This window comes from Monodelphis domestica, chromosome 3, assembly GCF_027887165.1.
Source record: "Monodelphis domestica isolate mMonDom1 chromosome 3, mMonDom1.pri, whole genome shotgun sequence".
In the NCBI taxonomy this organism is placed as follows: domain Eukaryota; kingdom Metazoa; phylum Chordata; class Mammalia; order Didelphimorphia; family Didelphidae; genus Monodelphis; species Monodelphis domestica.
In genome coordinates, this window is record NC_077229.1 from 343,465,715 (window position 1) to 343,533,762 (window position 68,048).

Consider the following 68,048-nt stretch of genomic DNA (forward strand, 5'->3'; position numbering starts at 1 on the left):
CTTTAGAGGAAATGACCGAGCAGATGCTGCTGCAAAACTAGCAGCCATAGAAGAACCTGGATTAATTTTAACATTAACAACCACTGATAATTTAAATTTATCACTTTCCTATAATGAAAAGGAAGTGGAAAAATGGAAACAAAAATTTAAAGCAAAACAGATTAATGGAGTATGGGTGTCATCTGAAGGAAAACCCCTGCTCCCTAGAAGTTTCTATAACCAAATTTGCCAATCTATTCAGAAAAATAGTCATTTTGGCACCCAGGGCATCATAGACTCTGTCAAGAGAGTATGGATAGCCCCTGGTATAACTACTATAGCCTCTAAAGTATGTTCAGCCTGCTCCATTTGCCAGGCATATAACCAACATGCATATCATGGAAAAGCCTTTGGGGGACGTCCTCTGGCTTACACACCTTTTGAACATCTACAGATAGATTTCATAACGATGCCAAAGGCTGGACATTATAAATTTTGTCTAGTAATTGTAGATCAACTAACCAGATGGCCAAAAGCATTTCCTACGACCTGAGCCACAGCAGATTTTGTTGCAAAGATACTTTTAAAAGAAATTATTCCTCGTTTTGGCCTGCCAGCATGTATTGACTCCGATAGAGGGAGTCATTTTACCGATTCTGTCTTAAACCAAATATATTCTTGCTTGGGGATAACTCCAAAATTCCATGTTCCATATCACCCCCAGAGCTCAGGCCAAGTGGAGAGGATGAATAAAGAACTTAAGACTATGATTCGCAAATTATGCACTGAGACCCATTTAAAATGGCCTGAAATTCTCCCTCTGGCCCTATTTTATCTTAGAAGCAGGCCTAGAGGAGACTTACATATTTCACCATTTGAGATGCTTTTTGGACATCCGCCTATACAGGCTAAGCCTTTCTCCCCGGCTTATACATCGCTATTAGGGGGAGATATTACTATTGCTTCCTATATACAGGAGTTACAGCACAAACTACGTGAACTTCATGAATCCGGAGCTGCAGTACAAGCTGGACCATTAGACTTTTCTTTGCATGACCTGAACCCAGGAGATAAAGTTTATATTAAGAATTTCAAGCGAACTGGAATAACTCAACCTTCATGGGAAGGACCATTCCAAATATTATTAACTACTCCAACATCTATAAAGATTGAAGAAAGAGACTCTTGGATTCACTGCTCACATGTGAAGAAAGCACCTTCTGCTGAGACTTATTGACTATATCTTATCATATGAATTGGAGATAATAATCCATAGACAAATGGATGCTGTTTTTTCAAGAATATATTGAATTACTGATTTTTTTCTTATTTTTTCTTATTTCTTTTCTTTTTTTTTGATCAGAATATTTGAATTTTTTCTCATTTTTTGTACTGAAGGTACACATAATTAATATTAATATTATTTTTTTCCTGAAGTAATACAAGTTAATATATATACTCTTGCTATAATATCAATATATGCCTAAAAGCTTTAAACTATGGGAACCTGCCATTTATTGATAAAATATTATAGGACTGTGATTAATGTTTGTGTCTGATTCCAGGAAAAGGGATAAAAACAAGGAGCACAGACTAAACCTGAATAGTGCCAATAGAGCACACAAGAAATATTAAAGTGAGACTCGAGGTTGCGACGCTTAACTTATGTTTAAGTCGTAGGACTTCCTTGTATCTACACTCTTTACGAAGTACTCAAACAAGTACAAAGCTTGACTATCATGCTGGCTCCCTATATCCCTGAGAAAAAAAAATCAGACGAGGGAATGACATTTCCCCATCAAAATAGAATTCTAATTCTTTTCTTCTTATATTATGGCAACTTCCTGTAGTCTTGGCTACAAATGGCTAAGTGAAATATTACTGCATTCTGTCCTACATACTTGTGGGATAGAAATTAATTTAAACTAGACCTATACAAGGCCTATTTTGAATTTTTCTTATGTTTTTGATTATTTTTCTATTCTTTTGATAATTGACACATACACCCCCATAACTGAACATTGCATTCTGAACTAAACTTGATATTTTTTTAATACTTACTTCAGGGGGGATTGTATTTTAATCTAAGAATTTTTTTTAATTTTTGAATTTTTTTTTGTTTAAGATTGTATTTTTATAAAAATCCAAGAATTTTGAATTTTGTTTAAGATTGTACTTTTGTAAAACATTCAAGATTTTGATTCTGTTCGAGAAAAGATCTTCAAGAAAGAAGCTTGAAACTTTTATATCCATAGAATGAACTGTTGCAGAAAGATGCCTAAAACCTACACTTCATCAAGAAGATCAAGAATGAACTTTGGATATGATTGATTGGACTGAACTTTTGATTGAACATTTATTGTAATTGTACACATTTATGCCAAAAGGGACTTCCCATAATTTGGCTTTCTGTTAATGCGCCTAGCAAAACATTGGTTTTGCTTTCTTTTCTATTTCCTCTCTCACTATTCTAATTTCTCTTAGAAAATTGAATATTGTGTATATCTATAGTTAGAAGTGCATTTAGAACTACAAAATGATTATGTTAAATGTTCAATGGGGAGACTAGTTTCCCAATGATCATCAGGGGGGATTGTAAACCTTAAAATTTCTTAGACTTATAAATGTTGGAAATTTCACCATTGGGAAATTTCATACTTGGAAAATTTCATACTGATAGTGGGAACTCTATTGGAATGTGAACCCCATTGGCAAGGGAGGTTCCTCCTCCTCCCTTCTTAAGATTACTTTAGGACAGAAACCTTTTGCTAACAATGGAAAGGGCTGCAGCATAGATCAAAATTTAATTATTCCAATCTCCACCCTACTCAGGGTAACAGGATTTAGGAAGGGCTGCAGCAAAGGATCAAGATTTAATTATTTGAGAATATGACCTTCAACAGACATGTGCAAAGCCACAGACCTCTGGGCGGTCCTGGGTTAAGCTAGAGCCACCATTGGCACAGGGAAGACATGGACAGTGATTGGTGGATGTGAGAACTGAGGGGAGGGAACTTGGATGTTTTCCTTAAAGATAGCGAGGTCTGAGGACAGGGGGTGGTTGGTTGGAGAGGTTTTGCTCTGAGAGGTGGTGCTCTGAGAAGCTTGCTCTGAAGGAAGCTGGAGGTGGAGGCCCCTGAGACTGTTTCTCCATTTTGGTCACGTGAGTGATAGAGACTGATCTCTTTTCTTTGCCTCAGCTATCTAAGGGCTTGGGCCTTTTGGCCCAGCCTAAACAGAGGGGGGATTTAAGCCCTATTCCCTTCTCTCCCCTTTCTCTCTCCCTCTCTCTCTCTCTATCTCTAATACCTTTCTTCATCCTGTTTGTAATTAAACTCCATAAAAGGTTGACTGCTGACTTGAGTTTTCATTTAGGAATTACATAGCTGAATTTCTTGGCGACCTTAAATTAATATATATCAGTCTTTTAAAGTGATTTCCTTGTCACAATACCAAGTAAGAGTCAACAAATCATATAAAAGATTCCCCTACCTCCACCTAAAAAACTTCAGAAAATAATATAAAGGCTTGTATGGACTGATGAAAGCAAAGGGAGAAAGCAGGGAGCAAGTTGTAGAATATTTTAAAGGGAAACAACTTTGAAAGACTAACTCTTAACAAAATGGAACCACTTACACCAACTGTTTCCACAAAGCTCCAGATAGTGGTGAGGGATCCAAGGGGTAGACAGACTTGGAGACTAATGTAGAAATTTGTTTTAAATATTCATACCTTAATAGTTTGGTTTCCCCTGCTTTCTCAATGTGGAAGGGAGAGGGAAATGGGATGCATAATATTCAGAGCCATAAATTAAGAAAAATTGAATTGTTAAAAAAAGACAATTGGCCTGGGAGAGATGGTATCCAACCCTATTCTCAACAGCACTCATGGCATACAGAAGACCTTTAGATAATGCTATACTACAGAAGAATCTTCCATTACGGCTAAATAAACTTCCTTTTGCTGGGTATTTAAAAAGATTTCACTCCTACAGTTTCCTTTCAATAAGATTTTAGAATAAGTGTCTTAAAAGATGGATTCCAAACTGGAGACAGCTTGAGGAGTATAAAATGTGTAGAAATCCTGATTTATGTTGAGGCTAAATGGTGAATAGAGAATTCCTTGGGCAACATTGAAAGGAAAGTATTTGTAAAGTCCTCTACAACCCCCAGAATATTATGTGAGTACTAGCTGATATTGTTCATGGGGAAAAAGTGACTATCAAATGTATCGGTCAGATCCCTTGCTTTTATTGAAAGAAAATTGATAGTTATTTGGACAGTGAAGAACAGAGGTAATATCATATGATCAAATATAAGTTGTTTTATGTTCTGCTGGTGTTTGAATAGACCTCTGGGGAGAGCATCAATATAGCTGTGCTTAGTAAATCCTGTTTTAGTTACCTTGTCAACAGCTTTAGTCTTAATGCATTTCTTTTGTGTGTAAGAAAGATATACTTGTCCCATATAGAAAAGAAAAAAGCAAAGAGCTAAAACAAGGACTATGGGGGAAACGAAGCACTTTGTCCTGGCCAATAAGCCTTGTAAAACCCAACCCAGATAAGAAAAATGGTTGCAACTGGCTCACCTAGCAAAATTATGTTCTCTATTTGGAGAGATTAGATGGTCTTTTTCACAGCCACACCCAACTTGCCACTATGAATGGAGAGTGAATACATACCTGAGGCTCAGGATCTATTCATGTTCCTTTGGTAAAAAACCCCTGGCAAAATCCAGACATATCTGCTTATGTGTCACACGGGATTAATTTTCACTCTTATTTTTGCAAAATTCCATTAAATGTTTAGGAGCATTAAAAGAGGATCAAAATAAGAGGATAGATAAGTGAACCCCCTCTAAATTTTTTTCCGTGAACTGATAAAAGCTTTAGGACTCACAGTTATAAGTTTAACAGATTCCCCAGGTCCACTACTTTGCCAAAGCATTACTGAAGCCACATAGAAGATAAATGAAAAACATGAATCTCATGACAAAAGAATTACCACATTTCTTTCATTACTCCAGGTATCTAGGAGATGGAGGCCATAAGATTTATGGCTTACCAAAAAAAGATACAGAATGATAAAAATAAACAAGTCCCAGTTCTGTTCCAGAAAAGTCACTGAAGGCTATTTTCTAGCCAAATCCACATGAATTCCATTGCAAATTTATCAAATACTGGAGTTTATGTATGTCCAGTAGGAGGTGGGAAGTGCATTTAAAAAATGTAAACAATAACAGTCAGTATTGTATAATTAAGTATATAGCAAAAATAATTTAAAAGAAAGAATAAGAAAGACTGAGGAGATGCTGAGGCTTGATGGTGCATCGAATAATAATGACCGAGGGGCAAATTTTAAATTCTTTAATCCCAGACTAAAAGATTTACTCCCTTCTAGGAAAGAGACTATCAAAGCCCAAGGCAAATAAGCCAGGAGATGCTGGCTATCATGTAAGCAGGTTGGTAGGCATAACAACCATCATCTGGGACCTTCAAAAGAATAGCTTGTGCCCTCCCACAAGTAAGATGGCCCTTAGAAGGGAACCAGGCAAGCTGCTTCCAGGTTCATTGCAGTGAGGCTAGCAAAAATGGAATAAGCTCACAAGAAGACTCCAGGTACATTCATTTCTCAGTCACTTGTACAGGTATTGTTCCTTGAATAGACAATGGGAGAAAAGGATTTTGATGCCCAACTCCTCCCAGTAATAAAGTATTCTACTAAGGCACCTGAAAGATAAAATCACATCTGTCTCTCAAAAGACTATATTTGGGGGGACATCTGGGTGGCTCAGCAGATTGAGAGCCAGGCCTAGAGATGGAGGTGCTGGGTTCAAATCTACCCTCAGACACATCTTAGATGTGTGATCCTGGTCAAGTCACCTAACCCCCATTGCCCAGGCTTATTCCTCTTCTGCCTTAGAACTAATACAGAGCATTGAGGACTGAAGGAAAGGATTTTCCATGGAATACTTGTTAATAGGTTTGCCTCACTTCTGCTCACTGTCCTATCATCACTTGTCCCTTGTTTAGAGAGCTTGGATAGTGTTTAGGCAATGGAAATGCCAGTCTTATCTAAATAAGAATTTCTATTCTGTCATGGCCCCCAAGGTCAAACCTGCTGCCCTACATGTGTTTCTAGTTCTGGGGTAGTCCATAGAACATTGAGAACTCTGTACTAATTGAGACATATGGTCATATGTTCATGTTGTTCCATATCTTTCAGAGGTCCTTTCAGAGAATCCAAAGGTCTCCAGAAATACTTGGCACAAGAACATTGGACAGAGGGTGACAATGGGTAGAGCACCAGAGGCATAAACAAGGACATAGATGTTCCATTGGGTACTCAAGAAATCTGACTGTCTTCCACCCTGAGGATTCCAAGTTACAGGCAGGCAGCACCCATGATCATAGCTGTGCTGAAGGGTTGTGATGAGATTCCCGAGGTTCAGGCATACAGAAAGGGTTGTGTTTGGTCGAGGGGGACAGAATGTCATACTATGAGGGCAAGTAGGAAGTTTTCATCTCACAAGAAAACCTTCATAATCCCCCTTTAAATGCCACACTAGTTAATAGAGGCATATCCTCATTTTGGATACACTAAAGCTTCTGTGATACACCCCTCTGACTAGTTTGCTGGTGTTTTCCTTTAGGAGGAAGCCAAGAAACTCAGAATCAAGGAAAAAAAGCATGAAGATCCTTCAAGGTCAGAAAGTCAATAGGAAACACTCAGGTCTAAGAACAAGTCATGTATTTCACAGGACTACTTCCTGATGTCCTAGTCCAGGTTGTACTTTATCTTTAGCCTCCATTAGAATGTGAGGCTCCTTCAGGGCAGGTAATATCTGTAGCTTTCTTTGAACCCCACAAACATTGTGTAGATTTGACCCAATGGGGGCTTACAGGCTTGTGGCCTGATCTTTCAAATAACACTCATGAAAAATGGAAATAATCTATTTTGATTTCATGATAAGGTACCAAAGAACTGCCAGCTACAAAAGAGTTGTTGACAACAGTCATTCCTAGGCTAACCAGGATGTGTTGGGACCCGGACCACAGTGGGAAGCAATTTTGAAAGACCTACAAGAGGTTATAAAAAGTCAATGAGCAGAACTAAGAATTTTACATACAGAAAATATTTTTGGGAATACATCATAAATGTCACCTCCAGAGAAAGGATAAGCAAGATAATTCCATACATGCACTTATCTTTGTCAAATGGCTCCTTCTTTAGTGCAGGGAGGGAGATACTTGGGGTATTTTCATATATTTTTTTACTTTCCAAAGTTTACAAAGGCAGAGAGCTCATGACAAGAATTTAGTGGTTTGAATGGAAGACTTTCCCCTCTCTAATAAAGGGTACCCTGCCCTGGCTGAAGCTTCAACATCCCAGGCACAGGACAGAGAGGATTTCACTCTACTCATCTACATAGTCACAAAATTGACAACAGCAAACTGATGACCCCACTCTATTGAAGAAATAGATGGAGTGAAGATGGTCTTAAGTTTCATTTTTTCCCCTCAGCAAGCATGAAGGTAGCTTTCAGTATTAAATTTTTAATCAGAACAGCACACACAGGGACAGAATGTGCATAAGGAAGATGGTCTAATGGTCTTGGATGAATGTGTCTTATAGTTCAGGAGCTGGACAGAGGCAGCAGTCATGAAGATCGGTGGGACATCTCCCAAGACAAAGCCTCAAACTAATGAGCCCCATCATCATGGCTTGACCTTTCCCAGCTACAGGGCTCACCTCAAACTGAGTAATTAGCCTCTTCAAGAATCCTCCTCATCATGCATCTCTTCACATTCTTAGGCTTCTGTGTGGATGCAGTATGCCTTGATGCTAAAACATTTGGAGTTTAAATCTAAGGTGGCAGTACCAAGTTCTGTTCAGATTGTCACTCTGGGCACATACATTGAGCCTCCTTCCACCTGGAGAGGTAAACTCAGAATGAGGTTATGAGAAACCAGTACAATACTGAAAGGCACCATAGAGGCCCCTCTAGTCCAAGACCCTCATTTTACAGAGGGGGAAACAGACAAGAATGAATTGACTTGACCTGATCACATATTTAAATGAGAAAGGATTTCAAATTCAGATATTTTGACTCCAAAGCCAGCACTTTTCCTACTTGAGCACAACTTTGCCTCACCTTTAAGTAAGGTTTGCCCTCAAAATGTCTTTTAATCACAAAAAGAATATGGCAGGTTATTAGTCCTGAAGCCACATCAGACAGAATTTGTGCTGGAGCAGGGCATCATGAATACCAGATGTAGGGAAGAGTGTGGCAATTGGGACAGATAACATTTTCTCAGCTCAGTTGTAACGAATCTGTACCACATCTAAGGTTATGGGAAAGGAGATCCCTGGACACTAGGCAGGTAAGCAAGTGATACAGAAGATGCCTCAGGAACAGACAAAAGTATGCTTCAAATATCGCAGGTGTTCTTAATCTGGGGTTCATAAACTAACATTTTGATCAATGTATTTCCATGTAATTGGTTCCCTTTTAAATCCTATGGATTTTATTTTGCACATTTAATTTTAAAGTTGTACATTATTCTGAGAGTTAATAAGCAATAGTCCATCTTTCCAGAGGAGTCTGTGACAAAAGGTGGGGAGGAATGTTAAGAACACTGATATAAAAAAATTTTTTTTAGTTTTTTGCAGATGGAGCCATATTTTTCCTGGCCATGACTACTGCAATAGTGTTTTGTTGGACTACACATTATTTATTAAAAAGGGTTTGGGTTATTCTTTTTATATGTGGTAGTGGTAAAAGAGTTTGATCTTCATTGAAGATGTCCATTAATTGAGAATGGCTGAACAAGTTGTGGTATATTGTTAAAATGGATACAATTGTGCCCTAAAGGATGAATAGGATGAGCACGGAAAAGTCTAGAAAAATATGTGAACTGATATAATGTAAAGTGATGACTGGAAGGACACTATACAGGAACAGAAATATTGAATAGTGATCAACTCTGAAGGATTAAATTATCAGCAATGTTTCCAAGACATTCCCAAGGGACTCATGATGAAAAATACTATCAACACCTAAGGAAAGATCTTTTAGAATCTGATTGTAGATCAGAGTATGCCATCTTCCACTTTATTTCCCAAGACTTGATTGGAAGGCTGATGTGCATCCTCTGTCATGGAATAAGTAATAGGGAAATCTCATATGAAAGCATTGGTATATTCTATATCAGACTATTTATTGCCTGGGGGAGGGGGGAAGAGAGGAAAGAATCTGAATATTAAATTGAAAATAATTATCAAAAATTGTTTCTACATGTAATTGAAAAAAATAAATAAAAACAGTCTTCCATATTAAAAAAAAAGTGGCCATTTTTCTACACACAGAACTAGAGTACCATGCTACTTGAACTTGTATGACTAGCAGCACTCTAATGGTGCTAAAATTCCCTGCAACTACAACGTTTTATTTTACTCACAGAACAAACAACATCATAGCCACCTGGGCAAATTTCATCTGGATTCGGGTATTTAAGACAAGAAATCCAAGTTTACTTTTCTCCCATTCATTGTAGTCTGAAGACTCTCCCACATTCAGTACATTTACTAAATTTCCTTTCCGGGGTGTTTTCTGATGGATGAGAAGAGCAAACTTTCACTATGCTCAGTGTCTATCTGTGCTCATCAAGAATGAGGGGAGAGGGCAGAGGGGCCTAGCACTGCAGGAATGCAAGGAAAAATGAATCTTATGTACTTGGCACACAATGTGGGATGTTAGGGTGTCTAGCCTGTGCCCCCATCGTTACCCTCATAATTGCATTCTTAAGTCTTGATACTAGGAGTTTGCATATGTTGACTGTGAGATAGATGCATGGTAACTAAAGGCCTTCCCACAGTAGCTGCATATATAGGGCTTCTCTCCAGTGATTTCTAATGCAAACAAAGAAATGGGTGTAACTAAAGACCTTTGTAAAACTAAAAACACTGTGTCCCCAGGAGACCAGAAGATTTGGCCCTGGAGATTAAGTGTGTCATTGGTGTAAACATTAAAGAAATGATCTTAAACCAAAATTCTCCAAAGGCAAGAAGATCTACTGAAATATTCCACACATTCTCTCCCACCACACTCCGGTTGCCTTCAGAATCACAGGCTAATGTTCCCTCAGAGACTTGGTTGAAAAAAAAAAAAAAAAAATATATATATATATATATATATATATATATATATATATAAGACAGACAGCTTCTCCCTCTATCTGAGAAGAGAATGTAACTTTCCTCCCCCCAGACTCCCAGTCTTCTTTCTTGAACACTCTGAAGCAGGCCCTGGATTTAGTAAACTGCCATTTATTCTATAGGAACACATGGAAGATTGGGCAAGTGAGTTGAGGGATAAGGTAACTGGGAAGGTGAGAAATAGGAATCCCTAAAGATAACAATTGAACCTCTTCTTCCCAAGCCTTGCAGGGTCAGGCTTTGCCTGCCTGATTCCCTGAGGTCAATTGTGAGAGTTGTCCTGACTCCTAGCTGTGCTAGCTATCATTAAGTTCAAGGACTGTCTAGAGGAATTTAGAGGAATTCCTCTTACAGTGAATAGCTTTCTGGCTATGTCCTATTCACTCTGGGTTGTCTTCACTGGGGTCCAGCTTCACAGGAGGATGCTCCAGGCTCAGAAGTTTGCTCAGATCAACCTCTCTGGTGGGCTTCCCAAAGAGAAGTGAGTTCAACTGTCTGGATCTTCTCAGTTCCTCTCTTCTTCCTTTGGAATTCTCTCTTCTTACTGCCCTTCCCCCACTCAAAATGGTCTTCCAGCATGATGGATCTGCTTGTCTTCTTCCTCTGGCAGATTAAGTCTACATTTTCTCTCTTACAAACATAGCAGGATTATGACTCCATTGGACCTTTAGAGTGCCAGGCAATAATGCCAGACTTAATTTGGCATAACAAATATTCACTGTCAACTATAAGGGACATTACTGAAGAATAAATATTCTATTTTTTTCCATCTAGGCACCACCTCCCATCAGTAAAGGAAAGCCAAATTGAAACATGTCAGAGGGTATGTCAATATCTCACTAGCTCTGTCAACTATTTTGGTTTTGCTACCCCTACTACTAGTCTGATTCCTCACTATCCATACTCTTTCCTATTTCCTCCTTTGCCTTGGCTTCTCAGTTCTGATGCCCATAGTTTTGTTTATAACCATTACAATGAGAGGTAGAATTATTTTAACTTGTGCAGAAAGCATTATATGATATTGAATCTCCTGGACTCATTGCCACACACATGCAGTTAAGTAAGGTTATCTAAGTGTCTGACAATTTCTTATAATAGACACTTTGTGAATGCTTCCCACTTCAATGGTACTTCAGTTAGTATTAAAATATATTCATTGAAAACAAAAGAATATATTTTGAAGAAAGAAGTAAGAAAAGTGAATGAAATCTTAGAAAAATTAGAGTTAGTAGACATGTGGAGAAAAATAAATAGGGACAAAAAGGAATATACATTCTTTTCAGCAGCACATGGAACATTCACAAAAAGAGGGCCAACAGGGGAAGCAGCCATAGGAATTTACCCTGACAGAGACTCAACAAGTCAGCTGTTCAGGAGACAACCTCAAAATGTTAAGAAAATCACAAAAACATTGTTGGGAGTATGGACCACCTTATGACAGTACTCAGGTTGAGAGGCAGGAACCACTCATGGTCATGGCTCTAGGATCAATGTATCTCTTTGCCTAACACAGTGTCTGAAACAGAGTAGCCACTTCAATGTGGATTGAAATCTTATGTGTCCCTTGGTTGGCCAGAATGGGAGCTGAGCTATAGAGGAAACTAATATGTGAGTGCAAAAGGCTATCTGGCCATGACACAAAAAACAAACCTTTAAAGGGTTTCTGTGGTCCCAAGTTTTCCAATGAGAAATGGGGGTTTGTCTTGGCATGCTTGCTGTGCTAGCACCAGGCCTACTAGAGACATACGAGGTCTCTAAAATTCTCCTCCAGGAAAATAGTCAGAAAAGACTCAAAGGCCAGAAGAGTGGAAGGAAAGGGCTTTACACAGCACCAAATGAGTCCTCAGGGTAAAAAAGACCAACTCTTTCCATCTAAAGCGTATGTCACCCCCAAATATTAGAATTTTTTCAGAAAACCTGGACATCTTGGGCTGAGGCAGAAGAGTGAGGCCAGGTTCTTCCTGTGCTCTTCTAGCTGAATCAAGTTCCTGGGGGGTGGTCAATGGCAAACCTTGGCCCAACAGAGCCATCCTGTTTGACACTTTTAAAGGGAACACTTTGGTCTCTCTGAATTTACACTTGGGAAAGGGAATCCTTTCTTCCCTTTGCCTCTTCTGAGTTAACATAACTGAAGTAGCCCTGCTTACATTGTGAAGAAGGGATCAACTCTCCTTTGTCTACTTTTGAATGGAATCAACAAAAGATTGAAGATCCTCCCTAGTCCTGGGTGACAAGCTAGCAAGGTATTGGAGAACTCACAATCACTTACTTAGAGCTGCACCCTACTAAGTCAGTCCCAAACTTGTGCATCCTCTGAGCAGAGTTCACACCTTCAGAAACCCAGACAGCCAGGAAGGTGTGAACCCTCTTGAAGAGTAGCCACCCCTCTAGAAGGGGAGAACTGGTTCCCACAAGGACTGCCCCTGGGCAGTGCTAGACAGTTTGAAAACTGTGATTGGCCCCTATGAAGAGGGGTGGGGACAAAAAAGCACCAAAAAACCCCCAAGGATCCTGGGAGTTGAGTCAGTCTTGTGGAGACAGTCTCCTGATTGGGGGGGGGGGGAAGAGAGAGAGAGAGAGAGAGAGAGAGAGAGAGAGAGAGAGAGAGAGAGAGAGAGAGCCTTAGATGCAGCTTATCTGGAGACTGAGGGTTGGATAGTGGGCTTGGAGTTTGGTTTTGATTTGGACTTTCTACTGGACTACTTTGTGCAGTGAGTGTAAGGCTGACTCCTTTCCTTGTTTCTGGAGACACCTAGCTTCCATCTTGGAGGAGGCCACATGATTTCTCATTACTGGCCTTCCTGGGTGAGAGAATTAATCTCTGCCTGGATTAAGATAGGATAAATAACTTTTCTATCCCCTTCACATTTTCCTTTATTGTTTCCTCCATTTTGTAAAAAAAAAATTTTACCTAGTTATACTACATATTGCAACAACATAATTTAATAAAATTATTGGCCAAAAGCTAATTTTCACTTTTGCTGCAGACATGCTGGCAGGACAGTTGCAGTCAATACCATCCCTGCTACCAGTGTCCAGGGAACCCATGCAGCCTTCAGAAGAAGCTTCCAAGGAAGAATCAACCCCTTCCAAGGCAGTTGTGAGAATCATCTACCCGCCTTCTGAGGTTAGGAGTATTATCCAGAAGACTGCCAGCTTTGTGGCCAGAAACAGTCCTGAATTCGAAGCTAGGATCAGACAGAATGAAATGAACAATCCCAAATTCAACTTCCTCAATCCTGATGACCCATACCATGTCTATTACTGGCACAAAGTTAGTGAATTCAGGGAAGGGAAGGCACAGGAGCCCTTGGCTTCCATCCCCAAAGTCATGCAGCAACAGCAACAGGCCTCTCAGCAACAGCTGCCCCAGAAAGTCCAAGTCCAGGTGATCCAGGAGACCATCATTCCCAGGAAGCCCCCTCCAGAGTTTGAGTTCATTGCCAACCCCCCCTCCATCTCAGCCTTTGACCTGGATGTGGTGAAGCTGACTGCTCAGTTTGTGGCCCGCAGTGGGCGCCAGTTCTTGATCCAGCTGATGCAGAAGGAGCAGAAGAACTACCAGTTTGATTTCCTGTGCCCCCAGCACAGTCTCTTCAATTACTTCACTAAGCTGGTGGAACAGTATACCAAGATCCTGATTCCATCAAAAGGCTTATTTACAAAACTCAAGAAAGAGGCAGAAAACCCCAGAGAAGTTTTGGATCAGGTATGTTACCATGTGGAGTGGGCCAAATTTCAGGAGCAGGAGAGGAAGAGAAAGAGAAGGAGCGGGTGGCCTACGCACAGACTGGCACAATTTTGTGGTGGTAGAAACGGTGGACTTCCAGTCCCTTGAACAAGGGTATTTCCCACTGCCTACCACCCCGGAGGAGCTGGGTGCCCGAATCCTGATCCAGGAGCTTTATGAGAAGTTTGGGGAGAGTGAGGAAATGGACATGGAGGTGAAATCAGATGATGAGGATGAGAAGCAAGAGAAGACCAAGGAACCTTCATCCCAGCTGGACCAGGACACCCAAGTGCAGGACATGGATCAGGGTTCTGAAGATGAAGAGAAGAGCCAGAAAGTTCCCCCTCCTCCAGAAACACCCATGCCTCCACCACTGCCATCCACCCCCCATCAGGCCATCCTCTGCAAAGACTATGACCCCAAAGCTTCCAAGCCTCTGCCCCGAGCTCCAACTCCAGATGAGTATCTTGTATCCCCCATCACCAGGGAGAAGATTCCAGCCAGCAAGATGCAGGAACACATGCGTATCAACCTGCTGGACCTGAGCAGGCTAGAGCAATGGGATCACTCAATCAGGGAGAAGCAGAATGATGAGATCTATGCCCCAGGGCTGGATATCCAGAGCTACCTGAAGCAGCTGGCAGAGAGGTGAATTGATATCTTTGGGGTGGGGGAGACGGCTATTGGCAAAAAGATCGGTGAAGAGGAGATCCAGAAGCCTGAAGAGAAGGTGACCTGGGATGGCCACACTGGCAGCATGGCCAGAATCCAGCAGGTAGCCCAGGTCAACATCACTCTCCAGGAGCAGATGGAAGCCATCCACAAGGCCAAGAGGCTGGTGCAAGAAAACAACAGCATGGAAAATATTGACCCCAGCAAGCCCAATGAGATCCCACAGCTGTCCCCTCTGTCCCTTAGCCCCCAACATCCCTACCTCAGCCCTGCCCATCACATCCATGCCCTGTCGGCCCTTGATGCCTCCTCCAGTCTGAACCACAGTTGTCTCTGCCCTGCCGGTCACTCCACGCCCTCCATGTCCTCCATGGTACCCCTGCCTCCTGACTCCGTGATAGCCCCTATGCCTCCCATCATCCATGCTCCCAGCATCAATGTGATGCCCATGCCACCCTCTGATCCACCCATCATGGCACCCTGTCCACCTCCAATGATTGTGCCAACAGCATTTGTACCAGCCCCTCCTGTAGGAGCCACAGCAGTGCTATAAAAGGGAGGAGACTCAAGTCCTTGGAGCCTCCTATAGACAATAGAGTCTGAGCATTTGTAAGCACTGGGGGCTTAGGAAACAGATACAGAGTAGCAAGAACGGTAAGAGGAGAGGAGGGTAAGGAAGAGAGAGAGAGGCAGTGAAGACCAAAGGGACTGGTCAGAGAGAGCTGGTAAGAGAGAGCAAGAGAGGAGTTAGTAAGGGAGGAGTCCCTGCTTGTCCCCTGGTATTTATTGAAGGTATTAGGAATGTATATGTAACATGACATGGGTATATACATTGGTCAAATTGACAATGATGATATCAAAGAAGTGGGGATTAAATCAATCCTGCAAATTGCAAATGTGAGGAGAATAATGCACATTACCTGGCAAAATGCTTTGCTATTGAGCCATGAACAGGAAGTACCAGTAACAATGAAGTTGCCCATTTTATAAAAATCAAGGCAAAACCAAAAGGCAGAAAGAACTGATGGAAAATGGTAAGGGAGCAAGTCAAATAAACGATAACCAAACACCCTTTGGTATTCAATACAGTTTTATCATGATGAGCAGTAGCCAGACTACAGTTATTTATTCATCCCTCAAAGGAAGACCGCCCTCCCCCCCCCAAATGAGAGGTTGGAAATCAAGTCAGAAAAGGACTGGGTCAAAAACAGCAATGGCATCCTGCCACAGTCAGGGTCCAGCATCACTTGAGACTCCAGGGTTCCCAATAGGTGGCAAACAATCATTCAAAATAAATAACAAACAGAAGACAGCTTAACATTTTGGCCATGTGACTGCTTTGCATCTTGACAGATACTCTGCCATTCCCAGGCCTGGGATTTATTTTTATACCCATTTTCTTGGCATGCAGACACATTACCTAACACACATGTTCAAAGAGATAAAGTAACTTTTAACAAATCACTTGATTAACATTCTATATACTTATATTGTGATTACAGTGAGCATACAAGATAAGTGATTTCATCACAGGTGGCTTAATTTTCTCATTACCCTGTGAAAAGTTTTGAGCTTACAATCAAGGAAAATTACTTATTGCTTTTAATAAAATGGAATAATTAATCAACTGTTCTTAAGACAATTCAACAATCATATCATTGAGGTTGAGGGGTACTGGGAACAATTAGACTGGTTATTTCTCAGGGTTTTTACTAGGGAGTTCCTGAGTTACTGATTTGTGTAATCGAGTCACTAAGGCATATTGGAGCTTGATGTACTTGTAGTGTTCCTGTATGTATTGTATGGGCCTTTATGATTGTTTATGTGCTGGCTTCATGAGAATAGGCTTCTGTGAGGAGGAAAGTTTTAGACTTGGCCTGTAACTGGTTTTGCTGGGAATAATGCACCTAAATAAAAGTTAACCCATAATAGTCTTCCTGGGATTGGGTTTAAGGGTCTGATCTTTTGTTGATGTTTTAGAGAATTAGGGTACAGGTGTTTTACTCTTGCATTATTTCTTTTGAGACTAGGGGGAATAATAATCATGGCAATTCATAGGTAAGGGGCATTGAAGGAAGAGGTCATGCAAGGGGGATAGAGTGGGAAGTCACATCTCACCAAAGACCACTCTGTGGTCTCCCCAGCTACCACACATGACTCTGTCATGGCATCATGTTCTGAGGGCTCCCATCAGCAACCCAGGATTCACCCAGGGCCAAAAGGTCAATGAAGGCCAAATGTTCAAAACTAGAATAGAGAAAGGAAATAATAAACTGGTAGGGTAAAAAAAGCAGTTACAAACTCCACAGAAATAGCCTAGTAGATTTCAAGATTATCTGAATACTCTACGGGCCCTTTTCTAGAAGGAGGATATAAACCAAAGAGACAGGAATGACAAAGAACATTGATTTGAATTTCTATATAACAGCTATTTATATAAGCACTGTTCAGGGCTTAGTAAATGCCTTATACCAATGTCCAGAATCCTTGAATTATAATACAGGATTGAGGAAAATAAGATTTAAAATATGGTCTCATAATTTGTGTGTTGACTAGGAGGCTGAGTAATAGTTATCTTCCCATAGCCAGAGAATTAATTCCCTCTGGTCATGAGCCAAGAATTATGGGCTCCTTCCCAACAAAGTATGCTTTGTTGTAACACTACACACTTCAAAACACAAACATAAATATAATAACACAGGAATTAAGAAGGATTCATGTCTTGAGAATGAAGATGTCCTCCCAAGAAAAAAGGACCAGATATTATGACAATGGTATCCTTAAAGACAAAAATAGAGGATAAGGGCTAGATCTAGGATTTCCTCAGCATACACTATCAGATCCAAGAAGGGGAAACTCCTTCCATTAAATCTCTAACAACAATTTCTCTGAAACTCATAGTATGAGAGTTGCCTAGAAGAAGATAAGGAATTTAAAGAATTTGTCCAGGATAACATTCATAACGTATCATAACTGACACATGAAATGAAGTTCTCTTTGAACCTGACCATCTATTATGCCCTGTTGCTTCCTGGAGAAAAGGACAACCTACAAATTGAAAGGAGTTGAATTGCTTTTGTTTTCAAAGAGGGCGGTGTGAATTTTAAAACTATTCCACCCTAATCACACCATTCTTTAGAAGATCTGATACAGTTATTTACTGATCAGTAACAATGGAGATACTTGGAATAACAGAATCAGGTCTTGGAAACTCTACATTTCTCCTCCCTTCTTAGTTTAACAAGATTTGGAAGGTCTGCATCAAACTCACGATTTAATTATCTGAGGAAATGGCCTTCAACAGACATGTGCAGAAAAGCGGACAGACCCCTGGGCTGTCCTAAGTCAAGCTAAGCCATCATTGTTACAGATGAGATGCAGGAAAGTGATGTCAAACTGTCTATATAAGGCACAGCACTTCCTCTCTCCTCTTTCCCTGGAGAAACGACTCTGGCTGGCAGTGTTCTAAGCATTCCCATATCTTGGCTTGGTGGCAGCTATTGTCTGGGTTTGGTGGCAAGTTTTGCCCTGGAGTTGATTTCAGGTTAGGGCATTCTGGCTTAGCCCTTTTCCTTTGAAGTTCAAGCCTGACTCCTTCCTCCTTTATACTTCAAAAGCTTATCTCTCCTAATCTCCCCACTTGGTACCAGCAGGGGGAGGGGGGGGTAAGAAAACCTACTCCTTTCCTTCTTCCTTCTCCTTAATATCCTCCACTATGCATTAAATCAACATAAAATTTCCAGCTGACTTGGGTGTTCATTAGGATTTTATAAATAAAATTCTTGGTGACCAAAAAAGGGAAACCTCATTGTTGAGGGTAAAAGGCTATCTGGCCATGACACAAAAAACAAACATTTAAAGCATTTCTGTGGTCCTAAGTTTTCCCTTAAGATATAGTGGTTTGTCTTGGAATACTTGCTGTGCTAGCACCAGGCCTACTAGAGAAATATGAGGTCTCTAAAATTCTCCTCCAGGAAAAGAAGTCAGAAAATGCTCAAGGGAGAAAAGAGTGGAAGGAAAGTGCTTTACACAGCACCAAATGAGTCCTTAGGCTGAAAAAGACAAACTCTTTTCATCTAAAGCATATCTCATGTAGTCCCCCAAAGTCACCCCTCAATATTGAATTTTTTGTATAAAACTTGGACATCTTTGGGTGAAGCTGAAGAGTGAGGCCAGGTTGTTCCTGTCCTCTTCTAGCTGAATCAAGTTCCTGATGGGTCTTCAATTGCAAACCTTGGCCCAACAAAGCAATCCTGTTTGATACTGTAAAAGGGAATTCTTTGGTCTCTGAGTTCACACTTGTGAAAGGGGATCCTTTCTTCTCTTTGTCTATTCTCAGTTAACAGTAACTGAAGTACCCCTGTTTACACTGTAAAGACAGGATCAACTCTCCTTTGTCTACTTGACCCTCCTTAGTCCTAGGTGACAAGCTAGCGAGGTATTGGAGAAGTCCCAAGTCACTTACTTAGAGCTGCACCCTATTAAGTCAGTCCCAAACTTGTGAATCCTCTGATCAGAGTTCACACCTTCAGAAACCCAGTCAGCCAGGAAGGTGTGAACCCTTTTGATGAGTTGCCACCCCTCCAGAAGGTGAGAACTGGTTCCCACAGACAGTTTGAAAACTATGATTGGCCCCTGTGAAGAGGGGCAGGGACAAGAAATCACCATAAAAAGCCAAGGATCCTGGGACTTGAGTCAGTCTTGTGGAGATAATATCCTGACTAGAGAGAAAGAGAGAGCCTTAGAGGGAGCTTATCTGGAGCCTGAGGCTTGGAGCTCTGTTTCAACTTGGACTTTGACTCCTGGACTACTTTGTTGGGTGAATGAAAGGCTGACTCCTTTCCCAGTTTCTGGAGACAGCTAGCTTCCATTTTGGAGGAGGCCACATAATTCTCTCACCTTGGAAGGCCAATAGTGAGTAATCTCTGCCTGGATTAAGACAGGATAAATAACTTTTCCATCTCCTTCACATTTTTCTATTTCAATGTTTCCTCTATTTTTTAAAGAAATTTCTGACTTTAGAGAATATTGGCAACAACGTAATTTCATAAAATTATTGACTAATTGCTAATTTTCATCTTAATAGCGACATTATATTCTTTAAGAATATATTACTAAACCACTGCTGCCAAGGAGTCAGGAAGTTCATAATGGCCACCATTAAGTCTCAGTCACTGCAGGAAGCACCTGAAATGGAAGATGCAGATAATTCTGAAAGGAGCAAGAATGGAGAAGTGTCTGAGGAGGACCAATCTCAAAGTAAGCACAGTCGACACAAAACAAAGAAGCACAAACATAGAAACAAACACAAGAAACATAAACATTCTTCAGAAGATAGCAAGCACAAAAAACATAAACATAAGCATAAACATAAACGAAAAGAGTTTATTGATGCCTCTGACAAAGATGGGGCATCTCCACCAAAAAGAACTAAAATTGATGACTTAGCTTTGCTGGAAGATTTGGAGAAACAGAGAGCTTTAATTAAAGCTGAACTTGATAATGAGTTGATGGAAGGAAAAGTCCAGTCTGGAATGGGGCTAATATTACAGGGTTATGATTCAGGATCCGAAGAAGAGGGAGAAATACATGAGAAGGTGAGAAATGGGAATAGATCAACTGCTAGGTCATCAAATACTAAGGCAAAACTTGAACTCGTAGACAATAAAAAGCATTCAAAGAAATGAAGCAAAAGCAGATCAAAAGAACAGAATAGACATAGATCTGATAAAACAAAAAGCAAGGGAAGCATTGAAGGAGTTAAAGAAAAAACAACCAGAAGTAAGTCTAAGGAAAGAAAGAAGTCCAAGAGTCCATCTAAAAGAAGCAAATCCCAAGATCAAGCAAGAAAACCCAAATCCCCAGGACTTAAAAGGCAATCTCAGGAGAAAATTGAAAAGGCCAAATCCCCTACTAAGGATAAGATTAAATTAGAAGATAAAAGTAAATCAAAAGAAAGAAAGAAATCTCCAATTATAAATGAAAGCAAAAGTTGTGACCATGGGAAAAAATCCAAATCTCCAATAGAACTAAGAAGCAAATCCAAAGACAGAAGGTCAAGATCCAAAGATAGAAAATCCCAAAGATCTGAGATTGACAAAGAAAAGAAGCCAATTAAATCTCCCTCTAAAGGTGCTTCCTCTGGAAAAGAAAATAGGTCCCCAAGTAGAAGACCAGGTCGTAGTCCTAAAGGAAAAAGTTCAACTCCAAAACAGCGTGATAAATCCAGAAGGAGTAGGTCCCCTCTACTTAATGATCAGAGATCCAAGCTAAGTAAATCATCTCAAACTCTGCCTCCTGGTAGAAGAGCTAAGAGTCGATCAGTGGAAAGAAAACAAAGAGAACCAGAAAGGAGAAGACTTTCTTCTACAAGAACACGTCCTAGGGATGATATTCTTAGCACACACGAGAGATCAAAAGATGTCAGTCCTATTAGCAGATGGTCCCCAACCAGAAGAAGATCAAGTAGGTCTCCTATCCGCAGGAGATCTTGTTCACCACTCAGGCAAAGCCGGTCTCCAAGGAGAAGAAGCAGGTCCCCAAGAAGAGATAGAAGTAGGCGGAGTAGATCTCGACTTCGATGGCGATCTCGATCGAGGGGTGGTTGTAGGCGCAGAAGCAAAGTAAAGGAAGATAAATTTACAGGAAGCCTTTCTGAAGGGATGAAAGATGAACAGGAATCATCTGATGATAACCTAGAAGACCTTGATGTTGAAGAAGAAGATGAAGAAGCCCTAATAGAGAAGAGAAGACTCCAAAGGCAGGCAATTGTTCAGAAATATAAATACCTTGCTCAGGATAGCAATATATCTATGCCATCTGAGCCAAGCAGCCCTCAGAGTAGCACTCGAACACGTTCACCGTCTCCTGATGACATTTTAGAATGGGTTGCTGCTGATGTTAAAGAATATGAAAGGGAAACTGTTGATACGTTTGAGGCCTCTGTAAAAGCCAAGCACAATCTTATGACAGTTGAACAAAATGGTTCAACTCAGAAGAAACTATTGGCTCCTGACATGTTCACAGAATCAGATGATATGTTTGCTGCATATTTTGATAGTGCTCATCTTCAGGCTGCTGGCATTGGAAAAGATTCCAAAGAAAATCCCAACCTCAGGGATAATTGGACTGATGCAGAAGGCTATTACCGTGTACACATAGGTGAAGTCCTAGAGAAAAGTTACACTGTGTATGGCTACACTGGACAGGGTGTCTTCAGTAATGTAGTGAGAGCCAGAGACATGGCAAGAGCAAACCAGGAAGTGGCAGTGAAAATCATCAGGAACAATGAGCTCATGCAAAAAACAGGGTTAAAAGAACTGGAATTTTTGAAAAAGCTTAATGATGCTGATCCTGATGACAAATTTCATTGTTTATGGCTCTTCAGACACTTTTACCATAAACAACATCTCTGCCTCGTGTTTGAGCCTCTAAGTATGAATTTACGAGAGGTACTGAAAAAGTATGGAAAGGATGTCAGTCTCCATATTAAGGCTGTAAGATCCTATGGTCAGCAGTTGTTCTTGGCATTGAAACTTCTTAAAAGGTGCAACATCCTACATGCTGATATTAAGCCAGACAATATCTTGGTTAATGAATCAAAAACTATTCTAAAGCATTGTGACTTTGGATCAGCTTCACATGTTGCAGATAATGACATTACACCCTATCTCGTCAGTAGATTTTATCGTGCTCCTGAAATTATTATAGGAAAAAGCTATGACTATGGTATAGATATGTGGTCTGTAGGCTGCACATTATATGAACTTTATACTGGAAAAATATTATTTCCTGGTAAAACCAATAATCATATGTTGAAACTTGCTATGGACCTCAAAGGGAAAATGCCAAATAAGATAAGAAAAGGTATGTTCAAAGAGCAGCACTTTGATCAAAATCTCAACTTCATGTACATAGAAGTAGATAAAGTAACAGAAAGGGAGAAAGTTACTGTCATGAGCACCATTAATCCTACCAAGGACCTGTTGGCTGATTTGATTGGGTGCCAGAGGCTTCCTGAAGACCAACGCAAAAAAGTACACCAGCTAAAAGACTTGTTGGACCAGATCTTAATGTTGGACCCAGCTAAACGAATTAGCACCCACCAGGCTCTACAGCATGCCTTCATCCAGGAAAAAATGTAAATGAGATGAAGAAGCTGAAAGGGCTTGAGTAATAAAAATACAAAAACTGAAGAAATTTCACAGCAGTTTATTAATGTATATAAACTTATAAATATTTTCCCTGCAAATTGAGGAAGCGTGATATATTTGAATTAACACCAAGGCTGATATTTCTTTTAAAAATGTTAAAATAAATCTGTTTGTGTCTTATGTGAAAATTTTCACTGTAGAACTGTTTTAATTGCTGAGACTGCACACGACTACAGTGCTAATGTAAATTGTTGCAGTTCACATCAAAAGGAAAAAATATGTTATAAAGTGAACAGTAATACTGGGTGGATGATTGGTTTTTTAGCAGACTTGGCTTCATTTTTGTCTTAAAAGAAAAAAAAGGCCAGCATAAATGCTGTTTATATTCATGTGTTTCTAGGTGTATATGTACAGGTCACAGCAGCATGCCCTTGGTGTAGTCAATGCCCAAAGGGGTCTGTTCCTTCTTGAGCCTGCCTGCAGGGATGGTCTCTTCCTTTAAAGCAGGTTGTGTACAACTTTCAGTACACTGAAGGTAAGCTAAACCATCAACATCACTGGTGTTTTTAAGATGTTATTTTACTGAAACAACTGGCAAATAAGGGACAATACCTTTGTGGCAGAATTCCCTGCATGTCCAATAACTGATCTTGTTTTGTTTTTTGGCATTGCAACTGTGGCATAGTTACAATTTCTGTTCTGTTCATCACATTTAAAATTTGGAGAGTGTGCTTGATGGGTAAAGTGCCTTCACTCTAATGTTTCTTATTACTTTATTTTTTTAAATCAACTTGCTATAGACTTTGTATACATTTTGCTAAATACAGTTCCCAATGACATAGAACCACTACTTACAGTTTTCATTTACTAATTAGAAATGTTGGGGTCTAATTCTGAGAAGTCCTCATTTAAAAGTTAGATAGACAACATAATGAAATTTTAAACTATTTGTATGTCATTTTGAAAGTGTACTGCTTTATGGTAAAAGTGTTTCATTTGTTCAAAAAAAAATATATATATATAAAGAATAGAGAAACAAGGGACTTCTGGGTAAGCATGACTGCAGAGTAGATGTGGCTGGCTTCCTCTCCTCAGATCCAACAACACAGACAACCTCAAAATGCGCCCCCCAAAAATAAAAACAACCATCCTCATGAGAACAGAGAGACCCCAAACTAAGGCTCAGCACTGAAGGTAGGTGGGACTTTGGCATTTCCACAATATAAGGGAACGAAAAGTTGACCCACCCTCCCCCCCACCTATGGGAGCCAGAGTTTAAGTCAGCACTGTTCAGAATCAACAAGTGAGGGAGGGCCACCCCAGGACTGAACAATGGGCAGCCCCAGGTCTGGGGACCTGACTAAGACCACCAAGAACCCCCCTCCTGTGAGTAGTAAAACCTGAAAACCCGGCAGGTGGGCAAGGGGAACATAGATCTCGGGTGCCCAGAACTAGCTCACTATAATCAACGAGTGTGTGAAGGGATCCCCTGAAGTGAGCAAGGGGCATCCACAGGTCTTGGGAGTTAACTAAAAACACTAAAGACCTACACCTGAGAGTAGTAACACCCATAAAACATAGACGAATAGCAGAATGGATTAGAATCCAAAACCCTACTATATGTTGTCTTCAAGAAACACATGAGGCAGGTAGATACTCACAAGTTCAGAATTAATGGATGGAGTAAGACCTTTTGGACCTCAACTGATAGAAAGAAGGCAGGAGTTACAATCATGATATCTGACAAAGCCAAAGCACAAATAGACCTGATTAAAAGGGATAGGTAAGGTAAATATATATATTGTTAAAAGGGACTATAGACAATGAGGAAATATCACTAATCAACATATATGCACCAAATGGTATAGTACCCAAATTTCTAGTGGAGAAACTAGGAGAATAGAAGGAGGAAATAGACAGTAAAACCATATTAGTGGGCGATCTGAACCAACCACAATCAAATTTAGATAAATTAAATAAAAAAAATTAATAAGAGGTAAAAGAAGTGAATGATATCTTAGAAAAAATAGAGTTAATAGACATTTGGTGAAAAATAAATAGGGACAAAAAGGAATATACCTTCTTTTCAGCACCACATGGCATATTCACAAAGATTGACCATACACTAGGTCACAGAAACATTGCATACAGATGCATAAAAACAGAAACAATAAATTCAGCCTTTTCTGATCACAAGGCAATAAAAATAATGATCAGTAAGAGTACATGGAGAGCCAAATCAAAAATTAATTCAAAATTAAATAATAGTCAAAATTGGTAAGAGAACAAATCAGAGAAACAATTAATAATTTTATTGAAGAAAATGACAATGGTGAGACATCATTTCAAACCTTATGGGATGCAGCCAAAGCAGTACTCAGAGGAAAACTCATATCCCTGAATGCATATATTAACAAATTAGGGAGGGCAGAGATCCATGAATTGAAAATGCAAATAAAAATCTTGAAAGCAAACAAATTAAAAACCCCCAGAGTAAAACCAAATTAGAGATGGTAAAAACTAAGGGAGAAATTAATAAAAATCAAAAATGATAGAACTATTGAACTAATAAATAAGACTAGAAGGTGGTACTTTTAGAAAACAAACAAAATAGACAAAGGACTGGTCATTCTAATTAAAAAAATGAAAGAAGAAAAGCAAATCAACAGCATCAAAGATGAAAAGGGGTGTGGAAAGGAAACTAGACTGACAGTTGTTGGGGGAAGGGGCATTTGGGAGTGATCTCCCTCCTTTGCCTCACCAAGTAATATTCCCTCTCTCCCCTCAGCTCCTCCATACCCTCATACAAACCTCCCATTATCCCCCATTTTTCCAGTCCCCCCATTTCGTCCTTTCAATATAAATATTACAGGGGAAACTCACCTCCAATGAAGAGGAAATTAAAGCAATCATTAAAAACTGCTTTGCCCAATTATGTGGCAAAAAGTATACCAATCTAACTATACCTAACTTTGAGTTGAGGTCCCTTGCATCAACTTTGTCCTCATCTTCATTCTGTGTAAAGTGGGAAATTAGTGTGTTATTCTCAAGGTGACTAATATATCCAAAATGAGTATGCCAAGAACCACAGTAAAATGAGTCTCTCCTAGGATTGCCTCAACCCCTTCACAATACAAAGGCATCTTAAATACCTTTGGCCTCAGTCAGACAAACAACTTAAGTCTATAATCAGAAGCAAGCAATATCTCGACTATACAAAGTGTTTTAGGAGTCCTTTAATTTTATATTTTAAAATGTTAAGTTTGTGCTTTATCCCAGTTTGTGTAAACCTTAATCCCATGGACCATCTCTCTACCTGCCTTCTGAGTGAATGTGCAGATTGGAAACTGTAACCTAACCCTGACCAGAGTGTTCCAACAGATTCTGTGTGCTTAAGTGAATTAGAACCTCTACTTGAATCTGGGGATTTGGAGAGAAGGTTCTGATTGAGAATGTAGCAGGACAAAAATGGGAGGGACTTTTCTCCAGGTCTCTCTTTCAATAAATAACTGCATTGTGGGAGGAAAAATTATAGATTCTTTCTCCTAATGGACTCAATTCTTAGTTTGAAGAAAATACTTCATTTTAACAAAACAAATAAGAACTGGCAGATATCTAGCTCTATATTATGAAAATTCTACTACCCCATTTCATATCATTCCTGCAATCTGTCACCCAGTCTTATCACATAAGCCAGGTGCCTAAACCCTCTCATCAACTTTCAAGATCTCTTTCTCATTCTTGTTCCTACCCGACTCAAACCTATGATACAGGGCTTCTATGCCATTTCATTTTATTTGGGAAATTCCAGTTTTATCATTTTTATTAATTTGCATATGTTCTCCTCACAGGATTTCATATGAGTAGTGCATATATCACCCCCATTTTTACAGTTGAGAGTTTCGATAGGTAACAATTTGAGCACCAGCCAAACCATTTCTTCTATTCCAACAAGAATTTTTATGCTGGCCTACTTCTCTATGTGAAATATAATCTCATTTCTCACTTCTGTTAATCTTTTCCATATATCATTCACTAGTATCCAAGATTTGTACTAATTATAATTAATATTTATCCATTTTTATTGCATCATTGAATTTTTTTTCCCCAGATTCATCAAAAATATTTATTAGGAATTTCCGAGGGAGAAGAAACTGTGCTAGGCATTGGGGATACAATGACAAAATAAAAAAAGAGGTTCCTGCCCTCAGGGAGTCACTAATTGTTTAAAAAAAATTATGGGACTTTGCTTAATAATCCTGTCTGATTCCAGGACAAGATGCACACAAAAGACCATTGCACAGAGCCAAAGAAAAGCCAATCCAGGATGGATTGATGCACTTCCAGGCCAATACAAAGGTCTTGAACCTAGTGTGAAGACTCGAGGTTACTGTGTTTAACATTGTTATGACATAGGCTTTCCTTGTGTCCACATTCACTCTGAAGATACTTACAGACGAATATCACAAACCTTGGCTCCTACCTGGCTCCTACAATCTGGTCCCTTTTCTGTCTTTCATAGTGTGGTACCTTTCTGTAGTCCTGGCTACTGACTGGGTAAATGCATCATGGCTTATATCATTTTAATTGGGTCCTGATTGAAGGACCTGTTATAGATTTACTTTTCCTTTACTTAGAATTTTTACACATAAGACTTTGATAGTCTATATTTTCACCCAGAAATTTTCTTTTTTTATTTGAATTTTTCTGATGTCTTTTTAATTTCTCTTACCAATTGATTCATATACCTCATCTCAGCTATGCATCCCTAAGTGATCCTGTATTTTTCAATCACCCACAACATGGGGAGAGGTAAAAAAAAATATTATTATTTAAATTACAATGTTTAAATTCCTTTTAAGAAGAATTTTAGGTAAAGAATGATGAATCCAGAAACTGAACTGTTGGAGAAGACACCATGAAGATGCCTCCAAATCACAAGCTGCACAAAAAATCCAAATTGAACTTTGGGTGTAGTTGATTGAAGATTTATTTGTATGTACACTTTCATGCCAAAGGGGACTGCCCCCTAACTGGCTTTTTGTCAATGCATCCAGCAATTATTGGTTTTGTTTTGTTTTTATCCTCTTATCCTCAAATTATTGTAGTATTTAAATTGATTATGTTTTCATGATCCTTTCAGGAAAACTTTTCCCCAAATGATCACACAGAGAATTGTAAAAATTGAGACTTGAACTCTGAATTCCAATCCCCAGGAGTCCTTGCTAGCTCCCAGAATGCCCTCTAATCTCACTGAGATTTCCACCTGGGAGAGGTTAAAATTTCTATTTAACCTGACTGTAAAAGGTACTGGGTCTTTCCTCTTCGGAGCAGAAGGGTCTTTTCATGATGTAGGTGAGGTTGAATTGGGCCTCTTGGCCCACCTTGACATGAGCTTTTCGTACTTGTATTTTCTTAAATTCCTTATCTTAAATAAAACTCTAAAAATATAATACTCCTTGTGGAGAGAAACTAATTTCTACCTGCCTCAGTTTCCCCAAACTTTAATCTTAACACGAGGCTAATATAGGACTATGGGAACAATATGTGACAGAAAGAAAAAAGATACAGTATGCGATTTTGCATTTCTTGTATACACTATGAAGATCCACAGTGTCATTTAAAGTCTAGGAGATAGTGGACCCAAGGGAACCATTTGAATGATAGGCTCTCAGTCCTCTACTAGACCTCCATAAGTAGCCTTAAAGATATCTTATTGAAACATGGACTCTAGGGAAGATACCCAGATACTATCAGGAATTTTAAAAAGAACAAACCACGTACCTTCTGGTTTAGAATCAATATTAAAGATTGATTCCAAGGCAGAAGAGAATAAGGGGAAGAAATTGAAGTCAATGTCATGCCCAGGGTCATATACTTAGGAAGTATCTGAGGCCAGATTTGAACCCAGTAACCACTGTCTGCAGACCTAGTGCTCTATCCACAGAGTAATATAGGCCCATAACAGCAATTTTCACTGAAAGATACCTCAGCTATCACCAGGCAGCTCCACAGTTATACCCATGTCTGTTGGCCCCCAAACCACTAAAGATGATTGCTGTTCCTGATATGATCCAAGACAAACTCATTTTAACTTTCTATGCCAGGAGCTGTGCATAGAATGGTTTAAGTCATTAATAGGAGTCTCAGAGAATATTATTAGGATATCAGCAGGAAACAGCAGTCCATCCCCAGTCAGTGTAAGAACATTAGGCTGTATTTCATCTAACCCACTGACAAGTCATCTCTGCTTTAGCCCCTCACTGCAACCCTCCCCCATCTGGAGATCACACTGGTTCTACAAATAAATGAAGAAAGACTTTCCAAGTCTAATGATTGAGCGTTAGTCTATTTAGCCCCATGCCCCAACTACCATTTCTTGAAATTCTCATGTATAGCTTATGCTTCTAAGACTTGAAATTGGTAAAAAAGACTTATGTGGTGACAAGAGATGTTCCCAGTCCTATGGGCAGTGGGGAAAGCACCTGTACCTTCAGAAATTGCCAAGAGCAGACTTTGGGACAAGATATTCTCTCCTTGGTTAAGATTTCATTCTGAACCCCAGTGAAGAACTCCCTAAATTGTGTATATTTTAGCATGTAATTTAATCTGTATGGCTTCCCCAACTACTGTTGTACTACTTGCTTGATAAATCTTTCTCATTCTCCAGTTTTCTGTTTAATGGCAAAGAATCTAAGATAGCAGAGTCACCTAATTGGGCCACTTCCCAGTCTGGGACAGGACTACTTCCTGCTTGAAGCAACCAGATATTGTTGCTTTTTTCTAATCCCAATCTCTCAAAAGGTATTGAATCTCAAATGTCTGAAAATATGTCATATGTAAAAAATAATCTGAATCCAGTATTCCTCTCAGAGACAGGGCAACAAAAGAGTGAGCCCCAGCCCGAGGCTTCTTCTCCTGGATCTCCACATAAATGAACATTGAAGTCTTCCTTGGAGTTTTAAAATGAGGCATTCATACTCTACCTAAATAACATCCCCCACAACATGGGCCATCCTGTGTCCCTACAGCTTGGGTTTTTTATGTCAAACAATAAACGATGAGAGATAAAATCATAGATGAACTGAAACAATAAGAAGGCTAAGACCACCAGTCAATCCATTTCTGTCACTAGTAGCCACTCTTGCTTCCTATCTCCATGATAAGAATACTTCCTGGAAGAGTTATTCTAGCCTTCTATGAAAAGATAGAGACTAAGCAAGTGCTTGGTAGTTTATCAAAATTAATTGTTGTGATTCCAATTCTCACACAAAAAATAATCTTGATGAAAAATAACTTCAGCAAAGAGATAAAGCAACATAACATATTATGGTAAAGTCTTATCTCTGAACTTAGAGAGGAAAAACAGTTCAAAGCCAATCCAATCTCCTAGCGTTTTCCTGGTCTGTCAAAGGGATTTAACATTTGAAACACTTTGGGATTTGGATTCATGTCATCTGATAGTATGTACTACTCTCTGACCACAAAGCAGGACACATCTCAGTTCCAAGGGATGATTTCTTCTATGTTGTATGAAAGAGATCAAGGAAAATTTTAATCTAGATTAGTTCACACCATTCTAAAAAAAATCCTGAAATTTCATGTGAGATTCAGAATATAGAACAGATCTAACTTGTCTAAATTATAATTGTGTGCTACGTTTTCTTTCCTGGTAGAGGCAATAAAGTGCTATACTTATACTAAATACTTATACTAAATGTACTAAATAATATACTAAATAAGTAACAAATACTAAAAAAATAGACTAAGGAACCAACTCTGAATCATATACGCTGCTGAAGATGCTTTGGATAGTATTGAGGACTAAAGAATAGACAAATGCTAATAAAACAGAATGAAGGAGTGAAACCCAAACCAAAGTAATTATGTCTAGACATGGACTTGGATGGGGCAGCTGCCTTGCTCAGTGAATTGAGAACCAGGATGGAAGGTCCTGAGTTCAAATCTGTCCACAAATACTCCCTAGCTATGTGACCCTGGGCACTTAATGGGCACTTAATCCCCATTGCCTAGCCCTTACCATTCTTCTGCCTTGGAACCAAAAACCAGGACTGATTCCAAGACAGAAGGGAATGGTTTTTTGTTGTTTATTTTTTTAATATGGACTTGGGAAATTTCTAATAACTAGGATTTCCATAGAACTTTAAGGTTTGCAAAGCACCTTTAGAGATCCCATTTAATTATCACCAAAGGCCAGCTCAGAAATGAGTCACAAGATAGTCAGTGGGGTTCTCTCAATTCCCAGTTAACCACTTGCTCCCCTCATTGCCTCAAAGGTGACAACTTTTTCTGGAAAGGGCTCTATGCTAATCTGTGGGACTCTCTATCCCCTTATAGGCAAGAAAAGCCAGCCTTGAGTTTATTCCTCTTAGACTCAGTGCTGGGGTGGTTTTACTAAACATGTGAACGTGGGGTACTTAGTCTGTGTCTCCAAGGACAAAAGTCAAGAGATGTATAAATATTGGAAAGGTTTCCTGATTCAGATGGTTGTTGATAGTTTAGTTATCCATGAGGATTGGGCAGTGGGCTAGAAGGATTACTCTGCATCACTTTTCCAACTTGGGCCATTATTCCTCAGCAGCACTACAGAGAATCATTGTCTTTTGGTTACTGGTAGGATTGGGGAAGAGAAGAGCTGGTCTCTTCCTTCTGATTTGGCTCTAAACATTAAAGTATTCTTTCCCCTTTCAAACCTACTGACTTTTGAAGGCTTGCAGTAATTCTCATCAGCCTCCAATACATGAGAGAGGACTCCATCTTAAGCTGAAATCTGTTACAGTCATCCCAGAATGATCAAGGGGGTCAAGAGGGTAATCAGGCATAGGAATGTACCCTTACAGTGACTCACCAAGTCAGCCGTTCAGGAGACAACTTAGAAATGTTCAAAAAAAATGAAAAAAAAAACATTGTTGGGCGTATGGACAACCTCATGACAGGACTCAGATTGAGAGGCAGGAACCACATGCGTCAGGGTGTCATGGCTCTAGGATCAATGTATCTCATTGCCTAACACAGTGTCTGACACATAGTAGTCACTTAAATGTTGATTGAAATCCTATGTGTCCCTTGGTTTGCCAGAATGGGAGCTGAGCCATAGAGGAAAATAATATGGGAGTGCAAAAGGCTATCTGGCCATGACACAATAGAAACAAACCTTTAAAGGGTTTCTGTGTTCCCAAGTTTTCCCGGAAGAAATGGGGGCTTGTCTTGGCATGCTTGCTGTGCTAGCACCAGGCCTACTAGAGACATACGAGGTCTCTAAAATTTTGCTCTAGGAAAAGAAGTCAGAAAATACTCAAAGGCCAGAAGAGTGGAAGGAAAGTGCTTTACACAGCACCAAATGAATCCTTAGGCTGAAAAAGACATACTCTTTCCATCTAAAGCATAGCTCATGCAGTCCCCCAAAGTCACCCACAAATATCGATTTTTTTTTAAACTTGGACATTTTGGGATGAGGCAGAAGAGTGAGGCCAGGTTGTTCCTTTCCTCTTCTAGCTGAATCAAGTTCCTGGGGGGATGGGGGGTGGTCAATTACAAACCTTGGCCCAAAGAAGCAATCCAATTTGATACTATAAAAGGGAATTCTTTGTTCTCTCTGAGTTTACACTTGTGAAAGGGAATCCTTTCTTCCCTTAGTCTCTTCTGAGTTAACATAACTGAAGTAGCCCTGCTTACATTGTGAAGAAGGGATCAACTCTCCTTTGTCTACTATGGAATTGAATCAACAAAAGATTGAAGACCCTCCTTAGTCCTAGGTGAGAAGCTAGCAAGGTATTGGAGAACTCACAAGTCACTTACTTAGAGCTGCATCCTATTAACTCAGTCCCAAACTTGTGAATCCTCTGAGCAGAGTTCACACCTTCAGAAACCCAGTCAGCCAGGAAGGTGTGAACCCTCTTGAAGAGTAGCCACCCCTCCAGAAGGGGAGAACTGGTTCCCACAAGGACTGCCCCTGGGCAGTGCTAGACAGTTTGAAAACTGTGATTGGCTCCTGTGAAGAGGGGTGGGGACAAAAAGCACCATAAAAAGCCAAGGACCCTGGAACTTGAGTTACTCTTCTGAACATAATATCCTGACTGGAGAGAGAACGAGCCTTAGAGGGAGCTTAGCTGGAGACTGAGGCTTGGAGCTTCGTTTTGATTTGGACTTAGTCTCCTGGACTACTTTTTGAGGTGAGTGAAAGGCTGACTTCTTTCCTAGTTTCTGGAGACACCTAGCTTCCATCTTGGAGTAGGTCACATGACTAATTCTCTCAAGCTGAAAGGCCAGTAGTGAGTAATCTCTGCCTGGATTTAGACAGGAAAAATAACTTTTCTATCTCCTTCACATTTTTCTACATTATTGTTTGCTCTCTATTTTGTAAATAAATTTCTGACTTGAGATAGAACATTGGCAACAACATAATTTCATAAAATTATTGGCTAACTGATAATTTTCACCTTTATACACATATTATACACTTAAGAATATATTGCTGAAGAATAGGGAAACAAGATGGCCATACCAATCCCTAGTGTGGGACTTCTGTAGGAGGAGTCTCTGAGGAGGAAAGAGAGTCTCATGGTGCTTGAAGGAAAAGAGCAGGCACAAGAATAAGGAAGATGAGGATCCAAAAAATAAAGACTTCAAAGAAGACAAAAGAGGAGGAGGTGAGAAACACTGGAAACTCAAATTTCTGTACTATGTCCCTGAAGATGAAGAGCTCAAGAAGAGCAAGGTGTCTTAGGCTAAACCATCTGAGTGAATGAGAAAGGTAAAGACCAGCTGGAAGCAACAAAGCCATCATCATTGAAGAAGTGGATTTGGCAAAGAAGCTGGAAAAGCTAGAGAAGAGGACACAGAGAACCATTGCAGAGCTTATAAAGAAAGACTTTGAAGCCAAGAAGATGACCTGGAACCTGCAAAGCAGGGAGAGAGTGACTCAGATTAAGCAGCTTCTCCTCAACCTTTGGCAACACAAGTCAGCAGTGTGAACTGATATTTCTAGGCTAGGCACAAAGACCCCTTCTGCTATCTTGATCCCCAGAGTGATCTTTGCTGTGGTACTTCTTTGAATGCCCATCTCAGTGCATTTTAGAACAATACATTTTAGAGCTGTGGCTTAAGAGTATGTCATCTAATCTTTAAAATAAACCATAACATGATACAGCAATGTAAGCTTCTCTAATGGATGTCATTGCTGTGTTGACATTTTCTACCAACTCATTTGATGGCATATTCCAGTTATTGTACTTTTTTTTTAAACATTTCAGTTCATTTTTAATTTTTAACATTCTTCAAAACATTTGAGTTCCACATTCTCTTCTTCCCACTCACTTCACATCCACTGAGGTGGCAATTATTGTATTATTCCTATGAAATCATACCAAACATTTCTATATTAGCCATATGTTTTTTAAAAAGTAAAAAATATAAAAGGAAAAAATTACACTTGCCTTTGTACTGAGACTTCAACAATGGTGTATTCCAAGTAAATATTAGTTTCAGTTTGGCGGATAGCAACAAGCTTCTGTGATAAAATATTAGCCAAGTTCATCAAATAACTGTCAGATTTGGCAACCTCATTCTGGACAAGCAGGTGGTCATGGTAAGTTAGGGAGTAATATTGCTGTGTATAATATTTATGTGTATATGTTTTGGAATTTTTCTATTTTTTTAAATAAAGACAGACCCCTTCCACCAGCCACCTCTCAAAAAAGAATATACGGCTGGGTAAAGGCTGGGCCAGCTTCTAGGGAAATCCAATAGAGCTCTCCCAGAATTTCCATTTAGGGCATCCTGGAGATGAACAATGCCCCAAAGTAATTTCACTTAATGTTGTGTAGAAGAAAATAGACAAGAGTGACAAGACAGTTGGCTGTCAGTTGTCAGGTCCCTGCTCTTTTGTAACTAAATTTTCTCCTTTTCAGTTGTAAGAGACTGAAACCCCTGCCTAGATTTTCATTCCTTTCAAAAAACTCCCCTCCTTGGTACCATGAGCTGCCTCTCCATATCCATGACCAAAAGCTACACCAATAAGGCATTATCTTATTTTTTCTCCATTTCACAGAGGAGGAAACTTTCACATACTTCTTTAGAAGAACATATTCTAGTTTTTCATCCTTCTTCCTTTATTCTTTATTAAGACTTCAAATTCATATTATTAGATACAATCAGATAATAGATTTAGAACTAAAAGGTATCTTGTGCGTCAAGACAACCCTCTCACATTTTATTTACCATAAACTAACGAGCAGGAAAGACTATGTGACTTGTACATAACACTGCTAATGAGAGCATCTGGTGACATTTGAATTCAGGTTTTCTATTCCCCATTTCTAACTATCTGCTGCTCTTGGAATACCACCTAAATTCATTTCAGTACCTAAAGGGTGCCATGGAGACCACAAGCTTACCAATATCATATTATCTGACAGTTTGATAACTAAGGTTTTAAAGTATCTTTATTGGCACCCTCGCTTCTCCTACTCCCTTGAGGTGACAACACTGAGGTTGTAGTGTGCCTGGGTTTACCTCACATCTGCTTTTTTATCTTCTAGGAATATGCTGAAGCAGTGGATTGAGACCTAAACTCACAGCATAGGGTACAGCAGAAGGAAAGTGGACGTTCTTAAAGAGCTTCTGAATGATACCAAAATTTACTCTGAAACAAGACAAGAGGAAATGAGTGTTATAAAACAAAAGATGAGCAAGAAGAAAGATGTTTAGTGCTGCTCCCTGGGTGCATTGTTGTGGTGGTGTAGCCTGCCGGCTAGAGAGAGCAGAGGTCCAGGAAGGAGGAGGCAGCCAAGGCAGAGGTCAAGGCAGCACGACCAGCAGAGCGGAGGTGGTGGCCGAAGCAGCAGCTGAAGTGCAGAGGTGTGGGTGCGGGAAGATGGCGGACGTGCTGAGCATCCTGTGCCAATATAACATCCAGAAAAAGGAGATCGTGGTGAAGGGGGACGAGGTGATCTTCGGCGAGTTCTCCTGGCCCAAGAATGTCAAGACCAACTATGTGATTTGGGGGACAGGGAAGGAAGGGAAACCCATAGAATACTACACTTTAGATTCCATTTTGTTCCTGCTTAATAATGTACATCTTTCTCATCCTGTATATGTCCGGCGTGCAGCTACTAAAAACATTCCTGTGGTTAAAAGACCTGATAGAAAAGATTTGCTTGGATATCTAAATGGCGAAACCTCAACATGTGCAAGTATTGACAGAAGTGCACCCCTTGAAAGAGGCCTTCCAAGATCCACACAAGTAAAAAGAGCAGCAGATGAAATATTAGTACAGGCAAAGAAATCACAAATTGAGGATGCAGAGTGTGTACGTCTTGATAAGGAGCGATTGGCTGCTCGCTTGGAGGGTCACAAAGAAGGGATTGTACAGATGGAGCAGATTAGATCCCTATCTGAAGCTATGTCTGTGGAAAAAATTGCTGCAATCAAAGCCAAAATTATGACCAAGAAAAGGTCTACTATCAAGACTGATCTAGATGATGATATAACTGCACTTAAACAAAGAAGTTTTGTTGATGCTGAAGTGGATGTGACCAGAGATATTGTGAGTCGAGAGAGAGTATGGAGGACAAGAACTACTATTCTGCAAAGCACAGGAACGAATTTTGCCAAGAATATTTTTGCATTTCTTCAGTCTGTAAAAGCCAAGGAGGAAGGGCGTGCCTCGGAGCAGAGGTCTGCACCCAATACAGCACCTGTGGATCCCACATTACAGAATAAACCACCTATTCCAGCTGCCTATAACAGATATGATCAGGAAAGATTCAAAGGAAAAGAAGAAATGGAGGGCTTCAAAATTGATACAATGGGCACCTACCATGGAATGACTCTGAAGTCTGTAACGGAGGGTGCATCAGCTCATAAGACTCAAACTCCAGCTGCACAGCCAGTGCCAAGACCAGTTTCTCAAGCAAGACCTCCTCCAAACCAGAAAAAAGGATCTCGAATACCCATTATCATTATTCCAGCAGCTACCACATCTTTAATAACTATGCTTAATGCAAAAGATCTTCTCCAAGACCTAAAATTTGTTCCATCAGATGAGAAGAAAAAACAAGGCTGCCAGAGAGAAAATGAAATACTCATCCAGAGATGGAAAGATCAGATGCAGCCAGGGGGCACTGCTATACGTGTGATAGTCCCCTATCGAGTAGTAGATCAGCCCCTCAAACTTATGCCTCAAGACTGGGATCGTGTTGTGGCAGTTTTTGTACAGGGCCGTGCATGGCAGTTCAAAGGTTGGCCATGGCTATTACCTGATGGATCACCAGTTGACATATTTGCTAAAATTAAAGCCTTTCATCTAAAGTATGATGAAGTACACCTAGATCCAAATGTACAGAAATGGGATGTAACAGTATTAGAATTAAGCTACCACAAACGTCACTTGGACAGACCAGTGTTTTTGCATTTTTGGGAAACATTGGACAGGTACATGGTGAAGCATAAATCCCATTTGAGATTCTGAATTACTTGGCTACCATTTCTCCTCCTAAAAATTAGGATAACAAAGCATGAAACTGCTCCAAAGTGGGGACTGAAGCTCTTGATTTATGAATTTGTCAAGAACTTTACAAATGAAGGTCACAAATGAATCTTTTTTCTAAGACCTTATTTGATGCTTCATGCTTTGACAGGATGATATCTGTCATCGTTATAAGCAAAAGGTTTTTGCTTACAAGTATTTTTAAAATAATAATGGCCTTTTAGTCTGTAATGGAAATTGTATATTTTGATAGAACTTTTCTCCATTGGTTTAAATTAGCATCACTTAAGTTTTGTTCCTCCTTAGAAGATACAGATTACACGTGTGTGTATATATAGATGTAATGAGACTCTTAGCCACTTTGCTTCCAATTTTCTGATTTTTTCCATTGCTCCATTGTTTTACTTTTGGAAAATACTAAGTTGTGAATGATATTAAATTTTAGTCTTAGAATTTGAAAAACTAAGCAAAATGAATTGACTATTTTGAGTGAATCAAAATGTTATCCTGTATGTGTACTATATATTCTGTCAGTCTTTGTTTAAAGAGGGATAATGAAAAATCAAGAACCACCCTTTGGCTGTGGCTGAACTGTTCAATCTAATAAATCTTTATTATGGAAACATTTAATGAATGTTTGTTCTTCCCACTGATTTCATGAAAACTTAGACTGTTTATAGAAGCATATACTAGAATACCTTTCCAAATGGAAGTCCAAACCTACAGATGAAATAGGCTGTAATATATTTTATTTTGAGAGCCAGAGTGTAATTTTCAGAAGTGGAATATTCATTCATTGTATCAGTCATAGAAATATAAAATACTTAGCCTTCATTATTTTCATTCTTTTTGGTAGCAAAGAGATTTTAAGCCATTCTTTCTTCATATCTTGGTCTTGGATTTCCTATCCCATGCTATCCACTAGTATTGATAAAAATTTCCAGGGCACCAAAGAACATTTATTTCCTTTAAAATTATGAACACAAGTAAAAGAACATCTATATATCTATGTGTTCCCTTTCTATTATACAAAATAGGTATAAATCCTCTTTTTTAACTTTCTGGAAAGGGTATACCCATTTCCTATTTCTCCACTTTAATAAAGATTTAGACTGTGGTAAAAGAAAGAAGAGGAGACGGGGAGGAGACGGGGAGGAGACGGGGAGGAGACGGGGAGGAGACGGGGAGGAGACGGGGAGGAGACGGGGAGGAGACGGGGAGGAGGAGGAAGAATGTAGCAGTCTAGCCCATATGTATATTTAAGAGGCAAGGATTGTGTGTGGACACATGGCCATTCTGCGCATGGCAATGAACTCTGTTCCCAGTATGGCTAAGATTAGGGAGCGAAATCTTGTTTCCCTTTGTCTTACTCACCTGGGATAAAAACCCACCTTTACCTTGTCGTAATTTGCAATTATCCAATGGCAATACACTATGTAACTCATCAATATGTATTGAGTACATTTGCGTATCAAAGAGATTAAAAATGGAGCACCCAGCCCTCTCCATCCTTCTCTTGGAGATCTCACAGGGTAGCTTAACACTGTCTTTCCACCTTTCTCTCTCTTCTCTATCTCTCACCTGAAATCTGGCCTTCGGCCAAGTGTCTCTTTCCTTTCCAATGCTAATACTTAGCACTCTCTAATTCTACTCTGTTTATTCTCCCACCTAAGCTATATCATCCTCTGACCAGTGTAGTGTTAAATTGGGATCTTTGGATGGGAATTAGCCTGAGACGTCCACTGATAGGGGCATGCCTGCAGCTCCATGATAATTAATAAGAACTGATCTCTGACTCATTTCTGACATCTTGAACTTGGCTCCCTCATGCCCTTCACGGAATCCCAAAACTTCTATCCTTCTTCTATCTTTCTACCTTGTGGCTTCTCATGGGCCGAGAAGTCACAAAGCAGAAGGAAGAAGAAAAATAAGGAAGAAGGAAGAAAAAGAAGAAGAAGGAAGAAGGAAGAAAAAGAAGAAGAAAGGAGGAGGAAGAAGAAGAAGAAAGGAGGAGGAAGAAGAAGAATAAGAAGAAAGGAGGAGGAGGGGAAGGGGAAGGGGGGAAGAAGCATCAGCATCAGCAGCAGAAGGAGGAGAAGGAGGAGAAGGAGGAGAAGAAGGAGAAGAAGGAGAAGGAGGAGAAGGAGGAGAAGGAGGAGAAGGAGGAGAAGGAGGAGAAGGGGGAGAAGGGGGAGAAGGAGGAGAAGGGGGAGAAGGGGGAGAAGGGGGAGAAGGGGGAGAAGGGGGAGAGGAAGAAGAAGGGGGAGAGGAAGAAGGAGAAGGAGAAGGAGGAGAAGAGGAAGAGGAAGAGGATGATCCAGGTCCAGGTCCAGGTCCAGGTCCAGGTGGATCATGTCCCATTAGCTGCTAAGGTGGTTGACCTTCCCTATGTTACTGAATCCATGAAAATCATAGATAAAAAACATTTTACAAAACAGCAGTTATCTGCCAGATGCTTGTGTGCAGTGAGGATGGGGATCTTTACCCAGCTCCAGAAGAACCAGTTGCTACTACTGATCCAAAAGCAAGTAAGAAACAAGATAAAGGCAGGGAGAGAGAATTCATCTGGAAGCATGGTATCACTCTGCCACTAAAGAATGTCAGAAAGAGAAGATTCCGTAAGACAGCCAAGAAGACATATATGGAATCATCAGATGTGGAAAAAGAAGTAATAAGGCTTCTAAGTACAGATGCAGAAGCTTTCAGTACTCGGTGGGAGATAATTGTAGAAGATGAAACAAAGAAAGCAGACAACCCAGTTTGCCTGGCAGGCCTAGATATTTCCTCTCCAGGAATGAGTGGCCACAAGCAGGGCCATGGCTCCTCAGAACATGAGCTTCGAGAGATATTTAAGGACATTAGCAGCAGTAGTGAAGAGGAAGATGAGAGGGATTCTCATGATGATGAAGATATAAACATCATTGACACTGAGGAAGACCTAGAGACGCAGCTACAAGACAAGCTTGATGAATCCAGTGAACAGTGCCAAGAAGACGAGCAAACAAATCAGATGGTTATGGGAATTCAGAAGCAGATTGATATAATGAAAGGGAAACTCCAGGAGACCCAAGGGAGAGTAAAACGACAGGAAGACCTCATTATCAAAGTAGAAAATATAGCCCTCAAGATTCGTCTTCAAGCTATGCTAGATGAGTTCAAACAGCAGAAAGAACAAGAGAAGCAACAGCTCAGTTCCTTGGTGGAACAACTAGAATCACTCCTGGAAAAATAAGAAGTCCCTGCCTATAAATTCACTCCTCCTCTCCTAATGGCAAAAGGCTCCTATTCCATCCTTTGGCTTGAAGATTATTCATATAGAAATTTAACTTTCTACATTTTACCCTTTTTCTGTTGCCTAGTTTGAATTTCTCTCTCTGTAGCACCTTTTATTTACTAGTAACTTATATACTATTAAGTAAGACATAGGTGAGAACAGTTTGATTGTATAAGAGTTTGGGGATTAGTAGACTAAATTGGAGCTAATTCCTACTTGTGTTCCAAGACTTTCTTTAAAAATATTGGGAAACTTATATTGTTTTGCGATAAGAACCAACTCACTTGTAAGGAGATTCAAAGACAGATGCTGAAAGTTTGTTTTGTATACATTTTAAGTTCTCAACTGTTAAAGATCACTTCTCACACACAGACCACCAAAACAGATGTAGAGGTAGATAACTCTCACATAAATAAAAGCAACTAACATACAGATATTCACATTTATAACACAAGTGCCTTTCTCCTGAGCATTTGTCTGTTTTTCCTTGAATGATGTTGTTCGGTGGATTAACAAACAATTTTTATATATCAGAGAGAGGGACACACCATATTTGGCAATTTTTAGGACTACATTTTTCATTTTCCCATCACAATTATATGAAAATATTCTCCCCTTTTAGTGTTAGATATATATATATATATATATATATATATATATATATATATATATATATATATATATATATATATTTAATTCTGACCTACCTTGAATTTAAACATAATAGAGTTCCAAGTTAATCTTTCATGCTGTGATGCAGTTTTTCTAACTGTAATAAAGAATCATTTCTTTCCCTAATAAAAAAAAAATAAAGCATCTTTATCAACTCTGTCTCACATAAGTATGAGGTCATATGTGCAAATATATACATACACATTTATATATATGTATATGTATATACATATATATCTCCAATAAACAAGTGAGAATACCCTCCAGCTTTCAAAATGCTTATACTCTTTGTACTTTTTACCCTTAGAATTGTAGAAATGGAAATTTTGTATCCTTTGGACTTCATCTCCCAGAATTCTCGCCTCATCCCAAGGTTCCTTTTTCCCTTTCTGTTCATGTGGGTCCTTTACATTATGGTTTTTATGCTGTGGGTAATGCCTCCCTCTCTCTTTTCCACATGGGAGGCTGGTGAGCTCTGTTTCTCTAGACTTTTATTTTCCTTTTGCTTCAAGTTAAATATTAATAAATCTTAATACCTGGATGATACTTAATACTTAATTTTAAAATTAATAGAATGGTGCTGGACAGGTGGAAGCTAATATTTCTTAATTGATGATCAAGTGACTAAGCCCCTGGAAGTTTTGGAGTCATCCTACAGGAATAAAAAGATCCATGCCAAACAGAGGGAAACCATTTTCTTTCTCATCTCCTCAGATAACATTCCATAGGATTTATAGGGGTGAACTTTGAAGTCACTCTCAGTAAGCCATTATTTCATAGTGTTGAACCATTCTTGCATCCCTGGTATCAATCCAATTTGGTCATGATGAATTCTTTTGGGACCAGTCACTGCAGTCTGACAGGATGTTGTGTAAAATTTTGGAAAAAATAGTATTTATCTATATTTCTCCTGGATTTGAGTATTAGGACCATATTTACCCCATAAAATAATTGATCTTTCATGTTCCCTTTAATTTTACTCTTTCTCCTTTTGTAAATAAACTACCATAAAAAGTAATTCTGACTTGGGTAATTAATTTTGGCAACCACATTTCTCATGTATTTCGTTCAACCTTTAATTTTTAACCCTTACAACACACACCTCCTTTCCTGGAGGAATAAATGCAGCACTTCATGGCCAAGAGCAAGGATGGACATTGAGTCAGCTGTACTCAAACCATCACTCACTGCCTTTCCAGTTTGGACCAGATCCCCCATGCTAATTACAGCAGCCACAACCCCAGCAATCACTAGCTCTGCTGCCCTCAGTGTCCCAGCCTCCCACTTTCCAGGTATAGCAGATGGCCCCATTATGTCAACCTCTACCAGAGTCTCAGGGCCAGATTCAACTCTCTCCATTCAAGGAGGAAGAGTATGTTCTTCCTGGTTAAAAGGAAATGATTCAACTACAATCCCTCAGTCTATCCCAGATAACTACTATGGCCAAATTGTCAGTATTTTTCTCTGATGCAGATGTGCCTGCTCTTCTACAAGATCTGTCTGCCCATGCAGAAGATCTGCCTCTCCCATTGGGACCTCTAGCTTTCTCCCCAGGAAAATCTGGCTTTCTCCCATGAATATCTGGCAGTCCCTCTGCCACCCAGGGACATCTTGTTGTTCCCTTTCAACAACTGCCATGCCATCCCACCCCCAATATCTGACTGCCTTCCTGGGATATCTAGTTGCTTCTATGGGATATTTAGTTCATCTTTTGAGAGACAGTAAAAATGAACTCCTGAGTAACTTGAGACATAGAATTTTTCTACTTTGATGTGATAGTTAATAAAATCCTTCAGCTTGTTTGTCTGCAATAATAATCATAGCTAACATTTAACTGAGGTCCCTTGCATCAACTTGGTCCTCATCTTCATCCTTCATATTTGTTGATTGATGATCAAGTGATTAAGTGCCTGGAAGATTTGGAAGTCATCCTACAGGCATAAAAAAGATCCATGCCAAGCAAAGGAAAACCATTTTCTGTCTCATCTCAGATAACATTCCATGTATTTATGAAGTCAGAAATTAGTGTGTTATTCTCAAGCTGACAGTAATTAATATATCCAAAATGAATATGCCAAGGGCCACAGTAAAATGAGTCTCTCCTAGGATTGCCTCAACCCCTTCACAACACAAAGGCCTCATAAATACCTTGGGCCTCAGTGAAACAGAAACACCTAAAGTCTATTATCAGAAGCAAGCAATATCTAGATTATACAAAGTGTTTTAGGATGCGTCCTTTTAGTTTATATTTTAAAATGTTAAGTTTGTGCTTTCTCCCAGTTTCTGTAAACCTCACCCCATAAACCATCTCTCTACCTACCTTCTGAGTGAATGTGCAGACTGGAACCTGTAACCTAACCCTGATCAGAGTGTTCCAACAGAATCTATGTGCTTAATTAAATTAGAACCTCTACTTGAATGTGGGGAGTTGGAAAGGAGGTTCTGATTGAGAATGTAGCAGGACAAAAATGGGAGGGACTTTTCTCTAGGTTTCTCTCTAGGAAAACCAGGATGTGTTGGGACCCGGACCACAGTGGGAAGCAATTTTGAAAGACCTACCTGAGGTTATAAAAAAGTCAATAAGAAGAACTAAGAATTTTACATACAGAAAATATTTTTGGGAATATGTCATAAATCTCACCTCCAGAGAAAGGATAAGCAAGATAATTCCATATATGCATTTATCTTTGTCAAATGACACCTTCTTTAGTGCAGGGAGGGAGATACTTGGGAAATTTTCATATATTTTTTTTTTACTTTCCAAAGTTTACAAAGGCAGAGAGCTCATGACAAGAATTTAGTGGTTTGAATGGAAGACTTTCCCCTCTCTAATAAAGGGTACCCTGCCCTGGCTGAAGCTTCAACTTCCAAGGTACAGGGCAAAGAGGATTTCACTCTACTCTACTACATAGTCACAAAATTGACAACAGCAAACTGATGATCCCACTCTATTGAAGAAATAGATGGAGTGAAGATGGTCTTAAGTTTCATTTTCTCCCCTCAGCAAGCATTGAAGGTAGATTTTAGTATTAGATTCTTAGTCAGAAGAGCACACACAGGGACAGAATGTGCATAAGGAAGATGGTCTAATGGTCTTGGATGAACGTGTCTTATAGTTCTGGAGCTGGACAGAGGCAGCAGTCATGAAGATCGGTGGGACATCTCCCAAGACAAAGCCTCAAAGGAATGAGCCCCATCATCATGGCTTGACCTTTCCCAGCTACAGGGCTCACCTCAGACTGAGTATTTAGCCTCTTCAAGAATCCTCATTATGCATCTCTTCACATTCTTAGGCTTCTGTGTGGATGCAGTATGCCTTGATGCTAAAACATTTGGAGTTTAAATCTAAAGTGGCAGCACCAAGTTCTGTTCAGATTGTCACTCCGGGCACATCCACTGAGCCTCCTTCCACCTGGAGAAGTAAACTCAGAATGAGGTTATGAAAAACCAGTACAATACTGAAAGGCACCATAGAGGCCCCTCTAGTCCAAGACCCTCATTTTACAGAGGGGGAAACAGACAAGAATGAATTGACTTGACCTGATCACATATTTAAATGAGAAAGGATTTCAAATTCAGATACTTTGACTCCAAAGCCAGTACTTTTCCTACTTGAGCACTACTTTGCCTCACCTTTAAGTAAGTTTTGCCCTCAAAATGTCTTTTAATCACAAAAAGAATATGGCAGGTTATTAGTCCTGAAGCCTGTGAATCTTGAAATTTCTCAGACTCTAACTTAGATCATTTGGTTAAGACCATTCCCCATTTTAAACAGTGAAGCTACTTAGATCTAAAATGTGATAACTACTTAGATCAGAAATGGGAAGAGCTCTACTCCACCCATGCTTAAGACTGCTTTAGAGGAGAAAACTCCTTGCTGAAACAATGAAAAAGTACTTAAACCCATACTTAAGCCATGCCTATTTTTAGAATTAATACAATAGGGTGCTAAGTACCTATAAAGGTCAGGCAACTTTTGAATTTACAAGGAGCAAAGAGGTGAAAAACTTTTTCAGAAGTTTTTTCTGGTTCAAACTTATTAAAAGGATTAGTGGACTCAGCTGTGAATTCAGAATGGGCTGTCCTTTGGAAAACGTCTACTGTGATTGGTAGATGGAAGAACTTAGGGGAGGTGACATACGAGAAAACCCCCTATATAAGAAAAAGGGATCTCTTGAGATAAGACAGGCTCTTGAGAGACAATCTTTATGGAGGTCTTTCAAGGGAGGCTGACTCTGGCTGAAACTCCCTCTGGGGAGACTCTGTCCCCCTGAATCCTCACTTGAACAGATCTTATGGTGAGTGATTAAGGACTGACTGATCTCTCTCTCAAGACTCAAGTCTAGGCCATGTTGGCTTAAGGCCCTTCGTACTTATTCCTTTCTTACTCTCTCTCTTTAATTCCTCATTGTATTATTAATTAAAGTCTCTATAAAACCCAGTTGACTTGGGTATATTCATAATTGGGAATATTTTGATTTTAAACAAGACACTGTAGTGAAAACATTTTCTGCAGTCACAATTTACTCACCCACTCTTATATCTACTACAATTTAGTTCTTCCACTATTTTAATTATTACAGTTTATGGCTCCCACTCTTTTAAATATAACAAGCCACATCAGACAGAATTTGTACTGGAGCAAGGCATCATGAATACCAGATATAAGGAAGAGTGTGGCAATTGGGACAGATAACATTTTCTCAGCTTAGTTGTAATGAATCTGTACCACATCTAAGGTTCTGGGAAAGGAGATCCCTGGACACTAGGCAGGTAAGCAAGTGTTACAGAAGATGCCTCAGGAACAGACAAAAGTATGCTTCAAATATAGCAGGTGTTCTTAATCTGGGATTCATAAACTGACATTATCATTGTATTTCTATGTAATTGGTTCCCTTTGCAATCCTATGGATTTTTTTTTTTGCACATTTAATTTTAAAGTTGTACATTATTCTGAGAGTTAATAGGAAATAGTCCATCTTTCCAAAAGAGTCTGTGGCAAAAGAGGGGGCCTGTTAAGAACACTGATATGAAAAAAAATTTTTTAGTTTTTTGCAGATGGAGCCATATTTTTCCTGGCCATGTCTACTGCAGTAGTGTTTTGTTGGACTACACACCATTTCTTAAAAAAAAAAGTTTGGGTTTTTCTTCTTATATGGGAAAGTGGTAAAAGAGGTTGATTTTCATTGAAGATGTCCATTAATTGAGAATGGTTGAAGAAGTTATGGTATAATGTTATGATGAATACAATTGTGCAATAGGAGATGAATAGGATGAGCACAGAAACATCTAGAAAAATATCTGAACTGATATAATGTAAAGTGATAACTTAAAGAACACAATACAGGAACAGAAATATAGAATAATGATCAACTCTGAAGGATTAAATTATCAGCAAAGTTTCCAAGACATTCACAAGGGATTCATGATGAAAAATACTATCTACTATCTACAGGTAAGGAAAGAACTTTTAGAATCTGATTGTAGATCAGAGTATGCCATCTTCCTCTTTATTTCCCAAGACTTGATTAGGGGTGATATTCCATGACAGAAGATGCACAAGTAATAGGGAAATCTCATATGAAAGCATTGGTATAACACATATCAGACTATTTATTGCCTGGGGGTGGGGAGAGGGAAAGAATCTGAATATTAAATTGAATATAATTGTCAAAAATTGTTTCTACATGTAATTGGAAAAAATTGAATGAAAACAGTCTTCCATATTTAAAAAAAGTGGCCATTCTTTCTACACTCAGAACTAGAGTACCATGCTACTTGAACCTATATGACTAGCCACAGTCTAATGGTGGTAAAATTCCCTGCAACTACAACGTTTTCTTTTACTCACAGAACAAACAACATCATAGCCACCTGGGCAAATTTCATCTGGATTCGGGTATTTAAGAAAAGAAATCCAAGTTAACTTTTCTCCCATTCATGGTAGTCTGAAGACTCTCCCACATTTAGTACATTTACTAAATTTCCTTTCAAGTGTTTTCTGATGGGTGAGAAGAGCAAACTTCTCTTAGAAAGCTTTCCCACATTCACTACCCTCATGGTTTTCCTCCTTTGGAATCCTGATGGAAATCCATGGCTGACCTGTCAGAAGGTTTTGCCACCTTCACTATACACATCAATGATTCTCTTCAGTATGAGTTCTGATGGAAGGACCACGAGGTATTTGAACGTTTTGTTCACATTCAGAGTGTTCATAGGGCTTGGCTCCACTTTCAGTACTGATGCTGAGTAAGAAATGAGCAGTACTTGAAGGATTTCCCACAGTCAGTAAATTCACTAGGTTTCTCTCCAGTATGAATTTTCTGATGTTCAATAATGTGCTCTGTTTAAAAGCTCTCACATTGTGTCAGCCCAAGAAAAATCACCAGAGAAAACAGTTTCCACAGGGAAGAATAGAAACAAATTCATATGTGGGAACCCCAGTAAATGAACTTTCCAAAGAGTCCAAGTCTCATGTTTGCATACTTTTTCATTAATGGGAAATTAGGGGTGTATGGAGCTAGTAAGAAATTAGTGTCTTCAATATATTTTTGGTTATCAGTAGTGACATTAGATCAGTATTCCTGATACACCAAATGGAGGTTGATTGAATCATTATTTACATTTTCACTCTCCCTTCTCCTTTCCCCTTCCCAGTTTCTTCTCACAGAAGTCCTTAATTAGTAATCTTTTGCATAGGGAGAGGGTATTGTATTAGTTTCTTATGAATTGGGAGTTCACTTGTAAATATTAGGGAGTAATTGAAACACAATGTCCCCATCCTTTGAGTAAGCAATAAAACCAAATTTGTGGGCATCTTATCTTGACCTGATTATTTGAGTGGTAAGGGGGCTACATCTTGTTATATTGAGACACCCCAAAATTCCCATACAAGACAAGTAATCAAGGGGAGCTATAATACAACAGGAAATGCTCAGTTCCACTTTTTGATATTAAGTTTTCAGAACATTTTCCTCCGTTACAAGATTCATGCCTCCCTCCCCTCTTCCCTTTCTCTTCCAGGTGTTGTCTTCACTGGGTTGTCTTCACTGGGTCCAGCTTCACAGGAGGATGCTCCAGGCTCAGAAGTTTGCTCAGATCAACCTCTCTGGTGGGCTTCCCAAAGAGAAGTGAGTTCAACTGTCTGGATCTTCTCAGTTCCTCTTTTTTTCCTTTGGAATTCTCTCTCCTTCCTGCCCTTCCCCCACTCAAAATGGTCTTCCAGCATGATGGATCTGCTTGTCTTCTTCCTCTGGCAGATTAAGTCTACATTTTCTCTCTTACAAACATAGCAGGATTATGACTCCATTGGACCTTTAGAGTGCGAGGCAATAATGCCAGACTTAATTTGGCATAACAAATATTCACTGTCAACTATAAGGGACATTACTGAAGAATAAATATTCTATTTTTTTCCATCTAGGCACCACCTCCCATCAGTAAAGGAAAGCCAAATTGAAACATGTCAGAAGGTATGTCAACATCTCACTAGCTCTGTCAACTATTTTGGTTTTGCTACCCCTACTACTAGTCTGATTCCTCACTATCCATACTCTTTCCTATTTCCTCCTTTGCCTTGGCTTCTCAGTTCTGATGCCCATAGTTTTATTTATAACCATTACAATGAGAAGTAAAATTATTTTAACTTTTGTGCAGAAAGCATTATATGATATTGAATCTCCTGGACTCATTGCCACACACATGCAGTTAAGTAAGGTTATCTAAGTGTCTGACAATTTCTTATAATAGACACTTTGTGAATGCTACCCACTTCAATGGTACTTCAGTTAGCATTAAAATAAAATATATTCATTGAAAACAAAAGAATATATTTTGGTGCACTGTGGTGTGGGTTTGGGAGGTAGATAAGACTCAGTCAAAGGCATAGCATTATCTAATTTTAAAATCAGTCCTAGATTTAATGAAGACATTGATTGTGCAGGACTCTAATAGGTAGAGTATATAATACACATTCAATGGATATCTAATAATCTAAAGGTGAGTAGATCTATATTCTGGATATTTAAAATACTTAATTTCCAATTCATTACCACCATTTAAGGAGATGCCTATCAACTGGGGAATGGCTATAGAAATTGTGGCATATGACTAGAATACTACTGTGCTTCAAGAAATGAATACTTAATGTTTTTTCCTAAAGAATTGGAAGGAATATCACATAAGAGTGAAATTCATTCTACTGAATGAACAGAACATTATCTACAGCTACAGATTCAATATTTGGATAATAACTTGTGAATATCCAGGTCAAATTATGACTTTCATGTTTCCATTTTTCAGTTCATTATCTATATATGCTTCTCTGCTTGCTGGTTGACTTCCCTGGTATGGAACCCAATTAAGGGTTTCAGATACCTAGAAGTATATTGTATTAGATAATAGAATTTGGATGAGTCAAGATACAATGAATTTCAAAAGACTTTATCTTAACATGGATCGAGATATCCTTATGATCCAAAAAGGAGTGATTTTATTTTTATTTTTACAGAGACTATTAGACATTTTAACTTATTTCATTTACAACTATTAAGTAAAATTTTTTATTTCCTACTTACATGTTTTACAATTATCAAATAATTGTTTCTGAAAGGCACAGTAAATAATCATTGTCTAATCAAGAGTTCGAAGTTTGTGATCCTAAATTTTATTTGAATAAAAAGGAACTAATCTGTAGCCACAAATTCCAGTTAACTCTTTACTTTTTAAATGGAAGGGCAGTCTCTGGCTACAACACCTACCTTTCCAGATATGTGAAGTAAACCAATTAAGTAGAATGCTCTAGTATATTATATTGCAAAGTCACCACAAAACTATCATTTAAATAGCACTTAAAATGTATACACTAGATAGTAAGGATAATTTATGAGACATAGCTCCAGTAAAACTCATATCCCTAACATTTGACCAGTACCCCCTGGAGATCACTTATGGAAAATAAATTTATCCTCACTCATTCAGCAACATATGAGAGCAACAGTGCCTGGAGTATGATGAACCTCAAAAGGAACTAAGAGTTTGATGATAGAAAAGGAAAGTGGAGGAGGATTCTATCCATTCAATAATGAGCACCTTAGACTTTCCTTGCTAGAAGGTAGACATTTTCAATAATAGTCACTAATATTCTTATCATGTCATGACCAATCCAAACAAAGGAATAAGTCCCTCTCTGATTGTTTATTTTGTAGACACATACATTTCATATTAGGACCATCCTCGACAATCCACAAACTGGAGCTCTGAAAGTCTTGCTTTTAAATGACATTTTGTTGATAGCTTTAATTCCCAAGATAATGGAAGGTCTCTTGAAAGACATTTGCAATCATTCCAAGATGACAAGACCATGCACACAGGAAATATCCAGCTAATGAAGAGTTTCTATTCATCAGATTTTGATCTGCGTCTGTATGGATACCCTATAGAGCTTGTTCAACAACATGAACATTTGGGACAGACATCAGAGACTGACAATAAGCTAAGGGCATAGATGTACCAGAGGAAGAAAGAACCTTATATCATTTTGGGGAAATTGCAAAGCACTTTTTCTGATCCCCAGATTCTCATTACAACCAAAGTCTATCCCCTGAATATAAACATTTCACTTTTGTAGATGTATTGATGTGATAACCGAAACACCATTACCTCTGAACAAATAAAGATGAGCATCACACAAAACGCAATGAATAGGACATGGTGCTTTTAAGCAGGTTGCAATACTTGACCAATGAGGAACTTTGAAGAATAGGGGTTAATGAATATCAAAGAATTATAAAACAGAAGATGAATTAGTCAGACATGGTGCAGGGACAATGGTATATGACCAGTACGACCCTATTGGTACTCTATAGATGAGGCGGGGAAGGGATAGAAGTGTACAAAAGGCTTGTGGAAAAGTCTTTCCAACTTTTCTAGATGCATTGGTTCAATTTCTTCTTCTTCATATCCAGTTGTTCTAGTGTTTGCATCTCAACAGGAGTAAAAGTTATGTTTCAAAACAAAAGTCAATAACAAATGAGGATTACAATGCTTGTAGCTCACAAGAAAGCCCCAAAAGGAAGTAGAGATAGAAAGATATACCAACTTCAATGTGAGAAAGAAGAGAGAACCACCAATATGCTCAATAGGAAATTTCTTGAAATACACAAGAAGGGAGGAAGTAGAAAAATGATTTATATGACACAGTCAGAAATTAGAAATTGGAAACATAGGACATTTCAGGGTCTAAATGAAACCCACAAGTTATCTATGTTACCACTTATTTTAGGCTTTCAAAGGTGATTGGATACTTGTATAAGGAATGAAGAAGAGGAGGGAGGTCAGGCCACACATATAGCTTAATGTGAGAGGAAACATGGGATCATGGCAAGAGTGCAAACCTAGAGGGGACCTCCTACCTCTTGCCAAGAATCAGAGTAACTGTTGTTTGCTTAGCCTTGTTAAATCTGCCATATCTGTAAAATGTGATGAATATCACAAGTGTATTGGGAGGATCAAATAAGGTAATATATGAAAAGAATATTGCAGACCTTACAATACTATATAGATGTTAGCTATTGTAAGATTTAAATTGATGTCCAAAACTCCAAGCATTATAATTTGTAAAGTTTATTAATAATCACTTGAAGTAAAGGGAATAAGAACCTAAGTATCTAACAAAATTAAGACCACATGGACTTCCGGTCAAGATGGCGGCTTAGAGAAAGCTAAAGTTCAGATCTCCTGAAACCCTTCCTTACCAATCTCAAACCAAATGCTCCTAGGGCACCGAAATTCAAAACGATCAATAGCATAGACCCCGGGAGTCCTCCTCCTGGACCTGGATCAAAAGGTACGCCCCCCACCCTAAAAGCCAGAACCCGAGACCACTCGGACCTAAGGGGTAGACAGAAGGAAGGTCCTAGGAGCCATCCCCCCCAAACCAGAGCGCTGAGTCCGAGTCCAAGGCAGCAGAGGCAACCTCAGAGCCCCACGGCCTTCAGGCCACTTCCTGAAAACAACCTAACCCAGAGGAGGGGGCACCCAGACAGCAGGGAAACAGAGAGGGCCGGGGGAGCTCGTAACCCCCTGGGAGGAGCCTTCGGAGCTCCAGGAAGCCACGGCCATTCCCTCCTCCCCCTCAGAGAGCAGGGTCTTCTGAAACAACAGAAACCCTCAGGACTGGCAAAAGGGCCTCGGGAGCCAGCCATTCTGAAGGCCACATCCTGAAAACAACCTGACCCAGTCGAGGGGCCACCCAGACAGCAGGGAAACAGAGAGACGGGGAGAGCTTGTAACCCCCTGGCTGGATCCCTCCATCCAAGTCTCAAGTCCCTGCCTCAGGGCACACTCAATTCAACCCAGGGAAAGCTAATCTCATTAGGAGCCCTCAGAGCTCCGGGAAGCCGCAGCCCCTCCCCCCACAGAGTGCAAGCAGTGGCCAGCTAAGGCACAGGAACAAGGGCAAAGCTATGCTTAGAGCATGGAAGTAAGGCAACAGAGAAGCATCAGGAGGGTGCCGAGGAGAGGCAGGCAGTAACAGGGACACACCAGCAACTCCTGGCTTCCTGGGAAGACAGAACAACAACTGCATAGAACAGACAATCTGCATAGGGCTAAAACCTCTGAACAACAGACAGAGACAAGAAAAGCTATTCCCCCCCCCCCCATTCAGATAGAGATGGCAAACTCCACAGAAACAAAAGTCCCAAAATTTAAAAAAAAAAAAAAACAAGAAGAAGAGGGCGACTTTGGACACATTTTATGGAGCAAAAATACAAAACACAGAGGAGATAGAAGAGGAAACACAAGCAAATGCTCCAAAACCTTCCAAAGGAAATGGAAACTCTCCACAAACCCATGAAGAATTTGAATCTGAAATGATCAAAAAGATAGAAGCCTTCTGGGAGGAAAAGTGGGAAATAATGCAAAAGAAATTTACGCATCTACAAAACCAGTTTGACCAAAGTGAAAAGGAAAACCAGGCTTTAAAGCAAGAACTAATAAAGCAAAGCCAAAAGACCAAGAAATTAGAAGAGAACATAAAATATCTCACTGACAAAGTGACATACTTGGAAAATAGAGGGAGAAGAGATAATTTGAGAATAATTGGACTTCCAGAAAAGCCAGAAATAAACAGCAAACTCGACATCGTAATACAAGAGATAATCAAAGAAAACTGCCCAGAGATTCTAGAAAAAGGGGGCAATACAGCCACTGACAGAGCTCACAGAACACCCTCTACACTAAACCCCCAAAAGACAACTCCCAGGAATGTAATTGCCAAATTCCAAAACTCTCAAACAAAAGAGAAAATCCTGCAAGAAGCCAGAAAAAGACAATTTAGATATAAAGGAATGCCAATCAGGGTCACACAAGACCTTGCAAGTTCCACTCAATGATCGTAAGGCATGGAACATGATCTTCAGAAAGGCAAGAGAGCTGGGTCTTCAACCAAGAATCAGCTATCCAGCAAAACTGACTATATACATCCAAGGGAAAGTATGGGCATTCAACAAAATAGAAGATTTCCAACTTTTTGCAATGAAAAGACCAGAGCTCTGTGGAAAGTTCGATATCAAAAATCAGAGAGCATGGAATACCTGAAAAGGTAAATATGAAGGAAAGGGAAAAGGAGGAAAATGTTATCTTCTTTTACTCAAACCATCTTCTATAAGGACTACATTTATATCAATCTATGTATACTAACAGGTGGGGAAAATATAATGTGTAAATAGGGGGAAAAGAAAGACCAAATTGAATAATAATTCTCACACAAAGATTCACATGGGAAGGGGAGGGGAAGAAAACTCCTATAAGAAGGAGAAGAACAGAATTTTTACTTAAACCTTATTCTCAGGGAAATCAACTCTGAGAGGGAAAAACATCCAGATCCATTGGGATCTTGAATTCTATCTTACCCAACAAGGTTAGGGAGAAGGGAAAACCAAGGGGGGAGGGGGAGAGGGAGAACAAAAGGGGAGGGAAAGAGAGGGGGGAGGGAGAGGGAACAAAAGGGGAGGGACTAAAAAGGGAAACCTATCAAGGGAGGGGATAAGGGGGACTGATTTAAAGTAAATCACTGGATTAAAAGGTAGAGCTGAAGAAGAAAGATTAGAATTAGGGAAGGTTATCCAAATGCCAGGGAGTACACAAATGACAGTCAAAACCTTGAACATGAATGGGATGAACTCACCCATAAAATGTAGACAAATAGCAGAATGGATTAGAATCTAAAACCCTACCATATCTTGTCTTCAAGAAACACACATGAGGCGGGTTGACACCCACAAGGTCAGAATTAAAGGATGGAGTAAGACCTTCTGGGCCTCAACTGACAGAAAGAAGGCAGGAGTGGTAATCATGATATCTGATAAAGCCAAAGCAAAAATAGACCTGATTAAAAGGGATAGGGAAGGTAATTATATTTTGTTAAAAGGAACTTTAGATAATGAGGAAATGTCACTAATCAACATGTATGCATCAAATAATATAGCACCCAAATTTCTAATGGAGAAACTAGGAGAATTGAAGGAAGAAATAGACAGTAAAGCCATATTAGTGGGAGACTTAAACCAACCATTATCAAATTTAGATAAATCAAACCAAAAAATAAAGAAAGAGGTGAAAGAAGTGAATGAAATCTTAGAAAAATTAGAATAAACATATGGAGAAAAATAAATAGGGATAAAAAGGAATACACCTTCTTCTCAGCACCACATGGCACATTCACAAAAATTGACCATATATTAGGTCACAGAAACATAGCACACAAATGCAGAAAAGCAGAAATAATAAATGCAGCCTTCTCAGATCACAAGGCAATAAAAATAATGATCAGTAAAGGTACATGGAAAACCAAATCAAAAACTAATTGGAAATTAAACAATCTGATACTCCAAAATCGTTTAGAGAAGAAATCATAGAAACAATTAATAATTTTATTGAGGAAAATGACAATGGCGAGACATCCTTCCAAACCTTTTGGGATACAGCCAAAGCAGTAATCAGAGATAAATTCATATCCCTGAGTGCATTTATCAACAAACTAGGGAGAGCAGAGTTCAATCAATTGGAAATGCAAATAAAAAAACTCAAAAGCAATCAAATTAAAAAACCCCAGCAGAAAACTAAACTAGAAATCCTAAAAATTAAGGGAGAAATTAATAAAATAGAAAGTGATAGAACTATTGATTTAATAAATAAGACAAGAAGCTGGTACTTTGAAAAAACAAAATAGACAAAGTACTGGTCAATCTAATTTAAAAAAGGAAGGAAGAAAAGCAAATTAACAGCATCAAAGATGAAAAGGGGGACAGCACCTCCAATGAAGAGGAAATTAAGGCAATCATTAGAAATTACTTTGCCCAATTATATGGCAATAAATACACCAATTTAGGTGATATGGATGAATATATACAAAAATACAAACTGCCTAGACTAACAGAAGAGGAAATAGAATTCTTAAATAATCCCATATCAGAAAAAGATATCCAACAAGCCATCAAAGAACTTCCTAAGAAAAAATCCCCAGGGCCTGATGGATTCACCAGTGAATTCTATCAAACATTCAGAGAACAGTTAATCCCAATACTATAGAAACTATTTGACATAATAAGCAAAGAGGGAGTTCTACCAAACTCCTTTTATGACACAAACATGGTACTGATTCCAAAACCAGGCAGGTCAAAAACAGAGAAAGAAAACTATAGACCAATCTCCCTAATGAATATAGATGCAAAAATCATAAATAGGATACTAGCAAAAAGACTCCAGCAAGTGATCAGAAGGGTCATCCACCATGATCAAGTATGATTTATACCAGGGATGCAGGGCTGGTTCAATATTAAGAAAACAATCCACATAATTGACCACATCAACAAACAAACCAACAAGAATCACATGATTATTTCAATAGATGCAGAAAAAGCCTTTGATAAAATACAACACCCATTCCTATTAAAAGCACTAGAAAGCATAGGAATAGAAGAGTCGTTCCTAAAAATAATAAACAGTATATATCTAAAACCATCAGCTAATATCATCTGCAATGGGGATAAACTAGATGCATTCCCAATGAGATCAGGAGTGAAACAAGGATGCCCATTATCACCTCTACTATTTGACATTGCACTAGAAACACTAGCAGTAGCAATTAGAGAAGATAAAGGAATTGAAGGCATCAAAATAGGCAAGGAGGAGACCAAGTTATCACTCTTTGCAGATGACATGATGGTCTACTTAAAGAATCCTAGAGATTCAACCAAAATGCTAATTGAAATAATCAACAACTTTAGCAAAGTTGCAGGATACAAAATAAACCCACTTAAGTCATCAGCTTTTCTATATATCTCCAACACAGCTCAGCAGCAAGAACTAGAAAGAGAAATCCCATTCAAAATCACCTTAGACAAAATAAAATACCTAGGAATCTATCTCCCGAGACAAACACAGGATCTATATAAACAACTACAAAACACTCTCCACACAACTAAAACTAGACTTGAACAATTGGAAAAACATTAACTGCTCATGGATAGGACAAGCCAATATAATAAAAATGACCATCCTACCCAAACTTATTTATCTATTTAGTGCCATACCCATTGAACTCCCAAAATATTTCTTTACTGATTTAGAAAAATCCATAACAATATTCATTTGGAATAACAAAAGATCAAGGATATCCAGGGAAATAATGAAAAAAAACACATATGATGGGGGCCTTGCAATCCCAGACCTTAAACTATATTACAAAGCAGCAGTCATCAAAACAATTTGGTACTGGCTAAGAGACAGAAAGGAGGATCAGTGGAATAGACTGGGGGAAAGCGACCTCAGCAAGACAGTATACGATAATCCCAAAGATCCCAGCTTTTGGGACAAAAATCCACTATTCGATAAAAACTGCTGGGAAAATTGGAAGACAGTGTGGGAGAGATTAGGAATAGATCAACACCTCACACCCTACACCAAGATAAATTCAAAATGGGTGAATGACTTAAACATAAAGAAGGAAACCATAAGTAAATTGGGTAAACACAGAATAGTATACATGTCAGACCTTTTGGAGGGGAAAGACTTTTAAACCAAGCAAGACATAGAAAGAATCACAAAATGTAAAATAAATAATTTTGACTACATCAAATAAAAAGCTTTTGTACAAACAAAACCAATGTAACTAAAATCAGAAGGAAAACAACAAATTGGGGAAAAAATCTTCATAGAAACCTCTGACAAAGGTTTAATTACTCAAATTTATAAAGAGCTAAATCAATTGTACAAAAAATCAAGCCATTCCCCAATTGATAAATGGGCAAGGGACCTGGATCGGTAGTTCTCAGATAAAGAAATCAAAACTATTAATAAGCACATGAAGAAGTGTTCTAAATCTCTTATAATCAGAGAGATGCAAATCAAAACAACTCTGAGGTATCACCTCACACCAAGCAGACTGGCTAGCATGATAGCAAAGGAAAGTAATGAATGCTGGAGGGGATGTGGCAAAGTAGGGACATTAATTCATTGCTGGTGGAGTTGTGAAGTGATCCAACCATTCTGGAGGGCAATTTGGAACTATGCCCAAAGGGTGACAAAAGAATGTCTACCCTTTGATCCAGCCATAGCACTGCTGGGTCTGTACCCCAAAGAGACAATGGACAAAAAGACTTGTACAAAAATATTCATAGCTGTGCTCTTTGTGGTGGCCAAAAACTGGAAAGCGAGGGGATGCCCATCAATTGGGGAATGGCTGAGCAAATTGTGGTATATGTTGGTGATGGAATACTATTGTGCTAAAAGGAATAATAAAGTGGAGGAATTCCATGGAGACTTGAACGACCTCCAGGAAGTGATGCAGAGCGAGAGGAGCAGAACCAGGAGAACATTGTACACAGAGACTAATACACTGTGGTATAATCGAATGTAATAGACTTCTCCATTGGTGGTGGTGTAATAGCCCGGAACAATCCGCAGGGATCTAGGAGAAAAAAACACCATTCATAAGCAAAGGATAAACTATGGGAGTGGAAACACCGAGGAAAAGCAACTGCCTGACTACAGTGGTTGATGGGACATGACAGAGGAGAGACTCTAAACGAAACTCTAATGCAAATATTGACAACATAGAAATGGGTTCGAATCAAGAACTCATGTGACACCCAGTGGAATCACGTGTTGGCTATGGGGAGTGGGGGGAAGGAAAAGAAAATGATCTTTGTCTTTAATGAATAATGCTTGGAAATGATCAAATAAAATATTATTTAAAAAAAATTAAGACCACGTGAGAGTTCTCCTGCCAGTTCACCTCACACCACCTCCACCAAATGCATTCAGAAGAGAGAGTGAGAGATGGAGCTACACAAAACTTATATCCTTCTCACATCAGCACCTAATGTGAGAAGGAAAGTAGGATGCTGGGAAATGAAGTCCTGTGGAGTAGTTTCTAATTACACACTTTCTAAAAGTGGAAATGGATTGTCTTCAGTGGTGTTTAGTTCTTCATTGAAAGGTCTCAAGTGAAAGTTGGAATACCAATTGATATTTAGTATTACAGTGGACCAAGACTAGCCTTCCCAGACCATAAATCTGTGAGGAACATCAAGAAAAGAACCTTGCTGGGAGGTGGAGTCCAGATGTCAGCATAGAGGCAGCAAAAGTTCAGAGCTTTGAAAATACTTCCTCTCACTGATTAAAATCTAAATTCTTCTAGGGGACTGAAAAGCCAATCTAACAATAGGACAGAGCTAGGGAACCCTCCTCCTGGACTCAATTTAAAAGATATGACCCCCCCAAAACCTGAATTCTAGAACGTGAATTCTAGAAGGTTTAAGGGGAAGGAAAAAGGTAGGTCTCAGGACTCCTCCCCCGTTTGCACTATTGAGGCTCCAGCACTGACTGGAATCCCTGTGCCAGCAAGGGTGCTAGTCTGGAGGGAGTACTTTGCTTGCACATCTGTGCCTGGCTCAGGGCTTTGAACAGAGGCAACAGAGAAGAACCTGGAGGAGAAGCTCAGAGAAGGCAGTCCAATCACAGACACTCCATATTGCCCACCCCCTTTCCTGAGGTTTTAGCCTCAGGGCACATGCAGCTCTGAAAGATTAACTCCACCCTGACTTAATATTATCAATAGGGCACATAAGAAGCCTTCAAAGGGCAGGGAAGCTCAAGCTCCAACACCTCTCCCCCGTTGACTAAACTACAAGGGTGAAGGCTCCAATTACTATAGAACACCTTAATAACAAGGTAGGAAGCCCAGTTCCTTTTCAGCTTCTGATGACAGCTGGGAAAGATCTGGCATCAGGGCTCACCCTGTCCAATCAGCAGAGCAGAGAAGCAGAACTTGTAAGACAGAATAGCCCAAACCCACAGATCCAGCACATAACGAGAGGAGCAAGACTACAGGCAACTACAGGGGGGTGGGGGTGGGGGAGAAAGGGGAAATACGAGCAAACAACAGAAAAATAAAAAGAAAATTACAGTTGACAGCTTCTATCCTGGCAATGAACAAAGAGCAAATGAAACAGAGGAGGATAAAGGAATACCAAGCAAAAACACAAACTCCAGCAAATTGGACAGGCTTTGGAGGAACTCAAAATACAATTCAAAAAACAATTGAGAGGCTGAAGACAACTGGGGAAAGAACTTAAAGCAAGATAAGTCATCTAGAAACAGAGGCTCTTGAACTAAAATGAGAAAATACTGTCTTCAAAGCCAAAATTAACCAGCTTGAAAATGAGGCAAAGGAGATGAAAGATGACCTCCAAAGAAATCAGACCAGAAGAAGGATGACCAAAAAGCCAGTGATGATGTAGCATACCAGGTATATTCACAGATTGAAAGTATTATTTGTGTATTGATATTGTATCTTATGGGCTCATATACCAGACACATGGTCATGTTACTTTTTGATTATTGTATTTCCAAATCTTCAGTCCAAAGGACAAAAGAATTCCTGAGCAGGACATTATTTGCTACAGGTTCCTAAGCTCCTACCTTGTTAGACCATGTGACCTTACCAAATTACAGGTTTCATTAACCACCTCCTCTTTCATTACATGATTGTCAATTGAGCCAATATTAAAACCTATGCCACATCACATGTTCATTAGCTACCTCCAACTCCACATTCCTAAATTCTCCAATAAAAGTTTGGGGACACATGAAGTTGCCCTCTCTTTCAATACCATGAGAGGATCATGCACAATGGAGCCCATATTATTCCTGTGAATTTCAAAATATTCCACAGTAATCAGACCATTCTTTAGAAGATCTGATTTAGCTCTTTCTTGATCAATAACAATAGAGATAATTTAAATAACAAAATCAGGTCTAGGAAACTACATTTCTCCTCCCTTCGTAGTTTAACAAGATTAGGAAGTTCTGCATCAAACTCAAGATTTAATTATCTGAGAAAATGGCCTTCAAAAGACATGTGCAAAAAAAAAAAAAAAGGATAGACGTCTGGGCTCTCCTAAGTCAAGCTTGAGCCACCATTGGCACATGTGAGATGCAGGAAGTGAGGTAGAGAACAGCCTAGAGAGTTCTCCTGACTTCCTGTGGATTGGGCTAGAGTTCAGTTTGATCCTGGAACTTGAGATTGGAGGAGCCCCGCAGACAGCTTTCCTTCAGACCAGTAATGTGAGTGATAAGGACTGACCCCTTTCTTTGCCTTCACTTTCCAAGGCTTATTGCCCACTTTGGCTCAAACTGAGCCAGAGTGGTTCTGAGTTAAACTCCTTTCCTTCTCTCCCTCCCTCTCTCTCTCCCTCTAATATTTTCTTCCTCGTGTTGTAATTAAATCACCATACATAAAAATTTGGCAGCTGACTTGGATATTTTATTATTTGGGATTTCCCTCGGCAACCATTTAAATTTAGATTTTTTTTCAGTCTCAATCATCATATTCACCCTTTACACTTCTTGTCCCTGAGTCTTTATTCCATTATCACTCCCAATCTCTCTCTCCTCTATTCATTTCCCTTCAGTTTCCAATCTTTATCAGGTGTCCACCCATGAAAAGACACAGCTGGTAATCATAACTCTGAATGTAAATGGAATGAACTCACCCATAAAACACAAGCAAATACCAGAGTGGATTAGTAACCAAAATTCTACCATATGTTATCTAAAAGAAACACACATGAGGGAGGTAGACACATAGGGTAAAAGTAAACAGTTGGAGCCAAATCTATTGGGCATCAACTGAGAAAAGGAAAGCAGGAGTCACAATCATGATACCTGACAAAGTCAAAGTTAAAATAGATCTGATTAAAAGAGATAGGGAAGATAATTATATCCTGATAAAAAGTAGTATAGACAATTAGGAAATATCAGTTTTTTGGGGGGGTATTTTGAAGGGGAGACACTCATAGGTTATTTTTTAACCATCACTTGAATCTCCAAAATGCAAAATTGACAATAAACTGGAGAACTGAAGAGCAATCTTCATCACAAAAAGGATAAGAAAGAAGACACCCTGGACAATTGGGCTTGTCTCAAATGATTGTACTATATAATGTTTGTGTCTGCCACACATCTAAAATACTCTACTTTGATTTCTAATTTGTTCTTGTCTTGTCCTGGTACAAATAAAAAGATATGCTAGTGGATCACATGAAAATTAATCAAGGTACATCTCTCAGAACTATATGGTTCTGAACTCTGCCCTACTCCTAAATCAAAGAATGGTGATGATGCACAGGCTGTCACCTTTACACAGATGCCATTAATACCCATAGGGAAGAGACCAACCACTTTTGTGTAGCTTTCAATTCAGGTTCCCATTTGGGGGAAAGTTTGGAAGACAATTATTGCCTCCTTATTCAGCAGTGAGATATGACCTCTGCAGTCTGCCAGGATTTTGCAGTAACTACTAGGACTCGAGCATTATCTTCTATGTGTTTGAGGAATTCCACTTTAGGGAGCCAAGATAATGAAGTAAGAAAAATAATACTTGGAGTGTGCCAAAAGTAATCTCCAGACAACTACAAAAAAAAATGCTGGAAATTTTAATTATAGCAGAGGAAGCTCAAGATAAGGAGGAGATGAAACAGTTTTTCCATGCAAGAGTAGAGTAGGCAGCATCTGGGTTAAATAGCTGTAGGCCTCTCCACAGCAGGCCAGCCACATCACCACAGCCAAAGCACATTGCAGCCCCCAGTAAAAGAAGCATGACACAGTACTATCCCTTCTACCCCAGAAACTGAGCCAGACTTTTATGATTAAGCCAAAATCAAGAAATAGACTAAAAATGAGGAAAAAGTAGAACAGAATAAAACAAACCTCTTAGAAAGCTACTTTAGGGAAAGTGACACTCAAAATACAAACTCAGAAGAGGACAAGAATGCCAAAATAGAAACATGTGAAGTCTCAAAGTATGAAAGTTTCAGGTCCCAAGAGAACTTCTTAAAAAACTTTAAAAGGTATTAAAAAAAAAAAACAAATGAGAAACAGAAGGAAAAAATTAGGGAAAGAAATTAAAGAGACAATAGCTTGGTAAAAGATACAAAAATTCACTGTAGAAAAGCTAGAACTGGGCAAATGGAAAAGGTGCAAAAGCTCAATGAGGAAAATAATGCCTTAAAATTATATTTGGGCAACTAGAAGCTAATGACTCCATAAGATAACAAACACTAAAACAGAATGAAAAAATTGAATCAACTCAAATCTCACTGGAAAAACAACTGATATGGAACATAGATGAGGGAGACAATCTAAGAATTTTTGGAGAAACTGAAAGTCATGATAATAAAAAAAGTGTCTGAACACCATGTTATAAAAAATGTTCAAGGAGAACTGTCCTGATATTCTTGAATAAGAGAAATTGAAAGGATCCACCATTCCCATCTTGCAGTTCCAAAATAAAAACTCCCAGGATTATGGTTTCCAACCTCCAAAATTCTCAGACCAGCAGAAAAATACTGATGGCACACACAAAAAGAAATATTAAAAAAAAAAAAAGAAATATTTAAAATATCATGGAACCCCTCAGGATCATTCAAGGCCTAGTACCTTCTAAATTAAAGGACTGGAGGACTTGAAAACTATTCTGAAAGGCAAATATTTTAGGATTGCAACAAATAATCACTTATTCAGAGAATCTGAGTAAAATCCTTGAAAGGAAAAATGGATATTTCATGAAATATGAATTTTTAAAACATTCAAGTTTAAAAAAAACCCATAATTGAACAGAAAATTTGATGATAAAGTTTTCCACTCAAGTATAACAGAAAAATTCAAAGGATTCAATAAGACTAAATTGTTTCATTCCTATTTGGAAAGGTGACATCTCTTACATATCAAAAATATCTGAAGAATTTTCATTATTAGGAGAGGAGGATTTAAGACAAACCATGGAATTGAATGAGATGAGATGAGATCTTATGTACAAAGAAAAGTTAACTAAGGGTGGGAAAGAGGAATACCCTGGGTGATAAAGGAGAGCAAGATGCCAATAAATTCTCACATGAAGAGGTAAGAATACAATAGAGGAGAAGATGAGAGCAATTCATAGTAGGCAATGCTTGAATCTTACACTCCTTGGATTTGGCTCAAAGAGGGAATAGCATCCACACTCAGTTGGGTATAGAAGTTTCTTACCTATTGGGACATAGGAGGGGAGGAGAATAAGAGATAAAGGAAGGGTAAATTAGGGGAGGTAGTAATCAGACAATATATTTGTCCCCTATCCAGATGTAAAATGCCTGTTGCTAATCATGCCCCTTTCCCTCCTCACCCCCCTGATTTTTCTTTTCATCCTAAGGAATGTAAAAAGATGACAAATGAAAAGCTTTCCTAGTTTTTTGATTATCTTGAGAATGGAAGAAAAATGCAATCCCCATCATTAATTTAAGCTAAGGCAAACTAGGACATTCCCAATTCAATGTTCTGTCTATCAATTCATAGATAATCTAGTGTTATTTTATATTAAAAGTAAGAAATATGCCTATTGTCTAACGTATTGGGAAAGTGATGAAATTTTCTTATTATATACACATATATGCATATATACATATACATATATACATACATACACACATAGATAAACTGATATTGTGAGAACTGGGAATGGAGAAATAAAATATAGAAGATATCAGAATAGTCCTTGCTTGTATTCTACAAAGAATGATACTTTCACTACTTACTCCTTAGGCACTTACTCTCTGTGGCCTTTAGAATGATACTCTATACTTGCTTATCATAAAGTTTTAGAGGGATCTTTGGGAGGCAGAGTGAAATGGTTAGTACCCTAGTTGGGGAGGAGAGGAGAAAAGCAAAGTACCTTGTATTGATTATATTGTGGGTGGTTTAAGGGACCTCTTGCCTTCAAAGAATTCTCAATAAACCAGAAGTCTTGGGAGAATTTGGGTAAGAAAAAAAGATTGACACAAATATTAAACAAATGAAATAGTGACTGTTCAGTTTTAGACTTTTATCCAGATGTTTTCTACTAAGATCATAAACAACAAACCTTTCTAGCTCTGTATAAGAATGCCAACAAATTGGAGCTAAATGATGTTCAGACATTCAACTATGTCTGAAATCTAGCCTCGTCCTAATTTCTTCTGAAGCTTTGGGGAAATCTTTCCTGGGACATCCAGTTATTCCACACTTAGTTCCCCAGGTTATCTAATTGCTAACATACAGTAGCATGATTTCATTGAGTACACATGGGGCCACAACTTATGTTCCCAGCATCCCCCTTGCTACAGGCAAATACAGGACTAGGCCAACAATATGTAACAGAAAGAAAAAAGATCCAGAATGGTATTTTGCATTTCTAGTATACACAATGAAGATCCACAGTGTCATGTAAAGTCTAGGAGAGAGTGTACCCAAGGGAACCATTTGAATGTTGGGCTTTCAGTCGTCTATTAGACCTCCATAAGTAACATTAAAATGTCTTATTGAAACATGCACACTAGGGAAGCCACCGAGAGGATATCAAGAATTAAAAGAAAACACCTTCTGTTTTAGAATTGATATTATAGATTGATTCCAAGACAGAAGAGAGTAAAGGGCAGGTAATTGAAGTCAAAATATCATGCCCAGGGTCATATACCTAGGAAGTATCTGAGGCCAGATTTGAACCCATTACCTACTGTCTGCAGACCTAGTGCTCTATCCACTGAGTAATCTAGCCTCCTACCAGCAATTTTCAATGAAAGATATCTTAACTATCACTAGGCAGCTCCACAGTTATACCCATGTCTGTTGTCCCCCAAACCATTAAAGATGATTGCTGTTCCTGATATGATCCAAGACAAATTCATGGTAACTTTCTATATCAGGAGCTGTGCATAGAATGCTTTAAGTCATTTACAGGCGTCAAAAGAATAGGGTTAGGATATCAGCAAGAAACAGCAGTCCATCCCCAGTCAGTGCAAGAACATTAGGCTGTATTTCATCTAACCCACTGACAAGTCATCTCTGCTTTAGCCCTTCACTGCATCCCTCCCACAGCTGGAGATCACACTGGTTCTAGAAAAAATTCAAGAGAGACTTTAAAAATCTAAAGATTGAGTGTTGGTCTATGTAGCCTCATGCCCCAACTACCATTTCTTTAAATACACGTTTGACTTCATATATAGCTTATGTGTAAGACTTGAAATTGGTGAAAAGACTTATGTGGTGACAAGAGATCTTCCCAGTCCTTTGGGCAGAAATTTCAAAGAGCAGACATTGAGTCAAGATATTCTCCTTGGTTAAGATTTCATTGTGAACCCCAGTAGAAAACTCCAAGTTGTGTGTATTCTAGCATCTAATTTCATCTGTATGGCTTCCCCAATTACTGTTGTACTACTTGCTTGATAAATGTTTGCCCATGCTCCAGTTTTCTGTTTAGTGGCAAAGAAACTAAGATGGCAGAGTCACCTAATTGTGCCCTTTCCAAGTCCGGGACAGGACTACTTCCTGCCTGAAGCAACCAGGTATTGTGGCTTTTCTAACCCCACTCTCTCAAAAGGTATTGGATCTCAAAAGTCTGAAAATATGTCATGTGTAAAAAATAATCTGAATCCAGTATTCCTCTCAGCGACAGGGCAACAAAAGAGTGAGCACCAGCCCGAGGCTTCTTCTCCTGGATCTCTACATAAATGAACATTGAAGTCTTCCTTGGAGTTATAAAATGAGGCATTCATACTATACCTAAATAAAATCCCCCACAGCATGGGCCATCCTGTGTCCCTATAGCTTGGGTTTTTTATATCAAACAATAAACGATGAGACATAAAATCATAGATGATTTGAAACAATAAGAAGGCTAAGACCACCAGTCAATCCATTTGTGTCACTTAGTAGCCTCTCTTGCTTCCTATCTCCATGAGAAGAATACTTCCTGGAAGAGAGAGTTATTCCAGCCTGCTATAAAAAGATAGAGACTAGGCACATGCTTGTGTGGTTTCTCAAAATTAATGGTTGTGATGCCAATTTTCACTAAAAAATCTTGGTTATAAATACGTTCAGGAATGATACTAAAGCAGCATAATATATTATGGTAAAATCTTATCTCAAACTTAGAGAGGAAAAACAGTACAAAGCCAATCCAGTCTCCTAAGCATTTTCCTGGTCTGTCAAAGGGAGTTAATGTTATTTGGAACACTTTGGGATTCGGATTCATGTCTTCCAGTTGTATGTCCTACTCTCTGACCACAAAGCAGGACACATCTCAGTTCAAAGGCATGATTTCTTCTATGTTATAGCAAAGAGATCAAGGAAAATTTTATCTAGAATTGTTCTCACCATTCTAAAAGAAAATCTGAAATTTCATGTGAAATTCATAATATAAAAGTGATCTAACTTGTCTAAAATATAATTGTGTGCTACTTTTAATAATTTTTATAATTGTATTTTCTTTCCTGATAGAGGCAATAAAGTGCTTTACTTATACTAAATGATTGCATAGACTAAGAAACCATCTCTAAATCAGATATGCTGTTGAAGATGCTTTGAATAGTATTGAGGACTAAAGAAAAGACAAATGCTGATAAAATAGAATGAAGGAGTAAATCCAAAACCAAAATAATTATGTCTAGACATGGACTTGGAGGGTGCAGCTGCCTTGCTCAGTGGATTGAGAGCCACACCCAGAGATGGGAGGTCCTGGGTTCAAATCTGTCCTCAGATACTCCCTAGCTATGTGACTCTGGGCAAGTCACTTAACCCCCATTGCCTAGCCATTACCACTCTTCTGCCTTGGAACCAAACACCAGGATTGATTCCAAGACTGAAGGTAAAGGTTTTATTTTTTAATATGGACTTGGGAAAATTCTAATAACTAGCATTTCCATACAGCTTTAAAGTTTGCATCGCACCTTTAGACATCCCATTTGAACCTCAACAAAGTCCAGCTCCAGAATTGAGTCACAAGATAATCAGTGTGGTTCTCTCCATTCCCAGTTAACTACTTGCTGTCCTCATTGCCTCATAGGTGACAACTTTTTCTGGAAAGGGTTCTATGCTAATCTGTGGGATTCTCTAGCCCCTTGTGGGCAAGAAAAGCCAGCCTTGAATTTATTCCTGTTAGACTCAGTGCTGAGGAGGCTTTACTAAACATGTGAACGTGGGGTATTTAGTCTGTCTCCAAGGACAAAAGTCATGAAATGTATAATTATTGGAAAGGTTTCCTGATTCAGATGGTTGTTGATAGTTTAGTTACCCATGAGGATTGGGCAGTGGGCTAAAGAGATTACTCTGCATCCCTTTTCCAACTTGGGCCATTAATACTTGTAGCAGTCCACAATGCACTAGGGAAATAACTGATCTGTAAAGATTGTCTTAGGAGAGAACATACTCAGTCCTGCAAGAAAGCCATTGACCTTTGATCTCAGCATTCCAGAGGTTTAGGCGGG

At 39.1% G+C, this 68,048-nt stretch overlaps 3 protein-coding genes and 1 pseudogene across 3 annotated transcripts; all 4 read left to right on the forward strand.

Moving 5' to 3' along the window:
* Positions 1–13,184: 13,184 nt before the first annotated feature.
* Positions 13,185–15,150, forward strand: LOC100025490 (splicing factor 3A subunit 1-like; annotated as a pseudogene).
* A 4,597-nt stretch (positions 15,151–19,747) lies between these two features.
* LOC100025472 (serine/threonine-protein kinase PRP4 homolog) lies at positions 19,748–22,894 on the forward strand. The gene is given in 1 exon segment (XM_056824219.1): positions 19,748–22,894. A coding segment is annotated over 1 exon segment (2,994 nt). The 3' UTR covers positions 22,742–22,894.
* A 12,751-nt stretch (positions 22,895–35,645) lies between these two features.
* LOC100025447 (parafibromin-like) lies at positions 35,646–37,445 on the forward strand. The gene has a single exon (XM_056824220.1). The coding sequence runs from the start codon at positions 35,646–35,648 to the stop codon at positions 37,239–37,241; it is 1,596 nt and encodes a 531-aa protein (XP_056680198.1). The 3' UTR covers positions 37,242–37,445.
* A 1,140-nt stretch (positions 37,446–38,585) lies between these two features.
* On the forward strand, positions 38,586–40,491 carry LOC100025420 (transcription initiation factor TFIID subunit 7-like). The gene is given in 3 exon segments (XM_056821097.1): positions 38,586–38,612; positions 39,605–39,674; positions 39,677–40,491. Coding segments are annotated over 3 exon segments (912 nt in total).
* Positions 40,492–68,048: the final 27,557 nt, after the last annotated feature.

Coding starts and splice junctions, on each gene's coding strand:
- LOC100025447 (XM_056824220.1), top strand. CDS start 35,646: ATGGCGGACGTGCTGAGCATCCTGTGCCAATATAACATCCAGAAAAAG.